The sequence below is a fragment of the Notechis scutatus genome, chromosome 2 (genome assembly GCF_049901735.1).
Source record: "Notechis scutatus isolate UNSWTSFEM ecotype Mainland chromosome 2, rNotScu1.2, whole genome shotgun sequence".
Classification (NCBI taxonomy): Eukaryota; Metazoa; Chordata; class Lepidosauria; order Squamata; family Elapidae; genus Notechis; species Notechis scutatus.
Genome location: NC_142010.1, coordinates 105,010,179 through 105,071,565, shown reverse-complemented (window position 1 = coordinate 105,071,565; position 61,387 = coordinate 105,010,179). Strand labels below are relative to the sequence as shown.

The window sequence follows — 61,387 nt, the reverse complement described above, 5'->3', positions numbered from 1 at the left end:
CCTATGCACTGATCTAAATCCAGCAGCCTGTTACTTCTAAGGAAGTGTTATTCCTAAAGAAAAAACAGGTAAGAGTCAGCTCTAAGTTTCTGTCTTATGCTTTGCTTTACTTTATGGTGGGAATTCTTTTAAAGGGAATAGAAATTGGGTAACATACAACGGAGCTAAAGAACCACATTTTAGCTTCGCATGTTTGCAAATCTACCTGAAAATCTAAATTACATGCTGCATAGCATGTAAAAGTGCAGAATGAGTTAATTTCCTAAACTATGGCTTCATTTAGACCAATCTTCCAAATACATAGTCCTAATTACATATAGTAAGGCTGGAATTCTGAAGTATAAAAGCACTAGAACTGGAGAAAGTATACATAAGTCTTGGAAAGAACATCATTTCAACATACACAAACTCCATGTTAAATTCACAAAAGGTTTTGTTCCTTACTCTTTCTGAACTGCAAAAATCATGCACTTGAACTCGAGAAATATAAATAGGAAGAAAGATCATTTGTTTTATTTGTTCGCACCCACAGCCTCCCATTTCCCCCCCTGCAGTCAACCACAATTGTTCTTCTGTGTCCTCCTGTTCTCCAGAGCTGTTCTAAATATTCCTACTTTTTGATTCTCTAATCCTCCCCTCAGGCAGCATCCACACTCCATCCATCTCACTAAAAACTTTCTTTGACATCCAGCCCACATTTCTTTCTTCCCTCCATTCTGTCACATCACTCCTACTCATTTCTCCTTGGAACCCTTGAAAATGCTCCTTCCCATTCAAGCCAAATGGCTGTGAGCCAACAAAGACTGGTGATTGTAAAAAGAAGATTAAAACTTTCCAGCAGGGAAGGAGGGGGAAAGTCTAATGGCTTCCGGTCCTTGGAAGAGAAGATGGAACGGTGAGATGTTTATGATGAAGCGGAAGAGCATACCTCCTCTCAAATCAACCAATGAAAACCAGTTAAGGACCAATATTAAAATGATCCTCTGAGGCCAGACATGGCCACAGCTCAAAATAAACCCAGAGTTAATTTACACATGACAGTCACAATGAGGAGAAAGCCACAATTGTACCTCAAGGTGCCTGAGGCAACCACAAAGTCAGCAAAAAAGGCTAAGGAGACACAATTGTACTTCAGCTATCAAAATAAAAGTCATCCTTTCTATGAAATAATCAGAGAGAAAATGGAGCAACTTTTCTATTCAAGTAATTTTGCTATGGCATCCTCAAGAGCCGGATTTGCACATAACACTAAGCTAGAACATGCTTGGTTTGTTTTTGTGTTATTGTTATGTGCTCAATAAAACCTACACTAGTTTTAAAAATTGTTGGCTAGCATTAGATGTGTTTTCAACTGGTATTTTTATCACTTAACTCATTCAATTTTAGAATGGATGGTTGTGGGGAAAATGAGTCCTTGGTCATTATGCAGAGGGATAGCTTTCTGCAACTTGGTGCCATCCAAATGCAATGGACCCCAACTTCTTCCATAATTCTGAGCGAGCCACTCCCCATGGAAGAAAAGGGACAGGCAACAGATCAGACAGACATCCTTCTGCATAATTCACCATGTCTGAGTTTTGTGGATATCAAAACACTAATTTGGAAAGATAATAGTAGTGTATGGAAAACTGATAAGCAGCTCTAATACCAGATGGCTGCATGCTTATTACCTAGTTAGTGTCTTGTGTATGAGCACTTTCAAAGATGTGACATGCCACAATAGGAAGTTGTGTTCCAAATCTGAAAAGTTATCCTTCCTAGTTCCATATCTTCTACAAGAATTGATCTTGTGTAAAGTGATCAGCCAAAAATCAGGTCTCGATCAACTGTGCCACTAACTAATTTGTGCTCAGAAAGGAAGCCACCTAAGGGCAATACCCACTGAAGAGGTGCAACAAACTGCTGCTGCAAAGAAGAAGAGGTGTGTCTAGGGGATGGTGGCAGAGATGGTATTCAGCAGGTTCTGGCCCGTTCTGGAGAACCGGTAGCAGAAATTTTGAGTAGTTCAGAGAACCGGCAAATCCCACCTCTGACTGGAGATTTTACAGTATCCTTCCCCTGCCACGCCCACCAAGCCACACCCAGAAAACCAGTAGTAAAAAAAAATCTAAATCCCACCACTGGATGGCAGGTGTCATGTTACAAAAAATACATGGCACAAATCCCCCCATCCATTTATATGTGCACATACAAAGGGATGGAGGTTCAGTCACATGGTCATGCTTACCATTTTGATTTTGTTTTTTACTTTCTTAGGGTGCCTCTGAGTAGTATGACCTCCTCCTTGTTATTTTTTTTCCTCCCTGTTTTGTTTAAAATTGGAAGAATTGAATAATTTTACCCCTTTATATTCCTAAGAGAGTTTCTTCAGAGTAATGGAACATGGGACAAATGGTCACAGATATCCCAAATATATAGGTATAGATGAAACTTAGCTTAATGTCAGTAATTTCTGCAAGAGGGATCTTGGAATCCTAGTAGACAACCACTTAAATAGGAACCAACAGTGTGCAGCAGCAGACAAAAAAGCCAATGCAATCCTAGGCTCCATTAATAGAGGGATAGAATCAAGATCTAGTACCTTTCAATAAAGCCTTAGTAAGACCATACTTGGACCAGTTCGGGTCACCACAATATAAAATGGATGTTGAGACTCTGGAAAGAGTGCAGAGAAGAGCAACAAAAATGATTATGGGGCTGGAGGCTAAAAGATTTGAAGAACAGTTACAGGAATTGGGGATGACTAGTCTAATGAAAAGAAGGACTGGGGAGACACGATAGCACTGTTCCCATATTTGAGGATCTCCTACAAAAAGATGAGAGGGGGGGATCAAACTATTTTCCAAAGCACCAAAAGGCAAGACAAGAAAAAATTGATGACTACCACTGCAGCATTCCCATGGTCACATGATCAAAATTCAGACGCTTGGCAACTGGTTTGTATTTATGATGGTTGCAGGGTCCTGGGGTATGTGATCCCCTCTTGCAACCTTCTGACAAGCAAAGTCAAGGGGGGGGGGAAGCCAGATTCACTTAACAACCATGTTACTGACTTAACAACTGCAGTGATCCACTTAACAACTGTGGCAAGAAAAGTCATAACATGGAGCAAAACTCACTTAAACAAATGTTTCACTTAGCAAGATAAATTTTGGGCTCGATTGTGCTTGTAAATCAAGGACGACCTGGAAAATTAATGCCTACAATGTTTTACTGATGAATAGATTTTGAGGAAGCAAAAAAGAGGTTAGCTATATAAACTGAAGGGACTCAGACAATTGATTAGGTCAAGTCTTGCAAGAAGGCCCAATGCCTGTCAAACAACCCCCCACCTAAGAGAGTTAATCCTCTCCATCTCTTTTCCTTTATTGGCCCAAAACTGGGGTGATATGTAAACTACATTTTCCAGGAAAGAACTGGAAATGAATGAAAAATTCAACAAAGGATAACAGTTGAATAGAGAAAAGGTGCCCCGGGCTTTATTTCTTATAGGAAACACATGAAGGGTGAATGACAGATTGCATCTTGAAATTACCTTGGTTCACAAAGTACAGAATTGTTTTCACTACTCTAGGTTAACGAATGGATAGTCTATACACATTCATAAGCAAAATTCTACTGTCTTCTCCAAGAACCTATTCCCAACTATAGACTAAAATTGCTTTAATCTACGTTTTGGATGAGAACGCTGCATTTTTGCAAGAAAGCTACAAGTCCATGAAATTTCAGGAGTTGAATTTCTTTTACATCTGCTTTGGCACCATGCTAGACTTTTGATAAAATCCAATTATATGCATCTCAGTCTAGCCCCCAAACGAACATTTTAAAATTCATATGTTCTTTATTTTATCACTGGAGATTTGGAAATATCAATTTTTTTTAAAAAAAATACTTTGATTCATTTATTGACTTTTCATCTACTGCTGATAGGTATGGTTTTTGCTTGTGGTATTTGGTTTTATAGTACAGAAGTTGACATCATCTCAAAATCATTATAGTATGTCAGCATACATGCCAGAGAGGTTTACAATAGCTGAAGACAGTGACTATTCAACTGATTTCCTGAACAGCAGAATCCTCTGTATAGATCAGGGGTCTTCAAACTTGACAGCTTTAAGACTTGTGGACTTCAACTCCCAGAATTCCTCCTCTAGACATGTTAGCTCAGGAATTCTGGGAGTTGAAGTCCACAAGTCTTAAACTTGCCAAGTTTAGATCATTTGGTGCCTGGGTGACAATTCCTGATTTAAATGCTTCTTCCATGAGAGGAAGAGCTCTCTGCACATAGGACAATACATTTAAAATATTTGTTTAGTTGGATCCATCTTCCCTGATAAGTTTCTTTTTGGATTTAGTTAGGAAGGAACTTAATGTGACAAACATATATAATACTTCTTCCTCCTTCTATGATCCACACAACAACCCTATGAGGTAGACTGGGCTGAGAGTGATTGGTCCAAAGTCACCCAACTGGCTTGTACACTTAAAACTGGACTAGAAGGCAACAGTCTCCTGGTTTCTAGGCTAGCTCTTTCATCACTACACCAAACTGTCTCTAATGTTTCTTAATCAACTCCTGGAATAAAACTGCAGGGAAAAAATATATACATACCACAGGTCACTGTTTCTAAAGTGACTGTCTAAAAGTGAGCAACCCAGTCCTATTCAGAATGGGCCAACTCGCCACAGTCAACTCACTGAGGGACAACTTGCCATAGGACAACTTGCTGCGGGACAATTCAACAACTCAATTTAATTACTTAAAATAATTTTAAAATATTTTGATTTTTGTCATTCACATTTCATTTTGTCCCTCCTTTGGCGTTGCTTTCTTTAATGATTCTATTCCAGTATTTCTTGAATACTGGAATATATTTCAATATTTCTTGAATACTCCTGTCTCATGGTTGAGTTGTCCTGTGGTGAGTTGGATGTGGTGCATTGTCATAGACTCATCCTACTATGGGAGAGTCTGTAGTTTTCTAGGGGGTCAAATGTGAAATGTTTATGGTTGAAGAAGTAGCATAGCATAGCATAGCATAGCATGAGCTCGAAGGGACATTGGAGGTCTTCTAGTTATCTCAAGCAGGAGAACCTATACCATTTCAGAAAAGTGACTGTCTAGACCAGGGGCATCAAACTCATGTGTGGGGCATCAAACTCAGGGGCATCGAACTCAGCTGTGTCACTTGACGTATTGGGACTTTTTCCCCCCCATTTGCTAAACCGGGCGTGGCCAGCATGTGATGCATCCTGCCTTTGGGCCAGGAGTTTGACAGTCCTGGTCTAGACTCTTCTTAAAAACCTCCAGTGGTGGTGCAACCATGATTTCTGGAGGCCAGCTGTTCCACGGGTTAATTGTCCTCACTGTTAGGAAGTTTCTCCTTAATTCCAGATTGCTTCTCTCTTTGATTAGTTTCCGACCAGTGTTTCTTGTCCTGTCCTCTGGTGCTTTGGAGAATAATTTGATGCCCTCTTCTTTGTGTCAGCCCCTCAATTACTGGAACATTGCTATCATGTATTGTACCCTTCAATTATTGGAATACTGCTATCACCCCTCTAGCCAAACCCAAATTCATTCTTCATATGTTTTAGTTTCCAGGCCTTTGTTGGCTCTTCAGAAATGTCTCGGGTGGATAGGCGGATCTGCCTCTTCCCAATCTGTGTAATATCAAGAAGGTGAGAAGGAGGATTTGTTCTACTTGGGAATGGTGAGCTTTTTGCAATGAGTCATGCCTGAGGAACAAAGAGCACCCAGATCCACATTCTCCCTCCAACATATTTCTTAGTTTGATGCTCTCCTCCCCTCTGACACCCCCCCCCAAATACAGAATTAACATGGAATGAATTTCCTTTGATGTTTGCACCAATTGAGAGACCAGGTGAGGAGGAGAAAAAGGGAGTGGAGGCCCAAATGAAAGGATTTTTTAAAAAAGTGTTCTCTGCCAAGAAATTGCACCTGTAATATGACTTCAAACATAACCTTCCTATCCCCTCCATACATTAAAAGTTTGGCTTCCCAGCTGGAAGAGCTATAAGATTCATTGTCAGGCAAATTGGCTGGTTTTGTCAAAAGTTTGGATATATCAAATGCCATTTCCTATAAAATTACAACATTTTTAAATAGTATAACCCCACCATCATTGTGTTAATTTTTTAAAAAAGACCTTGTTGTAGCTACTATAACAGTCGCATAAGTTTAGAGAAGATACAATAAGGATGATCTTTTAACAGTTGTTTGGAAAGCGTTAAGTGAGTGTTACTATGTTTATGCAAAAAGCAGAGCCCCGGCTTGCTGTATCATTTGCGCTGTCACTGTAAAGATGAATGTCTGCCTGCCTGTGATGCTATGGCTGCTACAAACCATTAGCATGGAAATGCTCATAGACTTTGCTTCATTGAAAGCAAGGAAAGTCACCTATTCCAGGTGTCTTCATGGGCATGCACATGTACTTTTCAGAATCTAGCAGGGTACTGCTTATCATTGCCTTTTTCGCAGTTTTTTTTCCTCTTTCCCCAATTTAGAGGACAACCTAGAGATTTCCTTGGGGCCTCCCATCCAACCTTAACTACGACCGAACCGACTTAACTAGCTAGGGTTAGTCTCCCCCAGTGCTGGCAATTTCTGCACAATCTACTCCCATCGTGACGTCTCGAAGCCGAATTGGAAAACAAGGCCGCTTGGCTGTTCGCACCGATTTGGGAGCGACGTCGTGGGCGCCTCCAGAGCCGAAAAGCTCCGCGCCAGACACAGATCAGTGGGGATCAAGCCTCACTTCGAGGGACTGAGAGTCCCCCTTAGTCAACTCCGCGCCTGATTGAGCCGGCCAGGCGTGGGCGGAGGGGTTGAAGCGCGCATCCCGAGAACGCCAAAGCAGGTGCCGAGCGGCATCCGCCGCCTTCGCTGCTCGCAGGGTCAGCTCAGCCGAGTTTCCCCAGCAGCCTCGCTCGACGCGGAGCGCTTGGCTTGCCCGGGGCTTTCCGGTTCACGTGAGCTGTTGGCTCCGGAGCAGTTGTGCACATCTCTGGGAGAGGCCTCCTTAGATTCCCACGCCTTACATGGGAAGTGGGGGCCAAGAGAGAGGCGCAGATTTGAACCGAGGAGAAGATCCCCCTCGCCTTGAACTCCTCCCAGCCCCGACAGGATCTGAAGAGGCTTGTTCCTCGGGGGCCACTAAATCCTTGCGGGTCTCTGTTTCTATAAAGGTGGAGGAGGATTATTGGCAGGTCCTGGAGACGCCGAGGGCCGGCAATTCAATACAAATCCCTTCCATCCCGCGAAAGAAACGGGCTGGGGGGGGAGAGAAAGGCATTCTAAGCAGGCTCGTGGGATTTTTAGGAAGAAGGAGGAGGAGGAGGAGGAGGAGGGGAGAAGCAGAAGAAGAAGCAGAAGCAGAAGCAGCGGTGGGTGGAAACGGGATCTACCACTCCGACCGCCCTCGATTGTGACCAGTGGGGTTTAAGTGAAGGCAGGCAGGGCGGCAGCGAACTTGTAAAGAAGGAACACCTTAAGGGGCATCTTGAGCCTGGAGTGAAATTGAGCGAAAGATTGATGGGCCTCATTTGGGAGGGGAAGCAAGTTGGAAAGAATAGAGCATTCTTCTCTCCGCTTCCTGTGAGCTTTGTTCTTGTTGCTTCCCCGAATCGCAAGCGTTCCAGTGGCACTTCGGAGGAGCTCCGCGCTTTTCTTCCAAGGGAATCTCTGTTCACAATTAACAGCTTTGTCGATGACAGCGGCAACTTCTCCCCGCGGCCAAGTTTGAGGGATCCGGGAGAATCTTAACCTCCGCTTCCTTGGCCCAAAGAGAGTATGGGGGGAAGGGTGGGGAGGAAAGCTTTTATTTTTTGTAATGTTGTGGGTTGCGCAATCAAGACAATCTATCCGCCATCTCCCCCGCCCCCCGTGCGTGCAGTTTGATATAAACCCTTCTATATATAGTTTTTTTTTTTTTTTTGCATAGTGAAATGTAAACAGCCAGATTAGAAAGACGCACCAGAATGGGTCTTCTATTCACGTCGACTCCAGCCCTGAGTTGAGAAATAATTTTAATATAGGTTTTTTAAAAAAAACCAAAACTAATGACTTGGTACACTGGTCATCAAGGTTTGCATCCGACACATAGTTTTGGTATATTTTGTTAAAACAAGGGCCGAACTCGGGCAGTGTCCCCCCACTTCTTTGCCCTGCATTGGGGGTGCTGAACTTGCCCGCCTTCGCAATTTGGCTGCGGAGCCTTTTAGATCCCGTACTCTGAAGTCGAAGGAGAAATGCTCAAGCGAACTACACCGCTTAGCCAGCCTGCGAGAAAACTTTTTTTTTCTCCCTTCTACGGTTTGCTGGGAGTGGGTCAAACTCCTACTGAAGTGAACGGGACCCTTCCGCTTAAAAACCCACTCCTAATGTCCTAAAGTTCATTCAGTCTAAGAACACAATTTATGACAAGGAGAGGGGGGGAAGGAAGGGGTGGAAGTCTTATTGTTGCCCTTGTCAACCACAATCAAGATGGAGAAACTTTTGGGGGGTCCGCTCCGATTCCTCTCGACGAGTTCGAGCGCCAGCTCCAAAATCTACCCAGCCCGAGCGAAGAGGACAAAACAAACTCTGGAGCTGGAAGGGCAACTCTCTCCCTCTCTCCCTCCCTCCCTCCCTCCCTCCCTCCGGCTTTTCTGATTTTTGTCTCTCTTTAAACTCCTGGCTGTTTGTTCAACTCTGAGCGCCCGGGCAGCGCAATCCGTTAGGCGGCGTGCCCTCCCGTGCCTGAGGGAATTGGAACGGCTCCGTTGGCGGCTTCTTCGACTTCACAATTTTATTCACAATTTTATTTGAGTGACAGAAGTCACTCAAAGCTGCGCAATCCGTCGAAGGCAGACGAGACGCTGGGATTCTTCCCCAGGAAACGTGGTCAAGAGGGGGCTGTCGGCGACCCCTTCGGATTTTCGACTAAGTGCCTTGTTTAATCCTGCAGTTCAGGATTTCAAACCACATGTCCTCGGAAGTCAGCCCGATTTAGTTCAGTTGAGAGTTGGTGTTGTTTTTTTTTAAAAAAAAACAACCTCAAAAAACAAAGCAAAAAAAATAGAAAGAAAGAAAGAAAGAAAGAAAGAAAGAAAGAAAGAAAGAAAGAAAGAAAGAAAGAAAGAAAGAAAGAAAGAAAGAAAGAAAGATCGCCGAGAACTCCTAAAGCCTTATTTCAGCTAAGGAAGGCTTAACTCATTCATTTTCATTTTAGGTAGAATTAAGAAAGAGGCTAAAAATAATCGGAATCTCAATCTGTCACAGGAATAATTAATTTCCAGGATCAAAGACAACAAGAAAACAACGCTCGTGCCCCTCTTTCACCTTTTCCTTTTCCCGTGCCATGGGCAGCATGAAAAAAAATGCTACTTTCCGGGTTTAAAGGATTTGGAGATCCGACATTCCAAAGCATTTAGACTACAACAAAGGGAGACAATTTAAAAGAAAGTATTCTTTAATTTTAGAGAAGCCGTTAGTTTCCTAATATTTGTGTGTTTCATTTACAAACAATAAGCTTCCAGCCTTCGTTTTTAAAAACAATTCCAGGATTGTCAATTGCTCCAACTATATAACCCCAAACTATAATGAATGACAATATTAATAAGTGGGAACCGATTTAAACAGATTTTCATCATCTCCTTTCGCAATTTTTCGGGACTCGCTTCCACCTCCACACACCCAGCAGCGCATCCGGTTCGCATGCAAATAGCATTTCTTTCTCAAGTATACTTGATGGAGTCCCGTTTTAAGCAGCTCTTCATGGATCGTTAGTCCGAGGCTGACTTGCAAAGCGGAAATCGGGATCTCGGTTCGAATTCGGACGCACAGGAAATCCTTCCGTTTCTCAGGTGACACCTGACGTATAAAATTATTCAGAAAAATATCTCAGGCCTTTTAGCGCAATATGGGATTTTCCCTTCTGTAAGGAGGGAGGGAGAAGGACGCTTTCACACAACTGCGGCGAGTTTCTTATTGAGCGCGTAGAATGGAGCATCTCCAGAGACATTTAATGTAGACTCAGATTCAGCCACGGGACTTTTCTTGCGCTTTTACAACCCCTTCTTCTCTTTCACTTCCAAATCCGCTTTATTTTATTTAAACTGTTCACACCTGTGAATTTCCTCTCCTGTGATATTGGAGACAAATGGATCGCCTCTCGCGCTTTAGCTTGACTTCACTTGACCCAGAGCCAAAATTTGATAGCACTTTAATGGGTCGATCCAGCCGCAGGGGCCAGGAATACCGATACCCGTGTGACACTAGAACACCCGATAAATCAGGTACCGAAGAAATGGCCTCTACAAAGTTTCATCCCGGCTTTTAAGCAAAGTAGCTGAGTTCGAGAGAACCGAACGGAACTTCATGAATGACTCGCAAAGGCGAACGAGAGCTTAGGTCCTTTTCAGCGGATCAGGTTTACTACTCTGGCCTCTACTACGACAAGCAATGTTTTTCAGCGGAACAAACGATCTTTTCCATTTGGGACGGTGGTGGGGCTCTGAGACACTGAATTAATTATAAATGGGAATCGGAGACAATGGAAGAGAAAAGGGAACCTTCTCCCAGATTCCAAAGCAAGTGCCAGAAGGTCGACAGATAGGGGCAATTAAGAAGAGATCCTGGCCTGCGACCAAAGATAAAGGAGGAAGAGGGGGAGAAAAAAAATGTGAGACATTCAGGTTTGGAGACTGAGAAGGATACAGGTCTCCAAACTTGGCAACTTTAAGACTTGTGGACTTCAACTCCCAGAATTCTGGGAGTTGAAGTCCACAAGTCTTAAAGCTGCCAAGTGTGGGAACCTCTGAGAGTCTAGGGGAATTCGTGAGGGGCAGATACATTCGGAAGCATCAAATCGCCTTTGTCCCCTCCATGTCGGGCGGATCAGGCCCAGATTATGCTCTTTGTCTTTAGGGGAGGCCCAAACGAACGCCTCTTAATTTACCTTGGAGAATGGCTCCAAGATAGGAGCCGAGCAGGCCTTACAGGGGAGGAGACAAGAGGTAGCACAGAACTTCGGGGACTGTTGTGAAGACCAAGGGCAGCGGGCGACAGGGTTTCCCGGAGTGAAGGAAGGGTCCGGATCTCAGAGAAGTCTCTGCCAGTCTAACCTTGACCTTAAAGAAGGTCCTACTGAACCTCCTTGAACGCGACTATTCAGAAGACGATAGGTAGATTCTACTTCTGAATAGTGTGTGTGTGGGGGGAAATATAGACCTCAAGGTGCCCCTCTAACTGAGCAACTTAGAAACGTTTGTCTTCCTTCCTCCCTTTTTTCCAGCAAGGAGGGAGGCAAGTCTACCAAATTCCAATCTTCGAGTCTGTGGGAAAATGGTGTGTGTGTGTGTGTGTGTGTGTGTGAAGAGTTGGTGATGCTACCAGGTCCATATTGGGCTCCAGAGGAAACTTAATATACAGCGCTCCTCTTGAAGTGGGGCGATGATTACTCCACCCCCTTATATGGAAGACAAGGTCTAGCACCCGAAATGTAACGGTCCCAAGCAGTCCCGATGAAAGGGATGCTTTGAAACCTCCGTCATAAGCCCTAACTTCGTAACTGAGAAAATGAGAGTTTGCTAAAATGCCTTCATTACTTCGGCTTAGCCCAACATACTAGCTTAAAAGAGAACTTACTAATGCCTGGGAACAGGCTCGTCGGAAGTCACAGCGTTTACTCCTAAGTCCCTGCAGCCTTAATAACAAAGCCGGCGGGGCTCAGCGAGACCCTTTTGCCTAGGATCGCGGAGGACCGCAAACTCCTGGCCAAAAGTGGTTCCGCGCGACAACCTAGGGCTTAACAGAGGTTGGCTATTTTTGGGGGGCGGAGGGCGACCGCCACGATGCGCTTCGTGTGTGTGTGTTGTGTGTGAAGACAGAATATATGGTGATGAAGCTCTCAGTCCTCAATGGATTCGCAATGGAAGAGGGCTGACCGGGCAGCTGCCGGGAAACGGCCCCTTCGCCCACTCCCATCCGACCCCGCCTTTGTATGGCTCGTTTTGGCCACGGCACAGTTGCGCTTTCCCACGTGGCGCCATCTAGTCAAAGAACCGGCTTTGCTCGCGGTCGCCACCGCCCGCCACCGCCGCCGCCGCCTTCACAGCACAGCCTGGCGGAGCCAGCTCAACTTCAGCCAGATCCTCGCCTCTCTGCAGCACCGGCGAAAAAGAAACAAAAAAGAAACAAACCAAAAGAAAAAAAAAGAGCGAAGGCGCCGGCACGGCAGCTCAAGCTTCCACCGGCGAAGCCTCTACTCAAATAGCCTCTCCGGCCTCGCAGCTCCGTAACCTTTTCGCCTCCCCGGGCTCTTTAACGGCTCATTAGCCAATAAGAACGGCTAATCGCCTCCCGCAGCCCTCCACTCCCCGCCCCACGGGGGAGAGACCCGGCTCACCATTGGCTGCTTTTGATCAACAAAAGGGGGGGCTAATTACCGTGCGGCGGACTGCTCTTATAGGCTCCGAAGGGTGCCAGTCAGGCGCGCCTGTTCTCCGCCCTCCTCAGCTCTAGCCTGGCCGGCAAAGGCGCCTTGGTGCGGTCGGCACTCGTCGGCTCGGCGCTGGGCTGCGAAGGTGCGAGCGATGCTCCGCTGCTGACCCGTGCCGGCCGGGCCCCCACGCATCATGCTCCCGGGGTTACCGCCCGCGGGCTGCTGCCTATGGGCCAGCCGCGCCTGACCGGCGGCCGCCTCCCCGATGCCCCCGGCCCCCCTGCCTCGTCGCCGCTGCTCCCGCCGGGGCGAAGGAGGTGGTTGCTCCTTCTCCTCTTCATCATGCTCGCCTTGTGGCTTTGCATGGTCTACTCTTGCGTCGCCGGATCGTGCGCTTCAACTGCGCCGGGGCTGATGCTGCTGGGCTCTTCGCCGTCGGCTCGGAAAGCGCCCGGTCCGGAACTCAACCAGCTGCTGCTCCCAGCCCGGACGGCCAAGATCCAGCTGAGAGCGGAGCCGGAGAACGACGAAGACGAAGACGACGAAGAGTTGGGTGGCGGCGGCAGCAGCAGCAGCAACAACAACGGAGTGGCTCCGGATTCCCCCAGCTTCATTTCCAGTTTCCTGAATGGCTCTGGGACGAAGCGGCTGCCCCAGGCAGTGATCATCGGCGTGAAGAAGGGTGGGACTCGGGCGTTGCTTGAGTTCCTGCGGGTCCACCCGGACGTGAGGGCGGTGGGCGCCGAGCCGCACTTTTTTGATCGCAACTACGAGCGAGGACTCACCTGGTACAGGTATGCCGGACTTGGGAGATAGGGCGTCTCACCTCGCTTTCATTGAAATTAGCACCGTCTGTGGGGTGTGAACCCTGTCTAAAGGCGGGGATCTCTTGCCGTTTTCGGCCTGATCGTCTTCCCCCTTGCTCCCCCCCTGCTCCCCCCCGTACGTAGATCGAGTTGGACCGAAGCGCGGCGTGGTGGGGTGCAGGTCGATTAACTTTCTGTCTTAATAAACCTAGAGCCGTCTGCTCTCTTTCCTTTGAAAAGTCCGACTTCACAAAGCGTCTTCTCCTTTCCTTCCCCGCGCCTCTCCCAAATAATTGCTACGAGCTTGTTCGCGAGAGCGCTTTAGTGGCCGGGGGCTACTCTTGTAAAAAAGGACCTTCCCTTTGCCCGTTAATTGCTCAATCCACGCGCCTTCCTTTTAAATTAGCCCCTGAAGGCCCGTTACCCCGCGGAGTCACGAAGGAGGTCTCTGGATGCCTGGCTCGTTTGCAGTCTACTCTCCCTATTTTAAAAGAGAGGGAGAGAATGAAAAAGAGAGAGAGAGAGAGAGAGAATGAAAGAGAGGTTGTTTTAAAATGCATCTCGACGGAGAAGGAAGTATTCGAGGGAGGTTGGCATCGGTTGGTAAGGAGGAGAGGAAACCAACTGCTTTCTGCTTTGAGAGCAGAAGTCTCCTTTATCTGCTCCAGAAAGAAAGACCAACTCTAACGGAATCCCGAAGTCCCCGTTTGGGATCCGCTTCTTTAAACGAAGCGTCGCCCAAAGATTCGCCCGCTTGCGATGCTGGGTGGCAATTGAAGTGTCCCTCCTGTAACCCTCGATGTGGGAGCTCGCAAGGCTCCTGTGCCCACCCGCACTCCCCAGACCGTCGCGGGAGGGTTGGGGGCAGAAAAAAATAAAGGCCCCATTCTCTCCCTTTTGCACAGCGCAGGTCGCTGAAAGGGGTAGCAGATCAAAGCGGCGGTCCTCCCGCTTTCTCAACCTCTGTAGCCCAGTTCAAACGGCGAGGGGGCACTTCCCGGCGTTCCAATCTAGCGCCTTCTTGGGTCGAGGCGGGCGCCAAGAGGCAAACGCCTCCGGTGCGCAGTATAAACTCTGCTGGGCGGAAGGAAGCACTGCAGCTCTGGTGCTCGGCTTCGGCTTCCGCGCTCTTGGCTCGGGAATTCAGCGGTCCTCCGTTATCCCAGGCCTGGAGAAAGATTGAGGCGCCTTCAAACCAACTTCGAGGAAATCCGCTCAAGGGTTTCCCGACAAGACGCGTTTTAAAATCGGGAACTTCTCTGGAAAAACGCAGGGAGTGAGGGAAATACCACTTGTCTTCTCTGAATGTGACTTCAAGACAACAGAACGACAAATCGCTGCAACGGCCGAGATCCGGATCAGTTTCCAACCTAGAAATCTCTGGCTCCAGCTGGTCTGCTTCCTGGCCCTTTTAATCTTTGCTCCTTTGGTTCCTCCTCTTGCTGGCCCACGTTGATCTGTGTCCCTTTCTCTCCTCGCCTTTTTGCCTCTTTTCAACTTGGTTTCTAAACCAAAGCCAAATTTATGAGAACGAAAGTTAGCATCTCAAGGGCACATGAACAGATAATTCTTCAGTTGTGTGATCCTGTCCTCCTTTTGAGGGAAGGAGCTCAACCATTATAAAACAGACAATGGGGAAGTGTTATTAAGTGGTGAGAGAGAAAGTTGGAGGCAGTAAGTAAGCATTCTAGGGCAATTTTGTTGAAAAAAATAAGCAAAACTTGACTCTCATCTTCTGATGCAAATATACTTTTGAAGTGAAAGTATGTGGAGCATAGTGGACGTGAACTATTGCAGGGCATCAAAAACCATAGGCCTAAGACTATGCAGTATATACAACAGGTTGCAGGAATATATTACAAGTTAAAAGAAAATAAATCACATTCTATAGAAGTGGCTGAATTTATACAGTAGCTGTGATTTAAATAAAGTTTAATGTTTCAATTAAAAGTGGTTTAATTTAGTATTCCTTGACCTGTCCTAAGATCTAATTTGTATTCCTCCTTATTTACACTCTCCCACCCTTTGCACTTATTTCAGTAAAAGTATGGAGAGAAAAAAATTAATGGAGAATTTTCTACTCTGTTTCATATTATGTGATCTGATGTTTTATCAACATTTGGTTTGTATGTTAAATATTTTTGGATTAAAACATCTCAAAGGAAATAGGAGCTTGGCTAAAAAAAAAAAATCTAGGAGCATTCATTGCTTTTAAAAGTTATAACAAATGGCACTAATTGTTGCAGCAGACTTTATGGGAGAGTTTGTTTTTCAATGTTTTACAAAGTCTGCTATCAAAAGAATTTAAGAAGGAACAAAACTAAATCCCCAAAAAGAATTAAATTAAATTAAAAACCAAACCATCAAATGTTCTCTTTGTTTCTGAGGATTTGTGATGGATTTATGGCTTTCTTGACAAAATTGCTCAGACATTTGGGGTCCGTTTTTTTTTTTTTTGATAGATTTGTTCTGCTGCCAACTTTCCTGGCTCAGCTCTTTTGTCATACAGTACTTGGTGATTATGTGAGCTTGTGTGAATGTCCTTAGTGGAGTCCAGGAGACAGAGTTCCCAGATGGAAGAGACAAGTAAAGGAAGACAGTTTTTTAAAAGATCTTCCTCAACTGATGAACAGAGCTGTCAGGAAGACGTTAGCTATTATGGAGGAAAGAAACGTGTCTCTACAGTTTTGCTCAGCACATTACCTAAATCTTCTACCATAACTATTAGGGATAAAATGTAGGGGGCATGCATAAGCGCACCAATGTGCCTACGGTCCATGTCCTGTTTTTTTTTTCCTTGTATGTATCAATTTCATGTATTCATAACTATGTTTATTCTTATACCTGTTATCTTATAATCGCTTGACTAAATAAATAAATAAATAATTTTTTTTAAAAAAGAAACCTGAGCATTGCTCCCATTCTATATATGGCCTTGCAACCAGAAGCTTAGGTTTGAACAGATTGTGTTGCTCAGATTATGTCATGAGAAAAGTCTGGTATGCCCAACCTGTAGCTGGAAAATACGGCCCAGGTTTCTTTTGCATATGGCGCATGACTTGCTTTCAAACAACAGGAAATTCATAGCAATGATTAACACCCCCTTCCGTTTCAAAGGTTTTCTAGCAATGTGCATTGTTCATTTTTATGTAACTCTTAACATAGGCCATGAAATTGCAGCCACATGAGCACTACATTTGAGAGGCATAACGGTTTTAGTAAGCGGTGCCTTGTTGTGTACGCCTCTTCTTTGATTAAAAAGAGATATGAACTGTGTTGATTAAGGAGATCTGATGGCAGACTAGTTGTTGCAGAACTGGAAAAGATGGTTGTGATTCAATATGGTGGACAAATAAAGCAAAATGTAATTAGCTGGAAAAATGACTGTATTAGGCTGGTACAATTTAACATTGGCATTATAATACACGTGCATACAGTATACCTCATTTCCTCTCTCCTGCTGTTACTTTACTCATTAAATATTTCTATTCTCAGTCCAAGAGAACAGTGTTGCCATTTTCACATAACAAAAATTTTCATATATCAAAAATTTGACATTTTCCTTTTTTTTCAACTATTATTCTTATTGCTACCTTGTTCAAAGAAACCATTGCATACTCTGAAAGCAGTCAGTGGTTTTAGTTATGCTTTATCCAAACTTGTTATTAAATTATTGCATGCTTGAAGAAAGTTGTCCTAAATAAATACGAAATGTATTGTACGTGTTTATTTAATTGACTAGGAATATAAAAGTTTCCTAATCAAGTATCAGTGAATACTTTCTTACTTTGCTATATTATGCTTCTCCAAACAAGATCAGTCTACCCTGTTTAAGGTGAAATAATAAATTTCTGGGTGTGTAAGCAGATCAGTTTCTTGAGCTAAGTAAGCACATGAAAACTATTTAAAAACATACAGCAAACTGAGACAGGTACTCCCCAAAATGAAGTAAAAATAATAAAACAATAATGGGAAAATACAGAGGTTATAAACTGACAAAAAGCAGCCAGAATAAAGACAAAGAATATAAATAAAGACAAAGAATATTTCAATCCAGTATTTATCCACTTATGTGGCAATTTAGCTTTATGAATAGCACAACTACATTTCTTTAGTTGTAATATGATTGGCTTTTTGAAGAGTTAAATACACCTGAAGTTGACTGCTGTTTGGAACTGTAGCACCAACAGAAACAACTGTGAACTGAAGCACTTCGGTTCAATTATTATGTAAAAAAATTACGAGCTCTTCAATTTCAAGACACTTTTTTAAATAAGCTAAACTTACAGTTATGCACAGATTTCATTTAGAGTAGCCTTCAACTGAGGTCAATAGAACTAACATCTGATTAGATATGTGGGTGAATGTGAAATTAGACTATGATTTAGAAATGGAAGCCTTGAGATGAAATAGATGCAGAGTGATCCAAAAGGGATAATGTTAATTGTGAGATTAATGATTTCAGCTATAAAACACTTAATTTAAATGTTGAGATCAATTCTGTGTGTACTCTCATGTAAGGAGCAGAGCTGATGGCATTTAAAGGGCAATCAATAGTTTAATTTACTGGTGTCAGTAATGCTTTCATAAAGTTTCCTTCCCCTTCAACAATCAAGGAATTGAAATAATCTTACAATGAAAACCCCATGCATACCTGTTTTAAAAAAATCTACCGGCATTGTGTGGGATTTCTCAGTGAGTGTGAAGGTTTGCAGCCTTGAAATGCCATATTAATGACCTGGATCATTTGATTGCACAGTTAGTAAAAGCTGTTTTCCTCTGCCCTGCCAATTCAACTTCAGAGTTGGCTATATTTCATGCCATAGCAAGTTAATCATGGTAGAACCTTTGAAGTTATTAGTAACTATTGATTTATTTGGTGGCTCTAAATGACCAGTGATTTTTAGTAGAGTAAAAGCAAACACTTTGTCTTTTATGTCTTTTAATGAATTTTGTTTAGCATTTAGACATGATTGTTCAAACGCAATATAAAACACATATAACTATTGTTTATCTAGGAAAGGGAAACAGCAGTGGTTATCCTGTTTTCTATGAAACATCAGAACTTTTCCAAATGTGTGGTTCTGAACAGATCTTCCACCAAAGCCAAGTTTGAGTTGTGTGATAATTTTCATTGCTTCTTTTGATGTGATCATCTTGGATTCAGTAAGAGTTTTGCTCCAGGGAATATTGCCTGAAACAAGCAGATGCTGAGAATGGCCATATGTGTGTTTCTAATTTTAATTTATATTACTGCTTTTTCTATCTTTCTTCAGCTTTTGAATTCTGAAACCCTCCTGAAGAAAATACTGCTTCTGGGAAAAATTGAAACCAGAGAGGGGCGTGTATGTTTGGCTTATTTAGGATTGCTAACAATGTTAACTGTTTCTAGATGTACCCTCTAAGAAAATACCCCTGTTTACATTACCTGGTGTTTTCTACCTATCTTGATACTTTATTTGCTTCTATGGAGACATTAAAAAAATAGTTTAGGAAAAGGACGTACATGCCCTATTCAAATGTGAACAGTTTTTGACTGCTCTAGTGATCTAAATTTAAACAACAGCTTAATGTTTCCTGAGAAAAATATGCTGAAAATAGTTAAATAATTCTGCATAAATGTGAGTCTTCTATGTTACGAAGTGATGAATTCAGAATTTGTTGCCTGCATCTAGTTTCATCACTTTGCGTTATAGCATTTTGGAAAGGGATTAAATCTAAAGAGTTGTCATGGTTTGTTAAGGCTGACAATGTTCAAGCATCTTGAGAGTTCTGCATTAAATTAGCTGCTTGAACTAGACTGTAAAATGGCTGATCAAACCTTCTGGGTAAGAAATAGGGGGGGGAAACTAATTGCAGAGAGGATCCCTAACTCCAATAAGTGGAATAAGTCAATATTTAAGGACACTCTTTGCTTTAGGGCTGGCATATCCTGCTCTAGTTCAATCACCCTTGTTCAGCTTAAGTGATTCATTAAAATAAAATGCTTCTTTCTAATTAATGTATCTAATCTATTATTCTAAGGCTAATTCAGCAAATATGCAAGCAGTTTTTCCTCCTGGAAGGAAAAATAGTTTTGTGAAACTAGTAATTATACAATTGCATGGTTCAGACTCCAAGGAAGAGCTATTAAAAGATCACAAGGGACAAAAAAAAAAAAGAAATACTACTGAAATAAGTACAGTTCTGCAGTTTATATGGGCAGCACACAAGACAGCTGTATAATATGATTTCAAAGAACTTGCCTGAAACTCATGCAGCCCAATTCAAAAGATTTTAAATTTGTATGACTGGGAAGTAAGTTCCATTGAGCAGAAATGGATAGGTTTAGGATTGCAGACACGTGGCACAAAATGTTGGCATATTTATTCAGAGATAGGTCCCACTATGGGAGTATGCCAAAATAAGCAGAGATAGGAAAATCTAGCCACCTAATTCAACAGTCTACTCAGTGCTTCAGGGCTTTAATTAAAACCAGCTCATGCCCGTTGGAGTCTGTAGTACTGTGCAACTTGAGTTTTAAAATTTATGTATAGTCATTTTGAATATTTGGCACTGAAAGACATTCTGGCTGTTTAGGAACTTTAAAACCTGTATGCCAAAGTTAGAAGCAATATTCTAACTCTGACTACCGGCATTTATATCAGCTAAAGTCTGGCCCTTGAATAACTGTATGGAAAGAAGAAATTATAGAACTCGATACATTATTGTTTGACTAGATCGTTAAACCACATAATGAACTGCTAAATGGGTATGCCTTACTTTATGGTTTAAAAAAAACAACAACAAATTTCAAGAGAAATGGGACAGAAAAAAATGTTTTCATTGATAAAATCTCCTTAGATTTTATATCCCAAACTTTTGGAATAAGGTTCTTTCAGTTACATTTTGTAAATGAACAGAATAAACCAAAAGGCAGAAGTGTATAAAAATATACATTTTTGGACTTTTATTTACTAGCAATAATTATTTAGTGATGTATAGAGTAAGTTCCCAGTGTAAGGATGACTTGTAATTTAGAACAGAGCCTTTTGTAGCAAAATCTTAATTAAATACACAACGGTTCAAGTTCATTACACAATGTTACTTATATTGCAATATAGAAATAGTATTATGCAATAATACTGTTCCAGCTTACGTACAAATCTGATTTAAGAATAGACCTTGGGAATGGAACTCCACGATCTGTATTGCCAAAAAAAAAAAAAAAAAAAGTATTTTATTTCACTGGGAGAGACATTGTGGACCAGTCCTTTGCTGTTTCCTGGTGGCCTTGCAGGCTGGATCAGCCCCCGCCCCCCATGAGTTTGAAACCCCTGGCTTATAATAACAGAAACTTGCTAGTCTACCTATGTCTTCCCTTCCCTCCCTCCTATAATTTAGGGAGTTGTGGAGGCAGGCACAGAAATCTGAGGTTTGTTTTTTTTTCAATACCTCTTCTCCAACTGTTCCCCTTATAGTCTTCTATTCCTTCTCCAAGGCCATTTTCTCAGCTCTTTACACCAGCAAGCTTGGGAATATCAGTGGGGAATGGGGGGCAAGGGCAGATTTTTTAAAATACCATCCCCTATTTTTTAAAATAGGTGCATTAAGCCTAATCAAGGTTTAATGGAGGTCTAATCTAATTTCTTAGGAGTAAATCTAATCCAGCAACCTGTGAAGCCATTGATGAAAGTGATAAGGATAGCTGTGTAATAGTGAAAATTTACTTAGGGATGCATGCGGGTAGTCCTTGACATATTTGAGCCTGGTCGTAAAGCAGGTCATCACATGATCAGCCTTTTTTTGTGACAGTAGTTAAGTGAATATGGTGGTCATTAAATGAGCACTGTGGTCATTAAACTAATGCATTGTTTACCACGGGGCCTTTTTTTCTGGAAATTAAAAGTAAATGTTTTGGTTTGGGGTAAAAACATCATACATCGCAGTCACATGACCTTAGGATGCTACAAATAGCACCCAAGCACCCAAAATGTGGTCACATGATTGGGTGCGGATCACAAATATCTTGTTTAAGGGGATGGGGTTCATTGTAACTTCAAATGGTTGCTAAGTTTATAGCAGACTGGATATAAACTGAGGACTACCTGTAGTTAAACTTGTCTGTACATTGTTTTGCAATGGAACAGTTCATATGGAACTTCATAACTCACTGTTCACTCCAGGAGTTTGATTCTGAGCGGCTCAAGGTTGACTCAGCCTTCCATTCTTCTGAGCTCAGTAAACTGAGGACCCAGTTTGTTTGGGGGCAATATGCTAACTCTACAAACTGCTCAGAGTGGGCTCTAAGGCACTGTGAAGCGGTATATAAGTCTATGTGCTATTGCAATCTAACACTTTGTAATGCATTTGTGCTGAAATTATATTGATGGGATGTTTGTTACCCGTAACCAAGCTGAGTTGTGCAGTCTGCCCTTCAAGCCTCCCTTCATCACAAGGGCCTGTTTTCCAAAAGGAATAACTGGTTCTAGCAGCCTTCCATAGGAGGGTGAGGTTGAAGTCTTCACAAGCACAGAGCCAGTTTCTTTTTGAGAATGTCCAAGCAACATCCATTGCAAATTTAGTTTAGTTTAGTTTACTTTTTTATTGTCATTGCACCTCGTACAACGAAATCAAATACCATCTTCATTGCACATCATGACCATGACCATGAAAATAAACACAAACACACATCCTTCACCCTCCACACATTGAATCCAAAACACTGCACTATACAGCAGAATTTAAAAGAGTTACTGCCCTGGGATAGAAGCTGTTTTTCAGCCTATTTGTCCTTGTTTTTATTATTGTGTACCGTCTGCCAGATGGTAATAGTTCAAAAAAAGGGTTCCCAGAATGAGATGGATCTTTGAGAATGTTTTGAACTTTCTTAAGGCAGCAGGAGCTATAAAGCTCTTCCAAAGAGGGGAGAGGGCACCCAATGATCTTCTGGGCAATGACGTTAACCCTCTGGAGGACTGTCCTATCTGCCACTGTGCAATTGGCAAACCATACAGAGGTGCAGTATGTTAAAATGCTCTCTGTGGTGCAGCGGTAGAAGGTCTGGATTCTGGAAGTCTTAACTGCCTTTCTTGAAGGAGCTGAAGGTGATCCCATTTGCCTTCAGACTATAAATTGCCTAAATGGCTCTTTAACCTGGAGACAATGGAAGCTGTTCCTTGTTCTCCATCTCAGTTTGTTCAAACTCTGGCTCCACTAAAAAGTTTCTTCTCCTTAAGACTAAGTGTTTTAAAAATGAGCTTTCTTTGGTGTTTGGGAAATCTGTCCCTCTTTTTTCTGCTTCTGAATGTAAATAGCAGATGCATTTTCATCTTCTTTTCTCCCATACCCTAAAAACATTTGCATGAATCTTCCTGTTTTCAATGTTCCAATAGCTGTTCTGTTTCTCTGGGAATTCTAGCACAAGTAACCTTGTATAGGGGCATTATTATCCTGATTGTCAGTTTCTTGATTTAGGCAGGCTAATTGTGATACTCTTGAAGCATCCCTGCTCTATCATATTGGAAGATGACCAAATGAGTAAGCAGCTACAGCTGCTCTGAAGGCTGACAGGTGGTTCTTCACAAAATGGATTCTTGAACTCCATGGACTACTCTGGTATTTATCTTTATTGTTGATCTGAAATTAATGTTCAGTTTAGAAACCTCAAGCTGTCTGATTACATTGTTTTTGGAGGATACAAAATTCTAATTGCTAATTATGAAAGACTTTCTATATTGTTCTCTTTGAGATGGAGAGATATCTAAGAAACCTGGTCCTCTCTGGTGCATGTGCAAATTTTCAGTAATATAAATTAGGATAGAGTATTGCTCACATAGGCTATAATCACTGAGCATGTCTACTTATTATGGGATCTCTATAGTCCATAAGACCTCAGAGGTACTGAATTGAATATTTCAGTATTAAAATAAGCATTAATCCTGTACTAATGCAACATGCTTTGCCTAACATGATGTCTAGAAATAAACCAAGCAGTACGAGTCTAGGACTGATTTCATGACTGCTTTCAACTTTAAGGCGCTTCATTTCTATTTCAGACTGTATCTTCAGTATCTTGAATAGTTGAAATTCCTTGGAAACAAGAGCCCAATATGAGTCCAGATGGGTCTCTATTCCTACTTTGACCTGCAATACAAGGCTGAATAAGTTTTCCAGAAGATCCCACAACAAAATGAGTTTGTGTTGCAGCATGGTAGTTACAAAGAACATGATCCCAAAGAAAGAATGAGCTCTTGTGATCCATCAGCAAGGCCCTTGGGCTTTTGTGGGATTGCTATTTTTTTTAAAAATAAATTGTTTTAATAGATGACAAGAATGATTACTATTGCTGATAAGTGTACTACAGTTTCATGCATGCCTTTTGATATAGTGCAACTGCTGTATTCTCCCCAGCAGGTCACTGATAGGAATGGCTTTGTCTTCTCTGATCAGATTTCACAGTCTCAGCTGTCCAGTTGAAATCCCTCATTGACCAAAATCAAATGTGTATTTGGACTGGGCAAGTTTGGTGAATCCAGAATTCTAAGTTAGAACCACATTACTTCATGCTAAGTAATAAAATGACACGGTCTTGAAATTAAGGAAGGAAGGAAGGACGGATCATAAGATTTTTTTGCAGGTATCTTTGTACTATAAAGAGCTGTTTCTCTTCAACTTCCTATACAGTGCTGATCTCTGGCACACCTTCTTGACTGCCTAATTGTTAGGGGTATACAAATCTCCTTTCTTGACTTACTCAGACATGAACAATGCTAAATTGCTTTTTTTAGTCTTACAGAGACAACTTCAGATCCTGTCCTGATAAAACAATCAACAGTATACTTTTGTGTGGGTCCTGAAGTTTCCTATATCTTGCATCCATAGTTCTAACTTTATAGAACTCTTGAAGCTGAACAAACTATCAACCACTAAATAACTCATAGTATTGGATGCATTTTCTTGTAACAGATTATAGTATAGTATAGAAACTTTTTTGCAGGAGGTGATTGTTAATAAGTCCTAACAAGACTCAATACTTGATAGGTCAAGCTAATGGTGTATGTCCAAGTGTGGGTTGCTAGTTGAACTAAAAACATTAGATGCATCTGAAATGGATGCACCTTATTAACCCAGGAAACAACACATGGTGTTTACATTGTCACACAGCTTCTTAGATGTGCAAAAAGACAGAGTAGGGCAGAGAGCTGCTAAGCCACCATCAGCTCCTTAGTGCTGAAAGATGACAGACACTATTTCTCCCAAGTCTTTGCCCTTCTGTCAAGAGGAATGGTGTGATCAATGAGTTAAGAAGATAATAAATAGGTCAGAGCTCTCTGGGTAGTTAACCATATGGCATTAAAGCACAACAAATACTAGAGCTTGCTTACTCCTGTAGTCTAATTACAGGATTGGAAAGCAACCACTGCTACCTGCTGTCACTATATGGTGTCCAAAGTGATTGAAGAGCTCTACTGGTATTGTATGGAAGGATTCTATGCTCAGTGCCCAATGGTATAATATTTGAGGGAGAATCAGTACCTTGCTCTGTTTGTAGCCTTCCTGATGTTTTATCTGGCTTTGAGGTATGTTCATTGTATGGAACTTCTGACTTGAACAAGGCTTCTAAAAAGTGAAATTATTTTTCATCCTCAGAAATATTTGCTGCATTGTGGAACTGTCTGAAAACTTTTGTCTTTGTTTAGCTTAATCAATTCATAGAAGTCTTGTTAAAACTAGAGATGCAGTCTAAAAAAGATTATCAGTGCCATTGTTTGGAAGATTTACTTAAGTTGTATTAGCTACAAACTTTTCATTTAACTGCTGGAAAAAATATTTAAAAAATACTTTTGTGTCTCTGGTGCAATGTATGAGTAAAATATGTTGTGCAATTAAAAATGCCAATGGCCAGATGGTCACTAAAACAAAATATATAAGTAAAGAGTTCAATTAATTTTTTTCAACAAATATATTCCTCAAATAATATATCAGTAACAAAAAAAATCAATATTCAAATAGATTAACATTTACAGAATTAGCGCCAGAGGATATTCAATTTATAGAACGTATTTTCTTTGTCTCAGAAATATCTGAAGTCTTTAACGTTATTCAAGATGGAAAATCTCCTGGCATTGTGGAGTATCAGGGAATTTTTTAAAAAGAATTTAAAGAGATCTTAATTCCTACTTTTATGGGTACTTACCAGAATCTTGGAAACAGTTTAAGATAATTTTGTTTCTTAAATTGGTAAAGATTATCAGAAATTGACCCATCTTACTTGCTAACACAAACTATAAACTGTACTAACTTTTTAGCTATCAGTTTAAAAGTGATTATAAATTATTAAATATTACACAAATTTAATAAACTTTCACTGGCCATATGTACTTTACATAATTTTAAGACTTTGATTCTCTGAAATTATAGATCTTAAATGCTGTTTTTTTTTCAGATTATAAGATGCTCCGAAGTATAAGATGCACCTAGCTTTTGGGGAAGAAAAAAAGAAAAAAAGAAATCTGCCTCTGCCTCCCACCAATTTTCCTCCTTACAGCAAACAGCCTGGTCAGCTTCAGCACAGCCTGATTTAGCACAAGCAGCTGTTTCAGGCTGCAAAGATCCCCATCACCTATTGCTGCCTCCGTGCACCCCATTTTTAGCCTCCGCATCCTGTTTTTGGCCTCCACGTGCCCCATTTTTGGCCCGTTCCGATCCCTGCTGCCTGGAACAGGATGAAAATGGGGCACATGGAGGCCAAAAACGGGATGTGGAGGCCAAAAATGGGGCAAGCGGAGGCAGCAGTAGGCGATGGTGATCCCTGCAGCCTGAAATAGCTGATCGTCAGGAGGTAGATCCAACCGACAATCAGCTGCTTGTGCTAATCAGGCTGTGCTGAAGCTAAACAGGCTGTTTGCTGCAAGGAGACAAATTGCTGGGAGGTAGAGGCTGAAGGGTGGAGGCTGGTGGGTGGGCGGGGCTTCAGCAACATTCACTGTATAATAAGACATACAGACATTTCCACCGAGAAAAATACAGTATTAAACAGATTTAAATTGGTCCGGCTTTTGTAAATGATTGAATGTATTTATGAACTGACTAGAGACCAGATAAGATTTAACAGTTTCTGATTCAGATTCTATTAAAGTCATAAAGAGATATCAAGCAGGGTGATCCCTTATCACCTTTATTATTCAATTTCCACTGTAGACGTATTAGTAATAGCCCTTGGATCTAACATTCAGGATTACAGGATAAAATTGGGTAACAAGACATAGCATTTTAATTTACCTGCAGATGATATGGTTCTGACTCTAAAATGCTTCCCACTCAGTTAACTGTGTTAAGGAGGGAGTTAGAGAAATTTGCAGAGGCATCAGGATCATCAGTTAATTTTTACAAATCACATTTGATATTTTTTTACTCCCAAAACTTCAAAAGGAAATGTCTATAGATTTAGAAATTTCAACAGTGTATAAATAACATATGTGTAGTCTACTACTAAAACATTAATTATTTTTATTAATAATTAAAAACCAACTTGAAAGAAATTAAACAGGGAAATGACACACTGGGCTTCAGAACATTTCAATGGGGCAAATTGCAGTGGTAGAAATGAAAATCCATGCAAGGCTTAATTATTTATTTCAATGCCCCCAGTGAAAATTCCATTCCAGTACAGGACAGAACAGCTTCTGCTTTCATGGAGGAGGAGGAGGAGGAGGAGGAGGAGGAGGAGGAGGAGGAGGAGGAGGAGGAGGAAGAGTAGGAGGAGGAAGAAGAGGAAGAAGAGGAAGAGGAAGAAGAGGAAGAAGAAGAAGAAGAAGAAGAAGAAGAAGAAGAAGAAGAAGAAGAAGAAGAAGAAGAAGAAGAAGAAGAAGAAGAAGAAATAGAAAGTATTTCATATAAACCACAGAAACTGGGAGAGTGGGGCAAACTCAGCTTGATAATGTATTATCAAAGAGCACAGTTAGGGCCTATGATTTATTATGGAAGGCTCTTCTAAAACATGGCTCCAAACTGAAGTTATATTGCAACCAAATAATTATATAAGCCAATGGTTCTTCCACTCAAAATATTTGTCTAATAAAAATTGTTAAAAATATTTTCCCTAAAATATTATGCTTCAAGTTTGGAAAAATATATAGCTGGCTTTAATAAATACCTCTCCTTTAACCTTTTAAATAGCGTATATAAATCAGGGTTATCATGGTGACTTGGCATCTTTATAGACTACATTGTTATAGTAATAGGGAACTTCTCTATAAAGATCAGATAGAGCAATGTCTAGGAAATAGATTGTCCGATATTAACTCAAACCTCTTTTGGGTGATGGAACTATTAGAGCCATAAAAACATGGATCTACAGCAAATTTGAGAATTTAATATTTAAATTTAAATATTTAATTTTCACTAGTTAGAATAACCAAATGGAACAATCTAAAAAAAGTATAACTTATTGCAATTAGAAATAGGATATACATCCCATGATTTAAAGGAAGTTTGGGATAGTGATTTGGTAAAGTCATACAGGTGACAAATTGGCATGAATTAGGCAAAGGAGGCGGATTCACCTCACCTTCAATGGAAGAACTGTAGTGGAAGATTATAACATCATTAAGACTTGACTCCAGTCACATAGGCACATATTGTATATATCACAATTATTTTTCCAAAGGTTGGAAAGGTTGTCAAGCAAAGGGGTTGTTCTTTCATCTGTGTGATTATGCAATAAAGCAATATCTTTTTGATGTAAAAATTTCTGGGTGGGGGGATAAGTAATACTACTTAACAAAGAATGAAATGCTTCCCAAAATTAAGCTTACTACATATGTTTACAAGTCAAAATCTCTTAAAAATAAGGAACTTACCTATTTCATTTTAGCAGCCGAAATAATTGTCCAGTGTTGAAAAGATCTAGATAATGGTTTGGAGCCAAAAGATTAAACAAAATTTAGCTAAATAAAAGAATCTGTGAGGATTCTGCAAGGAGTCACCATGTAGGAAGGTTGGTGAGCAAAGGTGGTATTCACCAGGTTCTGACCAGTTCTGGAGAACTGGTAGCGGAAATTTTGAGTAGTCCAGAGAACCGGCAAATACCACCTCTGACTGGAGATTTTACAGTATCTTTCCTCAAACGGCCAAAAGATGGAGTCAGAAACCTGGGTTGTTTAGTTCCTGTTCTGTTGTTCTGGAGAGTGTTGCCGTTCCTATTGACTGTTATTCTTGGATTTGATATAAGTCTGCTACTAAACTGTTTTTGATACTAGACTTTGTTATTGGATTATCCTGGACTGAAAACTGACTGCTTTAACTGTGAATGACTTGGACTGCTTGTTTGGACTTTGCTTAAACATTTGTTGGAAGTAAAAACCTACATTTTATTATACAGTGTAGCTATGTGCTGTTTGTGTGTTATTCTTCACCACTCTCACTACGTCTCCCTATGTGCGCTCATTCTCCTAATGGGGAATTACCTCAACAGTGACTGAGAAGACTTAAGAAGGCTCTTGAGACTTCTCTTCATTATTTTTCCTCCTGCAAAACATGGATGCCTAGGTTGTTGGTTTGAACTTCTGTTAATCTGCTTTTCTCACTTTGTTCTTTGCTTCCTACTATTAACTTCAGAGCTATTGCTACCGTCACTTTAAGCACTCTGCCTCAATTTTACTTGACGTTGTTATGATTCATTATATGATTTCTCCTCCTTCTTTCTGGACAGTCAAGGAGTGCAACCTATTATGCAAGGAGGCAAGAACCCTAGGAGAAAATACAAGGAGAAAATGTCAGGCTCAGACTTGAAGTAGACTTGAAGAAGGACTGGAAGAACACTCCTGTCTGGCACCATGAAAGGACATGCCAACCACTGATCTGTAATAATAGTTATGTGTTTACTCATTCGTTGCATTTTAATTCTCTCTGAGAGTGAGAGCTCAAGAAAGTTTGCACAAAAATTTCCCACAATGGAATTCTGGGAAAGGAACAACTTCCTTTCCCAGAGGAAAGGAACAATCCTGTTTAGGTTGCTTGGGCTAAGAAGAATTGGTTGCTCCAAAATTACTGATGGAGATTCCTAGGTGCAACTTAACCACTTACTATACTTCTAATTACACTGAAGGTTTAAAGCTACTTGCTGCATATTTCTTGAAACAGTCACATTTATGATAAAGAAACCCAGATGAAAATCGAATGTTGGAGAAATGCCAATTACTTTTTTGAATGAGATTATGTTTTTGTCAGTACATAATGACTTCTTTTGTATTGGGGTTGTTAAATCAACAATTTTTTTTATTTATTTGGTGCCTTCAAGTCAGTGTTAACACCTGGCACAACTGCCTGGACAAAGCCTCTGAAGTTTTTTGGCAAGATTTCAGAAGTGGTTTGCCATTGCTTGCTTCCTCCAGCTGGCTTCATGCCTAAGGCAGGAGTTGAACTCATGGTTTCTAACCTGCTGCCTTAACCAATATACCGATTTAGCAATGGATAAAAAATATCCAATGTTATAGCGAATGCTTTGCACAATGGCAGAGAAGTTATGTGTGCCCGGGTCATGCACACATATAAGAAAGGACAGCTACAAGCAATAGTCAGATAATAATAGCAGCACTATCTGACTGACCCTGGTTAATTTCAGAAACTAAACAGGGTTGAGCTAGTTGATATTTGGATGAGAGATGACCAGGAAATCCCAGGACTGTAGGCTAGAATTAAGATATTGAAAAAAAATCAACTCAGAGGAAGACAGTAAGACTTCATGTCCTTATTGTTGCCAAGACTACACGAATATAGCCATAAAGGAGTTAAGTTTGATGTAAAAGAAATTAGCTATGTCTTTTATTCTTTAAAAACTAGATAAAATATTTGGACAGGGTACACACACATTTACATAGATTTGACTCTCTAGATCTGATTCCAATTACTGGGAGGTCACTTCAGACTATTAACTTATTTTAAGATTTCATGATTTAAAGTATTGAAAATAATTTCTCTGAGCACTTCATTGTCAAGCACATATCATTTTGAGGGTTTGTATGTGTGTGTTTGCATATAATTCGATTAATTCGACTCAAGATTACACACACACACACACACACACACACACACACACTGTTCTTTTAGACCCTTAGCCACTGAAACTCTTAATTCCAACTTTTTATTCCACCATTATTCCAAATGTTGTAACCTAGATTGGAGTGTTTTTTAAAAAAATGTCCTAAAGAAAGTAATAGTACAGTAGAACATTTTCATAACATTGCAAAGAAAACGGTTGGGATCCAGCTGTATTAAAATAATTTTGCTGCTGTCACAGGAGTTTGACACCTCAGTGTGATTCTAAGTCTCAATATGTCTTGAGCAACTTTTTCTGAGAGAGGTTGAACTTCTGCTGGTGTAGTCCAGTAAACAACATCCAATTGTTTCTTTGGCAAGGGATTAGATTATCCAGCCAAAGTATATAGCCAATTTAAATAGAAGGGAAAGCAACATTCAGAATTGTAGTTAATTGAAATGTAATGTCTATAATCTTAATATATACATATATAAGCTGCTGTATTGAGTAATTGCAAAAGAGCAAAGCATGTTTATTTCTGATTGTAATACTAAAAAAAATATTATTCATGAAGCCAGCTGTTATGGCCTCCAGCTGTGTTTGCAGTAGAACTTTTATAATTCCCAGCTAGTCATTGCCTATAGTAGATTGGGAATTCAGGGAGTTGGCATCACAGCATTGTTTATTTAAAGGATAGCAAGCTGTGGAAGGATGTGGACTCATTTACCTAATGCTGTGGTTTTACTCCAGGTCTTGTTCCCTGAAAGAAATATATCTCAGTCTTTCTGCAAAAGTCTTGATATCAAAGGCCATATGAGTTATCTGAATTTACAGGATTGATGAAAGATAGTGTTCTTGTAATAGCACGAATGCTTGAAAGTGAGTTTTCCTTCTTTTGTAGCAGTTAAGACCATCAGAGGCTAGGGATGTAGTAAATATCTATTCTGTCCATCTTTTAAAAACCTGCTCCCCTTGATTCCATGTGTTGTTCCCAGTAATGCAAAGGTAACAGAAAGATGTGTGTGCAGAGAAGTGTATGAGAATAGGGAACCCTCATCTTTTTCTGCAGAAAGGAATTTTTTTTTCATGACTGCCTCTCAAGGTCCTTTCGGCAACTGCTTATTGATTTGGGTCCGGGATGAGTTATGCCTGTGTCTGCCTCAATGTCTTTCAGATGATTCTAGGATTCAAGAGATTTGGAAAGTTGTTAGATCTGATGTAGAAGTCCCATGTCCCTCAGTTCTATTGCCTCACCTGGTCAAGAAAGCTAGATTATGAATTGCTTGGTGCTTACCTTCTCATCTCTCCATGATGAGGTCTTAAAACAATTACCTGATAAGGATATGGTGGAAGAGGACATAGCTTTTCACTATGTTCCCATAAACCTCAGCCAGCATAATCAGAGGCTTACTATTCGGGGGCTGGAGACAGAAAACATCTGACAGCATCTGATTACTTATAAAATGTGAGGTTAAATTCAAAGATGACCATGCAACTGACTATGTTCCCTCCATAAAGAAACAATAATAGCAGTGAGGGTGCTCCCAGTTGGGGGAAAGGAGTAAATCCTTAGGTGAGCAGGCATATTTCCACAGTTCATTTATGAAGTGTTTAATTTATCTAATGAAACTATGGACTGGCAATTGTTAGATTTATCACCATGCTCTGTTTTCTGATTCCAAGGATACTTTATTTTATTCTCCTAGGAAGAAAGCATAAAAGCGATGCTTTTGGGATAGAGATCAAATTGATCTTTAAGTTTAAATTTTAAGAAAGGTGACATTTCAGCATGCAAATCAATAGAGGACAAGACCTTTGAGTGCTAAATTTAGGCCGTGAAGAAATCTGTGGGGAAACTGAAGCAGTAGGGCACTGGGTTGGAAGATTTAAGTCCTGTAGTATGGCATTTCTAGGACCCATTTTCAAAACCTGTTAAACTTGGCACATTTGCCACATGAAACAAGGAATAACAACTTTATTCCTACATAGTGTTATTAGGATTGTGAAGATATCTAGATGCCCAGTTTCAGTCTCAAAAAATCTGCATTTTGCTGTGGTTTACAATGGACAGCAATAACTTCCAATTTAGCTTGGGAGTAGGCCACTTTGGACCAACCAGGGAAAGTTCAGTTTCAAGATTTCAAGTCAATTAGGCATTCAAAATTTGTAGTTCAGTAAGGATAGGTTCTTTGTTCAGAGGATTTGGAAAGTTTCATACATTTTTGTAATGGAAGAAATTATTCTGATTGCCTTTAGTGGTTAGTAAATAGGGCTGTCAACCAAATTTTCTAGTTAGTGTAAATTACTTAATAGGTACTGAGGTACTTTGGTTTCCTTAGAAGAGCTAGGTAATCAGTTGCAGAAGCTCAGTTCTGTGAAGTCCCATGTGGGTCCCATAGGGGTGAATCAGTTAATGCTACAGATTGATACTTTTACTCCCTAAAGTCGGGAGTTTGGACTATAATCTTTCATTCCGACTGCAGTTGGTGGAATAGTAGTTCAAAACTTCTGGAGAATATCGTATCTATCCTAGAGCACACCCCTGAAATATCTGAAGAGCCTGCTTGGTGGCAGATCTTTTGGCTTTGTGGGAATGAATATGAATTGCAGTTCAGCAATTTCAGATGGCCTGGGGATCATCCAAAACATCCGAATAAATGAAGAGCACTCATTCCAAAGGGCTACTTATAATAACATGTTGCTATGCAGGAGTTCCTGTGAACTTGGATGATTAAGATTACAGGGGCATTGACTTGATTTAAATTCTCTTCCTATCACTGTGGAATGAAATTGCTACCCTCAAAGTAGCAGCTTCCGGTAAGCCAGGAAGAAGCAGTGAATATGCCCTGATGAACAGCCAGTTTTCTTAGTAACAGTGGAGAGAGGGGAGCTGCTCTTAATTACAACCTTGTTCTGTCCCTGTCAAATTACTGAGCTGGAAATGCAGAGTCTTTCATTAAAACTTATCTATGTAACTAGAAATTATATATACCTACAGCAGAGAGCACCTTCATGCCTCAGTCACTCTCTTTGTCAAAGACACCTTGATGCTATCTGCATAGTTAAACTAAAAGTATCTAAATCCCATTTATCTTCAACAACCTTCCCCTGGCTGGTGCCTACCAGTTGTGCTGGATTCCAATTCCCAACCAGCCCTGGAAATTGGGGAACTGAAGTCCCCCACAGGTAGAAGGTACCAGTTCACAAAAAAGCTGGTTAGATATTGGAACCTTTCTATCAAAGAGAAAACATTGCTTTTGTTGCCTAACCTCTTTCACTGACTTTTACTGTTCTCTTTCTCTTCCCCCACATCCCAAGCATTAAGATTAATATTCTTTGTACATTGATCTAATCCCCTTTGACAGTCATCTGAAGAATGACTATTTAACTGTACAGTAAGTGAATAGCATCTGCTTTTGTGGCCTGTCTTGAAACTTCTATAATTCGACTTTGTTAGATGATCCTGAGTTCATGTATTAAGAGAAAAATGACCCTCATACCATTTTGCTACCCACAGTACTTCCTGTGTAGAAATATTTTGAGATACAAGATTTGCTCCATCTTCTTTATTGTATTGACATTCCAGTGGCATCTTCTTTCTTGTTTTTCTTAAAGGGTTTTGCTCCAGGGAGTTCTTTTGGTTCTCACCAATACCTTATGTTTTAATCCAGTCAGTTAAATTTTCCTCAAACCAAGAATTCTTTTGTTGTTGTTGTTTTGGAAGTTTCCAACATTCATGTAGACAAATGGTGCCCTTCTCCAAGGGTGGATGGCTTTGTTTTATGCCTTGGTATAAACAGTTTTTTTCTGCTTTATTGCAAAGTACCCTGAGCTAGTCTGCCTTACTGTGTGCCCATGTTTTAGACTTAAGCTCACACTCCACCCCCTCCTTCTCTGAATTATGAAGATTGTTCACAATTCTTGCTTTGGAACAGCTTATCTTGAATCTAGGGCTCCCCAATACCAGTTACCTTTTCCTCCTGGGATCAACCTGTGTCTTATCAGGTGTTAAATTCTAGCCAATGCTTTCCTCTTCCTTCCTTCTGGAAAGCGTCTCTTTTGGGGCTTGTTTCAAAGCATTTCTCCATGCTGAGCAAATTCAGATCCCTCCTCTCTTATACCATCAGTTCATCGATACCCTGAGATCTGGCCTCAGCTTTGCCTCCCCAGTTAGCCTGAAAGGGCAGCTCCAGCAAAAGAGCTGAACAAAATTATACAAGTTTTCATGACTGCAAACTGTATTTGTGTGAGGGGTGTTGTTGTTGTTTTTTGCAAACTTCTCTGTGGTGCAAGCAGCATGAACTGTATTATATAAAAGTATGAAATGAATACACTTTATCCCATAAAGAACAGGACTCTCTCAAGGGATAATATCATTCTTGGGTGGATTATCACGTCTCCCTCAAACCCTCCTCCTCTAAGGCAGTTGACTGTATTGTGCCTGTAGTTTATGGATTCTTCTGAATCTCCCAGCATTTCTAGCTCATTTTTCCATGGCTCCAAGAAGACAAAGGATTGCTTATAACCAGAACTTTATTGTCCCAAACTTCCACTCAAATTCTTGCCCTGAAGGCAGATACACATGTGATACTCATTTGGGATAAACCTGATTGTCTCCCCTCTTCCAAATGTTAATTGTGTTTGCTTGAAAAATCAGAAGAGGTAGTTTGCTGGACTTAGTTGTCTAACTGATTTTAAAGTTTGTGTAGCAAATTATATGCACTGGTCAGTTTAAGTGTTTATTTCTTGCAGTCGAGATGCTTTATTGACTGAAAATGCTGCCATGCTTGGAGAGTTCTTTGTCCAGGTGACCTGTTGACATAGAAGTGATGGTAGCCATTGTACCATTATACATATCACATTGCTATTGTTGCTCTTTTGATTATATTTGGGGACCGTTCACAGATCACTGTGATGTAGATGAAGAACTGAAAGTTGATCTGTGGGTGGACAGGACAGCAGCAGATTTCCTACTTCTAGTTGCTGAATAAGGGAGAAATGATTGCCCTTTCCTTCAATTACATTGCAGAGTTGAGAAGTAGGGTTGGGGTAATTTGAACACAATTTTTGTTTGGAAGAACCATGAGCCTTTTTGTTTTGGAACAAAAACCAGTTTCTGGGTTTGGACTGTATGTAAATTGAGTTAAATTAGTGAGTCACAGGATTCTTGTAAGAATCAAGGAAGTGTCTTGCTCCCTACTAATTGAACTGTACACCACTTCCTCACTCTGAGTAACTGACAATTTAGCCACCTCCCTCAGACAGGGAGGTGGCTGAACTCTGTGATCATGTTAAAAGTGGGGGGAAATATTACAACTTCATGCCAGTGTTTATACCTATACAGACTGCACTTTCTGGGAAAGGTAGCTATCTTCACAAGCCTAGAGACACAATGGCTTCCATTCTAAGCATGCTTTGTAACTGATGTCCCCTGTTCATGACCAGGCTAATTCACTTTCAGATACAGGGTCTGTCTATCTCTATGACTAATCACCATCCAATAATAGGAGATTGGAGAAGGCAATCCCATTTGTATTAAAATGCATTTAAGGCTCAGTGTGCAGAGAAGATCAACAGTGTATTAATTTGCTAGACCTCGTTGCTAGCATGAGACAAATTATTGTTCAGTTTGCATTGTTGAGGTCACCTTCTGGTTATAAAGTACTTTTAAAGAGTGACCTTTTCAACTTCTGACATATTGTTCTACCCTCTTATGGAACAGGGTCTGATTAAAAAAAAAAAGTCTCTCAACTTGTCCTTACCCTGACCTGTCTGGTGGCATAATAAATATAAGTACTTCTAAGAAAGCCTTAAAAATCTGTAATAATTCCCCTCCAGGGTCTTACTCCAAGTGCTACAATCTGGAGGAACCTGTGACACATAGAAAAAGAAGAGGTAAATTTTAAACTAATAAAAGAGGGAATGGGTGAAAGTAGGGAGCAGCACCTCTAATGCTTAAGCTGTCTTGGTTATCTTGTGTAAAGAAGAGGAAGCAAATTGAGAATATTGTGGCAGTGTTTATAATTTGCATTTATTCTATCATTTCTTTTCTGAAAAATGCTACCTCTCACTTTTCTCTTGTCTCTTGGCAATTCTTCCTTCTCTGAGCAGCGGGCATATTCTTTCTTGGTATTAATGAAGTATCATCTTTTTTGCATCACATGCTTCTTTCTACAGGAGAATAGTTGAATGGAGTCACTAAACAATATTGTTTAAAGTTAAACCGTGACTTGTTGAATAATGCTAAATCATGATAAGTAGTTTGCAGACAAGACAGTGATTGGATTGACCCAAGATGCAAAGCCAGAGCCATACAAAATCATCTTATAGATCAGAAGAAGGTATAAATCCAGGCACTGACTCTGATTGAGAGATAATAATCAGCTGTAAATGGATCAGTTGTAATCTGGTTGAAGTAGCCTGCCAGGATGTAAACCCAAAAGCCATTTATCACATTTGTGAGTCACTGAATGCACAACTTCAAATTGAACTCCAATGTTGTTGATTCCTGAAGTTTCCCTTTGCTTGTTCAGCAGTTCTGAATGTTCAGTATGCTAACTTGAATGAACTTATTGGAACGGTTGCCTTACAAGTAGTGTTAAGTCAACCATTATAACCCCTGCACAATGAATAGAAGGACTGAGGGTGACAGGGTATGATTTCCAAATGAGTTAATGCAGAGGTCAAATTTGAACTATGGCCTTTTCCATTTCAACTAATAGTTTAACCTTTCAACAGCTAAAACACACTTGCTTGTATGTAATATTATTTATATAACAAAAGTGGTCCAGGACATTTAGTCTGCATAATGGCAGGAGAGATGTGGGACATTGCAAATATGTGAAAAGTCTCTTTTTCAGATTTTTCTGTGAATAAGCAATGGTAGGAATGATCTCTGTTCAGTATTGCCTATGTGTAAAACTTTGTCACCTTTTTAGTTCAACCTTTTCTGTTCCGAAGTTGGTTGAACAGCATCTCTTATCTAAATCTTTGCATATCTGTCCATTAGCCAACTGATAAGAAGGAAGTATTGATTCTATGTTGTTGATGAATAGGACAAAGTGTGTTTTCAAAATAACTCCATCTAAGACCAGGTCAGATTGTTTAATGTTTAAAAAAGAACATTCAGGGAATTGAGAGCTTTTTCACACAAGCTGGGAAATGAGAATATTAGCTCTATACTTGAAACGGTCTCGATGCGTACCCTTTAAAAAAGTCTTGTTTTATGTTTGGTAGAAAAAGAAAAGTCTGATCATTCTACCAGCAAGATCTTTTTTTTTTTCATCAATGACCTTCCTTGACCTTCCTTGATGTCCTCAAGGTAGAGAGAATTAGTGGAAAGATGTTAAGCTGCTGCTGTTGTACAGATGTTTGGTCCAGTAACCAAAGTGCTTGTTGGCTAAATAAAATGACTTTGTCTCTACTGAAAGCTGCTTTCCCTTTCATATGTTTTCCCCCAGCATGGTGTCAGTGTGCCCCTGCTCCTGACACCCATATAGACAGGCCAAGGGTAAAAAAAAAGGGTAAAGCTGCTGCTGTTTAGCTCTTCCAGGCTTCAAACATGGTCTGTTAGCCTCTCAGCAGCTGTGTGCCTTTTGTGCAGTTTCAAAATTCCCTTCCTCTCCAGATAGAACTTGGATTAATTTTACAGAACAGAAGTGGACTGAATAGGGTGAGAGTCTAAGTGATGAGAGGAAGTGATAAGGTGAGCTGGCATTTATAAGCTGCAGCCTGAATGCAGCAGACACAACAGATGAAGCAAGATGGCTGTAGAGAAGAAGAATGTTCTGCTACAGTAAAAGTCTGTAGAGATTCTCAGTTATCCTGGTCACTGTTGTCCCAAAAGATGCTTTTTCAGGAGGCAACTGAACTTTCTTGGTTTTTTTTCTTTGAAGATGTTTAACTTCTCATCCAAAAAACTTCTTCAGCTCTGACAAGATAGTGGGAAATGGAAATGTTCTGCTACGGTAATGGTAAAGCAAATGTTTCCCACAATGTTACTCAGGTTAGGTCTTTCTTTTTGTGACTTTAGGAAATGATTCTGTTTGCCTGTTCCTGATGAATTTGCTTCACCTGAAATGCAGTTCAGGGTGTGCTCTGTCTGCTACCTGCTACAGACAAAGTTATCATATTGGAAATGCTAGCCATGCTTTGGGGCTAAAAATGGTAACTACATCATCTCCAGAGAGGTAGGAGACTTCAAGTCCCTCATGGGGTGAGCTGAATAGCTTTTGGTGGTTTGGTAGCTGGCTTCTGAGTATATTGAAGATTAAAATGATTCTGTACAGTATTGTAACTTTTTTTCAATTGAAGAGAATATCTGTAGCCCAAGGTTGAACTCTCCTGGTTGTTGGAACTCTGAGCTTGGTGGTTTGTTTGAAGACATAGGTAACATCATCAGTGCACTGATGATGTTACCTAGTCAGATAGTGAAATGTTTGTGAAATGTTTGCAAATGAATATCCAAACTCAATGTAAGTTTCTGTTTCAAAATCCACTCATTTTTATTTGGAAAACAGATAGGTTAGCAAAGCAAACATCAGCTGCTAAGAAGCGTTTCAAAATGGGGGCAACAGTGATGGCATTCCAATTCAACACATCTGAGGAGCATCTGGTTAGATAAGATTGGACTTTGGCCATTGTCTCTGAAGATGACCACTTTTATTTTAGAGAAGCAGCATTTCAAGCGATTAAAAATATTCACCACGTGTTTTGGGAGGCTGATATAAATAAAACTCGTTCTTAAGTCAGTATTGTAATAAAAAACTGCTATTTGAAAGATCCTTGCTGGTAGTCTCTGGCTGTTGAAATTCTAGAATGTTACTTACTGACTTGGCTTCACAGGGGAAATGAGGCAGGCATATACTCCTGTCTATGACAATTCACCCTGGCCAACTCGCCACATACAACTTGCCATGGCCAACTTTTTGTGACCAACTCACCACAGGATAGCTCGCCACGGCCAACTCACTGCAGGACAAGACTTAGTCTAATATCGAAGAAATGGTGGAATGGAAACACTAAAGAAAGGATGCAAAAGGAAGGACAAAATGAAATGTAAATGACAACAATTAAAATATTTTTATTTATTTTAAATAATTAAATTGAAATTGTTAAATTATCATGTGACGAGTTGGCCCATGTCAAGTTCGCCATGTCAAGTTACCCTGCAGCAAGTTGGCTGCAGTAAGATGGCCATGGTGAGTTGGCTGCAGCAAGTTGGCTATGGCAAGTTGTTCCATTCCATACACTCCAACTTTTCCAAGCCAGTCTTTTCTGCTTCTCTTCCCACATTTCCTAACCCTAGCTTTAATCTTTGTGGCAAGGAAGAATTGCCTGAGGATATCCTCTATCAGGATGACTGGGAAGTTCAGTTTTTTTTCTCCCCTAAATCTGTCTTGATTCAGATTCAGAGTTTCTTCCCAGCTCAGTCCATGTTGCTGTCAGTTTTTTCTTTCCTTTCTCTTCACAGGACTTATTTTATGACCACAAAACAAACAAACAGCACAGCACAACAACAACAACAACAACAACAAAGACTCAATTAACCATTCTGAGAGGGCGCCCATAGTCCCCCAAATCCCATCCTTCCATATGTTCAGGAGAGTAGGGAACCCTGACGATTGGAGAGGAAAGGACAAGAGGGAATTCCCCAGTGCTACCTTATAAACTGCTCCACATTAAACTGTGTGAAGAGGTCCCTGTTGCTCAGGAGCAATGAAGCTGTGGACGCAGCACTATTTATGTCAATGTAGTTTCCTCTCAATAACAGGAGGGAAGCAATTAAGGTGACTGAGGAGCAGTCTTTGAAGAAGATCTTGAGATGCTGCTGAACTATTCCAACTCTTTTAAAGAATAATTTAATCCATAGTCACTAAATCACATCATGATGCATTGCATTTCATCATAGTTAAATATTTAAAACATTTGAATTTTAAATAAACATACAGATGTTACACATGACTCGTTTCCCAAATTCATGATACCGTAAAAGATTTTCATTATACGTTTTAAGACTACCAACTCTTTTTGTCCTTTAGCAAACTCTTAACCAGCCATATTAAATCCTATAGGAATCGGTGTCTATTTGCTTCCTTCTGTCCAGGAGAGGTCCGTGTTCTTGCAGTTTTATATTTCCTTCAGTTCTTCTTCAAATGCTTGTTAAGCCTGCCCTTGCTGAGCTGTAAGATTGCTAAGTTCAAAACAAATGCAGTTTAACCAATTTAGCTACATGGAAGCAAGACCTAATTAATCATGATGTCCAAATGTCTCCTGCTTTTGGAGCTGCTTCAAATTTTGCATTCCTTCTTGGCCACTTGAAAAGCTTCTGTGTTACTCTTAACTTCTTTGAAGCAGCCCTTATTGAATTTAAATGTATTCACTCACCCGTGATTGCTGCCAAAAAGCCCTTGTCTGTGCTTGCTACTTGTTTGTCTGTTGGTGGTGGTGGCGGCTGGGGGATGGGGGTGGAGATCTAATGTTCAAACTTCTCCAACCCTCTAGCTTCAGTGCTTTACTCCAATCTCATCTGGATGCTCCAGTTGGGAGAATTTAATAGTTACTCTTTTCTTCTCTCCTAGGGATTAGCATCTGGACCTATAGGAATGGACAGTGTGTGTTACAGTACAAAGTTTTTGAGTGACTTTATTCCAAAGAGCCCTGCAGATACCAAACAGCAATGCTGCACCCAACGTGTGTACTGCAGTCCTCCTTGTTTTTAAATACCAAATTAGGAACAGTTGTGCCTTCTTTTTGATTCATTGTTGAAATAATCTTAATAATAAATAATGCTTACTTGGCTGGATGCAAAGCATAAAAGTTGCTGATGTCTGGTAATAGTTTTTTTTTTTCACTCCCTCCCCTTTGCTCTCAGAACTAAAGGAAACTTATGAATAATGCAGCTTCAGGGAGCAATGGTATTAATGAATGCACAAACCTTTTGGTCTAGTGAAGCCGGAACGTCATCCAATGCCTTTGCTAGCAGAGAACGTTAATCAGGTCTCTCTCCACCTCTCATAACCATTGGACCCTGTCCCGTAAGCGTTAGGTTAATAAAACAGGACTTTGGAATGAGGGCTAAGCATTCATCCTAGAATATGGTACAGTTTATTTGTTATGCTATGTGAAAGAGGCTGGAAAAGCCTTAGTAAATTGAACGTAGGAATTCAAGGGGGATTGTAGCACTTTTAAGACCATCCTTTTGTTGGGAAGGCCCTTCACTACTTTCTTCTTTCATTTTTTCTCTTTCCTCCCCCTGCCTTTGCCTCTTTTGAGTCATCATATTTCCAAGAAACCTTTTGCCTCTTGTTTCTCTAACATGACCAAAACTAATAAAATCCTAAGCAGGAAATGGCTACAAATTACTTGAACTCCCTCTCCAAGCAAGCCATGCTAAGAAATCCCTGATGATGATGATAGAGAGAGAGTATAAAGAAACTGCTTCATAAGCAGTGATGGCCTCCTCAACTAACTACTATTCAGTCTTCCTGCCCATTTTCCATCGCCTCCCATCGGCTGCTTTCTGGACCAGCAACCAAGAGCTGTATGAAACTAACCAAATAATTATGGTGCACCCCTCTCCTGGAGAAAGGACTCAGAGGCAATAGTCTAATGCTGAGCAATAAGGAAGATGTAACCCTGTCTGCTGGGGCTGTTTCCTTCTTCCTGAAACAAACCAAGAAGGGCAGATTCCCCAAGGGAATGAGCCACAGTGATGCAGTGGTTAGAGTGCAGTACTGCAGGCTACTTCTGCTGATTGCCGGCTGCCTGCAATTTGGCAGTTCAAATCTCACCAGGCTCAATGTTGACTCAGCCTTCCATCCTTCTGAGGTCAATAAAATGAGGACCAAGATTGTTGGGGGCAATATGCTGATTCTTTAAACTGCTTAGAGAGAGCTGTAAAGTACTGTAAAGCAGTATATAAGCCTAAGTGCTATTGCTATCCCTTTATCGGTCTGAATGGAAGGACCCTTAATTTGGAATGTCCTCATGAAAACTAGCTATCATAGACCAGCCTTTTCTTCAAGAATACACTTGGAAGCAAGAGACTGTACTGAGAGACAGAAGAAGTGGCATATCACAGAGCAGGCTCAGTGGCTTTTTTCAGGCCAAGAAAAAATGTGAAGTTTGGGTGACTTACTGTTGCAAGTAAGCAGAATTAGGACAAAAGATACACTGTAGTTAATGTACATGTCATTGAAGTTGATTAAAACATTATGGTGGTGACTTCTTTTGCTTTTTGCCTCATGATAGGCTACAGGTAAAGGACTATATTCAGAACAACTTTAGAGGATGAACCCTGGACTTCTGATACCTGTGTAAAGTCTTCTAAAAGTGTCAATTATCAATAAGTGCCAATTATCAGCTGCCTCTAGGCCTTGAGGGATTGAAGTAGATCATGTAGCAAACTTTGAGAAATGAAGTTGCTTCATGTTTGTTCAGGGCTGGGTAGGAGACACAGAGAAACGCACACACACAGTAATGTATTTATTTTATTTATTCATAATGTCTATATACCACTATATTCCAATATGACTTTGCTGGTTTACCAAAAGCACAAAGCAATAAAAGCACAGCTAAGTAAATACAAATAATTAAAATCATAAATAACTTATCCGATCCCAGCAGTATGAATCAAAACCCTGGTGCTGTGTTACATTCTAGAAGGAAAATGAAATAAAAATGCTATGGGATCTTGCTATGTCCAGGAATGTCACAGACTGGAATTATCAACCTACACATTGCTTATTGATAGACAGGTATCTTGAAATATCTGAAGATCTGCCTCCTGTGTCTCTCTGTCAAAGGCCCGCCTCTTTTGTCTTCCAAAAGCTTTTTGCATCAGTACCGATTTCCCAAAAGGACAAACTACCTGCAAATAACAGCTTGCTTTCTGTTTGAATCGTTTAGTATTTGTGGTACTACATCTGTTATGACAATCTGGAGGGACGATTAAAGACCAACAATAAGATATATGTTAGGGTGATAGAGGATGCTAGTCTAGAACGTGAAGCTCTACATAGTGCAATATTCAACTGAGAGAATGATTTCCTAAATAGTTTTATAGCAGGCCAGAGACACTTGAAGCTTAACTCAGGTACTTTTGAGTTTAGCAAAAAGTTAATCGATGTAGCAATTGAGTTCCAATCTTTGCTAAAGGATGGGTGTCTGAGAAAAGACAAAAGATAATATGTATATTGACTGGATATAGGGAAAGTAGACAGTTTAATGTGTATTTTTACCTATGTGGTAAAGAGAATATGGGAAATATTGTCATTCTGATCCCTGATTGAACAGAATGGATGTGTAGAAGTAAGTTGCCTCAAGGTACACAATGCATGAGATGCATTTATTGCCTTGGTAAGATGCCAGGGTGAGTGCAGAGGAATAAGAACTTGCTCGATTCAGCATTTTTGGCAGCTTGGTTGAAAATTGCATTGTAAAATCTGATTGTAGAATCAGTCTTGTGTAATATATATCGAAAAGAGTGGCAGTCTCTCTTTTTCTCTGCCCCACCCCCCATACCTTTTCTCCAGAATAGGAGGGTTTGAAACCCAAGGTTATATTATTTTACTACTAGTGCTCAACAGGCTGTGGATTCCCATGGAACATTAAAAAGTCAACCCAGCTCCAAGTATTGGAGCTATGGGAGATCAGGAGTGATAATCTGCACTGGTATGTGGAAAAGACCTTGAGAGAGGGGTGAAGAGCCTGCCTAGGAAATGGTCAGATAAGAGACTGCATAGCCTGCAGCTGGATAGAGGGGAGGGGGAGAGGGCAAGAGGCTCAGAAGTGTAGATTTACCATAGCATTAACTTATCTGGTCATGTTTCCTTTCTTGTTTTCCCAGTAAGATTGACATAATTGCAGTCAGGTCAGGATTCTATTTATTTATTTTATTTATTTTTATTTGTCAATTGCTTACAAGATAATAGGTATAAATAAAAACATAGTTATGAATATATGGATACATATAAGAAAAATAAAAAAATATATAAAAGAAACAATAGGACAGGGACAGTAGGCATTGGTGTGCTTATGCACGTCCCCTACAGACCTCTTAGGAAAGGGGTGAGGTCAATAGTAGACAGTCTAAGGTCAAAGTATTTCGGGTTTGGGGAAAAAACCACAGAGTCAGATAGAGTATTCCAAACATTGACCACTCTGTTGCTGAAGTTGTATTTCCTGCAATCAAGTTTGGTGCGGTTAACCTTGAGTTTGTATCTATTGTTTGCTCTAGTGTTGTTATGGTTGAAGCTGAAGTATTCATTGACAGGTAGGACATTGCAATGTATGATTTTATATACTATACTTAGATTGGACCGAAGGCGGCGTAGTTCTAGGTTTTCTAGGTCTAGATTTCGAGTCTGGTGGCATAAGGTATTCTGCAACGAGTAGAGAAGTAGAAAACTCTTGTGAAATATTTCTGGACTTTCTCAACTGTGTTAATATCAGATACGTAATGTGGGTTCCAGACTGATGAGCTATATTCGAGTATTGGTCTAGCAAATGTTTTGTATGCTCTAGTTTAGTAGTGTAATATTACCAGAGAAAAAGCTATGTAAGATTAGGTTAACAACTCTTAACGCCTTTTTGGCTATGTAGTTACAGTGGACTCTCTAGCACTTAGGTCATTTGAGATGAGTACTCCAAGATCCTTGACAGAGTTTGGATCATCAACAAGGTCTTGACTATTCAGCCTGTATTTTGTTTTCTGATTTCTTTTTGCCAATATGTAGGACAGAGCATTTATTTGTTGAGATTTGAAGTTGCCATTTGTTTGACCATTCTGATACATAGTCAAGATCTTTTTGAAGGGTAGCAGTATTGTCTGTGGTGTTGAGTAGCTTTACATCATCAGCTCAAATTCTCAAAAGGCAGAATGAACCCAGTATAGAGTTAGCTGATGCAATGGGTTAGAACATGGGAAATCTGTTCAGTGCTAATTATTTTTAATAGTTCTGGTGATTCCTTCAATTTTTTTTGCATACACACATACAAACCCACATTCATTAAATTTATATGCTATCCATTTTGTTAGTAATAAACTCACATATACACACAGCAGTTGGCAGTTCCTGTTCTACCACCTATATTATGGGGTCACCTTATCTGGCATCCACCCTGTAATTCCAGTGTGTGTGTGTGTGTGAGAGAGAGTTTGCACAATCTCTGTTCCCATGCAGTGATTAAAAATTTTAAAAATGCAAAATAATTTATATAGTACAAATGCTTGGCTATGAAGTGGAGAGGTCTATAATTATGTTACTCAGACTTTCCTTCCATCTTTCAGAAACAAAACAACCCATCAATTTGTCCATGGGAACCAATGGACAGAGAATTTAATCTCAGTTACATTGTTGCATAATAACCAGAAATAAAATGAAGGTGAATTACTTGAAAATGAATAAAGGGTTTAGCTGATTTAGTGATAGCAATAGCACTTAGACTTATATACTGCTTCACAGTGCTTTACAGAACTCTCTGAGCAGTTTACAAATGTCAGCATATTGCCCCCAACAATCTGGCTCCTCATTTTACTGAGCTTGGAAGGATGGAAGACTGAGTCAACCTTGAGCCGGTCAGAATCAAACTCCTGTCTGTGGGCAGTTAGCCTGCAATACTGCACCGTGGCTCATACTACATATAAGCTAGAGTGGCACAGTGCTTAGAATGCAGTATTGCAGGCTACTTCTGCTGACTGTTGGCTGCCTGCAATTTGGCAGTTCAAATCTCACCAGGCTCAAGGTTGACTCAGCCTTCCAAGGTCAGTAAAATGAGGAGCCAGATTGTTGGGGGCAATGTGCTGATTCTGTATGATTCCGTATGCTGCTTATAGAGGCCTGTAAGGCACTGTAAAGTGGTATATAAGTCTAAGTGCTATTGCTATTCTAAACACTCTGCTACCATGGCTCTTACATGTAAACAATTATTATTTGTTTTATGATAATGAAGTTGATGACTTTTAAATTGTGGTTTTGGTTAGTACCAGACATCTATTATTCTCTGATTGAATGAATGTTGCTGCCGCTGTGGGATTTGCTTCATATCAATGTATCTTTGATACAGTTATGTAAAAAGCAAAAAGGAAATATAGCTGGTCAAAAGCTGCCTGGAGTTAAAAGCAAATGTCGACATCCAGTTGGGCAAAATGGAGTACCTTAGTGGTGGGATTCATTTTTTTTTACTACTTGTTCTGTGGGCGTGGCTTGGTGGGCATGGCTTGGCTTGGTGGGCATGGCTTGCCTTAGTGGGTGTGGCTTGGTGGGTGTGCAGGGGAAGGTTACTGCAAAATCCCCATTCTGTCCCCACCCCACTAACCTGCTTTCCAGCTCCATTCTCCTGTGCAGGGCAACAAAAGAAGACCCAGCCAATCAGCTGGGACTCAGGAGGCAGAGAATAGATGGAGGCGGGGCCAGTCAGAGACAGTATTTGCTGGTTCTCCAAACTACTCAAAATTTCCGCTATCGGTTCTCCACAACTGGTCAGAACCTGCTGCATATTACCTCTGGAGTACCTTATCATGAACAGCCTTGGTTTTTCAGGGTTCAGGGCCCCCTCGTTCCTTGATATTTAATTAGGAGAGTCCTGATGCCAGAAAAGTTGGGAGGACAAAACAAACGTATCTAACACAGTGAATCAGTAAGACTGGATAGCCCTTCAAGGTAGATCAGACTAGGAATCCAATGTTATATCAGTCAGCACTACTTTTATTGTAAAGCTATAGTAATAGAATCTTGCAAGTCTGAATGTACTTCTCCTCTCCTTACCTTTATCTTTCAAGTGAACTAGGGAAAGTTTTGTTGAGATGTTTACTCAAGACACATTCCTGCCCCAGACCCATGTGACCTTTGTTTTGGAAGGCACATTTCCTCCTGTCCCTCAAGGCTGTTCATTCTGCCCTCTGTCATTTGTGATTTTATCAACATGGACTGCCAGCTTTCTTTTGATAATTTTTTTATGACTACTGTGTCAATTGATTTTCAAGACTGCTGCTTAGATTATTTTTGGATAGTTTTCTGACCCCACTTCAATATGCTTCTTGTATTTTTCAAATAATTATATCTAAGAAGCAACTGAGGGCAATTTTTAAGTCACCACTGCTGGGAATAAATGTGCAAGACTTTTCAAAGACAAGCAAAGGAACAAAACATTCTGCATGTTCTGGAAATGGGGTTGAGCTTGGAACAGGTTGGACAACCTCTTAAGGTTAGAACATGTCAGTTTCAAAATATGTTTGCCCTCCTCTAACTTGGGAGTCAGTGATGAAATTTTTGCCATTTTCACAGCTGTAAGCCTTGCATCTTATTCCTCATTTTATTCCTTGGTGGAGAAGGAACAGCCTTGAGGCTCAGGACAAGGCAACAGTGGATTACCCAATGGATGACTAATACTATTTGAGAAACCTCGGAAGGAAAATAAGATGGGTAGATTTGTGGATTTCTCAGACAAACAAGTGGCCATATCTTCTGGTAGCCATTTCCTTAAAAAATGGAAAACAGAAAACAGTCTCATGCCTTTGTATCAGATCCTCTCTTTTATCCTGTTCTTAATTTGCTGTTGAGTTGAATGTGCTTCAATCTATCTTGGATTTTCTGTAAGAAAATATGAAGGAAATTAACTTGGATTGTCTCTGCATACCATTTGCCACAGTTTTAAGTGCTAGAGTAGAAGATCATGAGTGTAGCTGTCAATATGTGCCATCTTATTGTTTTAAGCCTGACATAGTCACAACATGTAGAGCACTTCTCCTCATCTAGTGCCCTCCTTCTTAGCAAAGTCCTTCCCACTCAATCTTCTTGATTGAGGAATGTCAACAGATTAGAGGAGAATCCCTCTGGGCAGACAAATGCTATCACAAAAGGCGGTAGACTTTCTGTGATTGGATTACCACATGGCCACCTGTCATCTGCCTTGGTGCCCTATCAGTCTCTGAACTCTCCTTCACATCAGACCAAGGTGTGATGATCAGACCAAGGTGTTCTTGAGGAACTTGTTTCTTCCTGTCAAGATTTCTGTGTATTTCGACTAAAGAACTTTGGAGATTAGAACAGTCTGAGTAGAATACTAAAGTTAGGAAGAGTAAGTAGCTAATGGGCAAAGCAGATCCATTCCTTGGCAGGCTAAGTACATTGCTGCACCTATGCCAGCCTCTTGTGGAGGAAACCTTAAACCACATAGCCTGTTACTGTCTGAGGTGGTTCCATTAGTCCAGTTTTTCCTGCCAAACATAGCCTCGTTAGCCTTAGACCATCTTTGTTGCTTCTGTTTCATGGTCACACTTTTACACCTTTTTAACCATTTGAAGAGTGTCTGGTCCAGTTGATCACCTAGCAAAACTAGAGATGGCAATATATTGGAGGATTGATGCATGCCAACGACATAAGCAGAATTGCATTAAGTATCAGAAACCAGAGCCAAGTTGGGTGAGGCTCACTATTCTGCCTCATTTTGATACTTTTTCCTTCCTTCCTTCCTTCCTTCCTTCCTTCCTTCCTTCCTTCCTTCCTTCCTTCCTTCCTTCCTTCCTTCCTTCCTTCCTTCCTTCCTCCCTCCCTCCCTCCCTCCCTCCCTCCCTCCCTCCCTGTATTGTCCTCCTTATACGTAAACTAACTTAGTCGTATCCTGCTACTAAATGGCATAGAGTTTGGGATTCTGAAGGTACATTCAATGAGTCTGAGAGCTGCTTGTGGGCCTAAGCTTGCAGATTACTTATCTCAGACCTAAAATAAAATGCCTGTCAGCCATTGACATTTGGATGGCCCCAATTTAGGGAAGATCTGATCAAAATCCCCCAAAGAAAAAATACATAGCATTTGTGTATATATACATGTAGAAAAAAATATTTTGCATTGTCTTACTGCTACACTGTGTTACTCCCCAAAAGGCAACTCAGCTAAAACTAATTCTGAACATTTATCTTTCCCTAATAAAACATCTGTGTATATATCCATGCACGCACACAAGAGACAGGCACACACCACACACACACACACACACACAATATATTTGTGTCTGTGGTTTCCGGTCTATTTACCCATCCATCCCTGAAGCCACACTTCAAATAAAGTAGAATCACAACAGCAATAACAATAATCCTTTTTCAATTATGATTAATTCCCTGTAAAAATAATGCATAATATTAAAACATCTCAATATCTCAATCTAGTTTAGAACCCTGAAATTTCCTGGTCATTTATCCAAATCCTAACCAGCTCAGTCCTGCTCAGCTTCTGAAATTAGCCAGGGTGAATCAGATCCTGTTGCTATTACTATCTGGCTATTGTATGTAGGTACTCTTTCTTTTGTGAGCATGTTCTAGGCACACACAATATCTGTGCCGTAGTGCACTTGCTACAACATTGAGAATTTTGATCCATTATGGTACAGTGGTGGTATTCTACCTGTTTGGCCTGATTCTGCCGAGCTGGTAGCGGCGATGAGCAGCGGACACTGAACCGGTTTTCTCCGCCACTCTGCTGTTGGGCCCACCCACCTGTCTGGACTCCCAGGCTCACCTTTATCGTCTGAATTTGAAGTGCAGCTGCTTTGTGCAGCACAGCAGAGTGCCGCGCGGGAGCTGCTGAAGTGACCGGGAGAGTGCAGGCATGCAGGAGGTGAGTTAGAACGCCTCTGCACCTGTGCAAAATGCACGTTTGGCACATGTGCACACACAAAGCGCGCCCACCAAGCCATGGCCACCCAACCGGTGGTAAAAATATTTGAATCCCACCACTGTTCTGGTGGCTAATTGAAAGCCTTTTTTGTGTAGTGGTTATTAAGGCAGAAAGGCTAGAAATAAGGAGACCAGGAGTTCTAGTCCTGCCTTAGGCACAAAGCCAGCTGGGAGACCTCTGGCCATTTATTTCCCTTTTCTGGTCCCTAAAAAGAAAGCAAAGGCAGACCACTTCTGAAACCTTGCCAGGAACACTGCAGGGACTTGTCCAGGCAGTCACTAGGAGTCAGCACTGATGCAAAGGCACACAAGAACAAAAACAAAGCACATACCAGCCATTCTCTATTCATATACATAGAGAAACACATTAATGCAGACACATGTATCTCATTCCTTCTAGCACAAATTGCAGAAATGTCAGCAGTATTGTTGTTTAGTTCAGCAGCTTGTGTCTTGGTTGTTGAGAGAGACAACTCCTCTTCACATTTTAAGAATATATGTAGAAGCCTCTACCTCTATACAAAGTAATATAGAAAGCAACTCAGTAAATTGGTACCGGTACTGCAAGCTTCCTAACTTGATAGGAATTCAGGTTTATGAATGTTGCAACTTAGACTTCTGGATAGCAACATGGTTGGAAAGACTGATTAGAACCATAGCAATGGCTGTAAATTTCTAGATGTGATAAATCAGCTGTTTGGTGACTCCATGTTATTCTTTCTGGTGTGTAAGAAATTTGGAATGCCAGTGGGAAATTTCATCCTACAGTTAGGGATTATCATTTGGCCCATTTCATCTTTTCTATTTGGAACAAGGTATTTCATTAGTGGTCAACAATATTGAAAACTTATTGTATTTCTAATCTGCTCGTGAATCTTCAATTTTCTACATGAAATACAAGACAATATTTAATAAAATTCAGTAAAATAATAAAAGTGTAACCTTTAATAATAGCATAGTCAAATGAATGTATGTATATGCATTTGTGTTTCTCTGGTGAACAATGTTTAATCCATACAATGTTTCACTAGCTTGTAGTTTCTTGATATAGAGGACAAGAACTGACTGGCTAAAGTAATAATGTGGCAGATGTAAGGCAAAAAAAAAAAAAACTAGGACAGAAAGAGCAAGACCCATCCATATCCCACTCTTCCTAAGTTTCTTTCTAAGAACTTTCTGTCAGATGTTGCATTTATTAGCACTGTGAGATGTAATATCCCATTTGCCAATGTAATTCTTAAATTGTTCACTTTGAGCATGTTTGGCATATATACATTTCCCTTCCCACCTTACTGGTATATTTCAAATTAATCAAATATTTTCATCAGTTTGACTCTTTCAGGTATGTTTGGATATATTTTGTCTTTGGGACTCTTTGTGAATTTGCCAAATGGTCAGTAGCAATAATTGGCTAAACTGCCAGTGACAGGAATAGTTAAGAACAAACAAACAAATTTTTGAAGCAATGTCCTTATTTTCTCATCAGTCTGCTAATTTCTTTCTTTCTTTGCAGGGAACTGATGCCAAGGACGCTTGATGGCCAGATCACCATGGAGAAGACGCCCAGCTACTTTGTCACTAAGGAAGCACCAGCTCGCATCTCCTCTATGTCGAAGGACACCAAGCTCATTGTGGTGGTGAGAGACCCGGTCACCCGAGCCATTTCTGACTACACACAAACCCTTTCCAAGAAGCCAGACATCCCGTCCTTTGAGAGCCTGACCTTCAAAAACAGGACTACGGGCCTGATTGATACCTCCTGGAGTGCCATCCAGATTGGCATTTATGCCAAGCATCTAGAGAATTGGCTCCTGTACTTCCCGCTTGGGCAAATCCTTTTTGTCAGTGGGGAGAGACTGATCAGTGATCCAGCAGGCGAGTTGGGCCGCGTCCAGGACTTTCTGGGCCTCAAGAGGATCATCACAGATAAACATTTCTACTTCAACAAAACCAAGGGGTTCCCATGCCTGAAAAAGGCTGAAGGCAGCAGCAAACCCCACTGCCTGGGCAAGACGAAAGGACGGACCCACCCCGACATTGACCAGAAAGTAATACAAAGGCTGCGAGAATTCTATCGGCCATTCAACATGAAGTTCTACCAGATGACTGGCCATGACTTTGGCTGGGATTGATGGCACTTCCCAGAGTCGATCCCATCTTTCAGCTTCCTTTCCTCCCATACATGTAGATAGGTCTATATGTAAAATGTACAGAAATCTATTTTATAATAATTTATTTTTTAATTCTTAAGCAATTAATTCACTAAGCTGCCTAACCCCACTGTAGCTTATAGCTGTGTTGTTTATTTTGAACATTCCACTGGGCTGAGTCCTACCAGGTTCATCATTGCCTGGCTTCAGCGTATGCTGGAAAGTGCTTCCAGGTATTTTCCCAGGAGAACTTTTAATATTAAAAATAAAAAATAGGGGGGGAATGGTGAATAATGGTTAAGAGACAATGAGAAAAGCACAATCTTTATTATTATAATTATTATTCTTTTTTTTTCCGATACGGGTACTAGGCATGTCAAAAACAATTTTGTACAAGGCCTTTCATATTGCATCTCCGGACTTTTTTTTTCCTTCCTAGGTCAATCCACAGACATTTGTATTTTTGTTAGCTTGGAAATAGCTCAGAAGTAAAAACAAACAAACAAACAAACCTCAGGCAGTTTCTTTCATGGTTGGGCCTGGTTGTATGCACAGAAGGAAATAACTCTCCAGCTATGGAGTTCTTGCTGTCTCTTGTTCCCCATTTTTATTGATCAGATCTTAGCAATTTCCCTTTCCACAGAGGTTTTGTGACACAGTAGACTTTCTGTGAGATTAGGTACAGCTTATCTGATCCTTCATGTTTGGGATGAGGAACAATGCAGGTTTTGCTGTTTTAACTTCTTCCTGTTGAAGAAATGTGAAGTGCTTACTTGGGAGACATGACACAGTATTTAATTCTTTCAAGCTTAGTTTTCAAGCTGCTGTTAACAGAAGAAGAGTGTGAAGCCTCTGTTTGTTTTCTGAATCCCACTTTGATTTCTTACGACTGATCATCCTGCAAGTGACATCCTATCCCATGAAACAAGCTAATACCATTAGCTCATTGCTACATTCAACCTTATATGTTGAATGTGGCAATGAACTAAAGGCCTTGGTTTGTTTTTATGGGGCTTTCTTTCCTCCCCAAAATAGTTTAAATATAAGCACAAAAACACAATAACATTTGAAATTATTTTGATTTATAAATGTTATAGATCAGAGGTGAGTGAACATTTTATAAGCTTGCTGAAAGAAGTACTAGGGATGGATATTCAGGAAACGTAGTTTATCCAAACTTCATCAAATAATTCTACAAACCTTTAAGCTACCTTTTGTGTATATGCCCAACAGCACTGTTCTACGATGAGTGTCAAGAGTGAGTTTTTCAGAGTGGCCCCATCTTTGAGACAAAATCCATTGCATATTGAGAGAATTTGTTACTCTTTGCTCTATCAGAAGTTTTGTTCTCCATAGGTGTTAGCCTGAGTGCATTATAGTAGAGCAGTACATTATCTGTTTTTGCTGGCAGAGGGTTGCAGGAGGCCATTGCAGCTGAAAATGGAACTTGAGAGGGCCGTGTGCACCCCTTGGAAGCTCCATTTTTGCTGGCAGAGATTGCAGGAGGCCATCACAGCCAGAAATGGAGCTCGGGGGCCCGTTTTTGCTGGCAGAGTGCTCAGGTTGTCAGAGTGCTCAGCGCCCCCAACATGAGTGACATCGAGCTGGCCATGCCCAACCAGGCCACACTCAATCTGGCCCCTCAAGGTCAAGCAGAAACGTGATGTGGCCCTTGAGTTTGACATCCCTGTAGTAGAGTCAAAATAACTTCTTAAGGTCCCCAAAACAAATGTGAATCAGATTGAGTGGGATTATCACTTGTATTTCTGTCTTCAGAGATAACTGGATTTAGTAATGAATCAATGAGAAAATTAGTCTGGCAGATTCCTCAGAGGGATGCATGGATACCCATACCAATACATATGCAAACACACTTATACACACTGGCTAAAGGCATAGATATTTTTTGTAAATATTTGACCTTTACATTGGGCTTCTTGGTCTTGAGGAATTTACTATATCTTCTGACAGAATACAGGCTATAAGAAGAAAGACATTTGGGTCATCTTCTCATTAGAAGAAGCAGCATATGTGATCACCCATATATACTTCCGTTTAACTCTGATATGTATTTGATAAACAGATTATTTTTTCATATGGTCAATCCAATGAACATCCTTTGTTCTGGAACATTGGAGTGAATTTTATTTCTAGGCCTTATGTTTTCTTTTTCAAAACTTTTTGATTTTTTGGGGGGGATGGAACTGCTGAGCGTATGCTTGGACTTTCTGATCTCTTTTTTTGGAATGGGTGAAGGATACTTTCCTAGTTGCATAAAGCATGATAGGTATGGTATCCATATATCTTGTTTTCTGTGTGTGCGTGTTTTTTGAGTGATGACATTGCCATCAATTCACTGTTATAACATTGAACTGCTACTTATGGCTGAGCAGCCCACTCAATGGAAACCTTCTGAAGCCAATTTATTGAAGAGGCCTTACCTAAATATTAAATAAAGTAGCCACGAGAGGCATATATCATATACGATATTTGAACTGCATAGATGGTAGCCTTCATAAATATTGCCAATTTTTGTTCCATTTGCAAGATTTGGAGGTCTGGTTATACATCTTTTCACCCTATAACATTAATTTATGGCTGAGTTCCATTCAGCACTTCATTGTCCTGATATTAGCAATATTTTTGAGTTTGCTATAACATGTTATGGCTTAGAATGGTACACTTGTAAAAGGAAACAAATGACAAGCAAAAACTGTAAATTGAATATTTTGTGGTATGTACAACACAAATTAATTTTACACAGAGGTTTCTAGGAAAATGGAATTCTGATTCATACTATTTGAAGAAATAAAATATATTTTACCAAATCATAAAGACTATTTCATTTTTTTTCATTGACAAATCAAAGCTGCAGCTATCTTTGTTTGGAAAACTTTGGAAGACTATCTAATATAGAAGGGAATATTCTGGTCTGGAATACCAGATGGAAGGGCATCACAGAGCAAGCAAGCCACAAATCTTCTTTGTTACTTTTGTAACAAAAGTGTGCTTTCATGGCCTTGGCCAGGGTAGCTAGGATCCAAAAGATTTTGCAGTTCTTCTGCAGAAGAATGGAGTTGTCCTGCCATTGTGAAGAGGACAAGAAAGAGGCCAGAACAAATAAAATCCTCTGTTTATCTGACATGCACACAGGTACATGAATGTGGATAGATGCACAAAATGCAAAGCCTGTTTTAGTAGTGGCATCATTTATTTCCCACCTATTGGAAGAATTGAAAGGCAGTTAAATTAAAAACAAAGAAAAAATAAAAATAAAACCACACATATATTGCTGCAACCCCCATTCCCATCCCACCTCACAAATGCTACTGTCCCCAACATTGGGAAATTAATGTTTTGTCTATCACGGCTTTTCTTTTCATATGCCAAGATGAATTGTTCTAGACATCAACTTTTCCTAGCAAGATACATGATACAAATTTGAGAAACCAGATGAAAGTTTTAAAAACCTTGGCTGAGGTAGAGATACTTCTGCCTTTTCTAAGAACACCAATGGCACCTTTGGTTTCCAATCTGTTGTGGTCTAGAGATGTGTGGAAGAACTCTGGTCTTCCCAGTTTTTTATTGAATTGATCTTCCAGCAAATGGTCAATGATAAACTCTGCAGTTCCCCAAGATTTGGGCAGCACTGCTCCCAACCTATAGTCTAAAACTATAAGTTTTCAAAAGAAGGAAGGGGCTATTTTCCCTTCCAGGAATAAGCTATTCCATAGAAGGGGAGGTTTTCAGAGAATACCTGAATCCACTCTTACTAGATTTCCTGATCCATGAGGACTTATTGACTGGTGTGTGATGACTTCCGGTGAAGTGAAAAAGACCAACATCAACATTTTTCATGGGTGCATTATGGCTAAAAAGACATGAGATCTGGAATGTTGAAATTTTCTCTGGAAAAAAGATCTGGAGATTGCCCATATGTACTCTGAACATCTGATTTTTGTGAGCAGGTAGCAGATATTTTTGCAACGCACCTGCAATCAGTTGGGAATCCCAGTTTCCATCGTGCTCTGAGCTACTTATTATCTGGGTTGGATAGTTTTCCTTTTGGATGTGCAAAAGGTGTAATGGCTTATTTGTAATATTTATGTTATTATTTTTGATATCTGAATAAGGGGTTACTTCTGGTAATATTTAATTGTTTAAATTCTTTTTAAATGTTTAATTGTTAAGAGAGGGATGAGGGAACTTAGACTAAATGGAAAGGGCTTATATACTCATGTTATTTAGTATGTTTATTCAGTTTTATTGGATCTTTGCTGATTAATAAGGCTATCATTTTCTTTTTTCAATGTATTTTTGTGCACCTGCAGGAGCAGTAGGAAATAATTTTGGCAACCTAGAGCTTTCCAAGAGAGAGTCCCACATTAAGAAACCACATAGTCCTGAACTGGAGGGAAGAAAAGGGGGAAAAGATCAGAATTTCTCTAGAATTTCTCAGAACGTATCTAGTAGCTTAGAAGGTTATAGATTTAGTTTGGCAAGATTCTGTCAATTAGGTGCAAACAAAATAAAGGATTGGACTCAATTGAAATTCTAAGTGTCGTCTGTAGACTTGGGCAAGACAAAGTAATATAACCCTTAATAAAATAATGTGCCTCACTGACTGCCTCATTTAATGACTTCAGATTTACGCTGATGTAAAACAACTACCTCTGACACCAATCCTTGCATTTACAACCTTTGCAGCATCCTATGGTCCTGTGATCACCATTTGTGTATCACAACTGGCTTCCAACAAACACAGTAAAATGGAAAGTTATGGTCACATGATTGCCCACCTTTGGTATAAGAGGAAGGGAAAAGGAAACATGGTCAGACTTTCAAGATTTTTTTTAAAATTATCCTGTATAATAACACTAGTATTTCTTATGTGGCTATTTTCTCACTTGTCCTCCATGTTGTGCTGACAAGACCTCATTCTTTCCATCAAAACTGTTTCATATTATTCAGTGAAAATTGAGGTTCCTGTAACTCAGAGCTGTCAAACTTTTGCCCCGCAGGCTGGATACATCACACACTGGTCATGCTCATGCTCGGTTTAGCAAAAAGTTGCAATATATCATGTGATGCAACCGTGACGATGCTAGTTTGACACTCCTGTAACTGTAACTGATCCTTCCCAGCATGGTTGAAGCTTCATTTATGAGTGTGGTTCCCTCACCCTTCTCAGGGTTACTATCAACCCCCAGGCAATAGGAATGATGAGATCTGCATTTGATTCAGGTTGACTCAGCCTTCCATCCTTCTGAGGTCAGTAAAATGAGGACCCAGATTGTTGGGGACAGTATGCTGTCTCTGTAAACTTCTTAGAGAGATGTTGTTGTAAAGCACTGTAAACTGGTATATACCCTAAGTGCCATTGTATTTGTATTAAGCTGTTCCACAGCCTTGGTACTCAGATACTTTTGGGGTAATAGCCTTTCACATATGCCTGAAGGTAAATAAAAGTTTTGATGTGTTGGATAAAGGCACATCTAGCTTTCTGAAAATCAGTCTCTTTTTTTGTATTTATGAGATGTTAGCAATCTATAAATGTGAAAAGGGAAAAAGCATTTCTGCCAAATGCAAAATTGTAGGAACTGTCCAAAGTGTACTTTTGGTATGGATTTCTAAAAGACTAAAAATCCTGTACATTTTTGAAAGAAAAGGAAGCATATCTGTCCAGAAGAAGTCACAAACAGATTAATAGTCTATTTCCTTTCCAAAGGGAATTGCTTTTTCCTGAAAATGCACAACTGACAGCTTCAAAGAACATCAGTTTAAGCATGCTATGCTGGCTCACCTTAATGTTTGTTTGAGATGTCATCCCATTCTATAAATGCATATAAAAGAACATACCACACACAACCACACACACACCCTTGTACTCAGAGGCCAGAAATCATAGGAAGCCCTGGGGACTTAGGAAAAAAAATAAACCAATCATGCGTTTCAAAACCTTGGGCTAGCTAAACAATTTGACACCAATTAGAAGGGAATATTTGTAGCTCAGGATTGAACTGAGTTCAGTCTTTGGTGCTGTTTGAGCTTGAGGGTTTTCTTACAGATGTTTCATTACCACACTAAGTAACATCATCAGTGCTAGAAGGGAGTGAAGTTTATAAAATAAGAGCAAATCTCATTCCCTTCAAGCACTGATGTTACTTAGTTTGGTAATGAAACATCTCCAAGAAAACAGCCAAGCCTTAGAGAGCACAAAGATCCCACAGTTCAACCCTGAGCTACAAATATTCCCTTCTAATTGGTGCTAAATTGTTTAGCTGAAGCTAGCCTAAGATTTTGAAATATGTGATTGGGACCCAGTAACTGATAATTACTGGTAGTTAACATTTTATCAATAAACACTATCTGGAAAAGTCCTAGATGTCACAAATTAGTAAGCTAATAAACAGTCTCTTCCTCCCTGATTTTCAAGGAGCCCTTATATTGCTGAGGCATCTTCTAAAGACCATCATTTTTCCAGGTCTTCCTAATGTGAATGAGAAATATGGTTATTTATTGGATTCATTTCAGTTCATAAAATCTTCCCCTCTGATTAATTTTAATGTGTATGTTTTCCACTAATTGGTTAAACATAGTGGTTTTATTGGAGTTCTAACATCTTATGGTAAGCTAATTGAAAATATTTGAGACGTACCATAAACATTTTTTTTTTAATAAATAGGACAGAAATCACAATACCTATCTTATTCACGCATATACCCCTCTCTGTGTATTTGTGCATGGCAGCATGAACAGCCAGTGGAGGAGCAAGTGTTATGATTACATCAGTGTACAAATGAGGCATAATTCACACCCTTTGCCTGATGACACTGTTACATATAATGTCAATATAGTTTCTCTGGATTGCTCATGCCTGAGAAAGGAGGGGGGAGAAGATGAAGATGAAGGAGGAGAAAGAAGAAGAAAAAAGGAGAAGCAGGAGGAGGAGGAGGGTTTGTAGCAATTGTTTCTTTCCTCAAAGAAAGTAAAACTACTTTCTGATCATGCATCTCCACTTTTCCAAATCATCACTTTCCAGAAGTCAGTGAACATCTTATTTTAGAAGACCCAACAAATATAATACTCAGTACTGTTTTTATCAATTGCTGTTTACAATGCCTTAAAATGCTCTTTGAGTGCTTTTAAACTGTTGATTTATGCTTTCTCTTTGGTTTTTAGCTTTTAAGATTTAAGTACTACTGCTGAGAGCCTCCAGAACTCTATGGAGGATGAACAATGACTCATACTACATAAAATAAATATAGTATAAGCAACCTAGCCCTTTTTAAAGATGTCATGATTGGACCATGTTCACTGATCTTGTATGAGATATTGAGTATAATCTATGATAAATACATTCTTCTGGAAGTATGTCCTATTTATATTATATATATTCTACTGAGCAAAACCATGGAAATGGTACAGATTTGGGGCAGAAAATTTATAGGTTAGGAAGGAATTTGAGTAAACTTTATGGGTGACACGTTATAGTTATATGCTGACTGTGCACTGTCCCTTTTTGTTTATACTTTTTTCTAGCTGTCTGCATCATTCCAGCTTGGTTTCCCAGTATCCATTCAGTGTGTTCACTTCAAATCTAGTAGTATAGTGAAACAGAAGTCTCTTACATGGCCCAAGAGTTCAGCACCATTTCACTTGAAATAATAAATTAATCAGACTATGGCTGCTAGGAATGCCATCACTAATCAACAAAATTTATATCACATGCCAGATACATCACTATGAATACAGAGTGTGTTTTACATTCATATATTTTTCACACCCAAAGGATCCCTTTTGCCTCTTTTTATCCTGGAGAAACCCTTGAAATAATTCTCAGGTCTGTGAATCCCTGCATAAAAATGGGGAAAAATATTTTTATTAATTAATTAATTTGATTTGTCAATTGTTTACAAGATAATAAGTATAAGTATATACATAGTTATGAATACATGAAATGGGTACATATAAGAAAAATAAAAGAAACAATAGGACAGGGACGGTAGGCACGTTGATGCGCTTATGCACGCCCCCTACAGACCTCTTAGGAAAGGGGTGAGGTCAATAGTACACAGTCTAAGGTTAAAGTTTTTGGGGTTTGGGGAAGAAACTACAGAGTCAGGTAGAGTATTCCAGACATTGACCACTCTGTTGCTGAAGTCGTATTTCCTGCAATCAAGTTTGGTGAGGTTTACCTTGAGTTTGTATCTATTGTTTGCTCTTGTGTTGTTATGGTTGAAGCTGAAGTATTCATTGACAGGTAGGACATTGCAATGTATGATTTTATATACCATACTTAGATCAGACCGAAGATGGCGTAATTCAATGTTTTCTAGTTCTAGAATTTCAAGTCTGGTGGCATAAGGTATTCTACAACGAGTAGAGAAGTGGAGAACTCTTCTTGTGAAATATTTCTGGACTTTCTCAACTGTGCTAATATCAGATACGTAATGTGGGTTCCAGACTGATGAGCTGTATTCGAGTATTGGTCTAGCAAATGTTTTGTATGCTCTAGTTAGTAGTGTGATATTACCAGAGAAAAAGCTACGTAGGATTAGGTTAACAACTCTTAATGCCTTTTTGGCTATGTAGTTACAGTGGGGTCTAGCACTTAGATCATTTGAGATGAGTACTCCAAGATCCTTGACAGAGTTTGGGTCATCAACAAGGTCTTGACTATTCAGCCTATATTTTATTTTCTGATTTTTTTTTTGCCAGTATGTAAGACAGAGCATTTATTTGTTGAGATTTGAAGTTGCCATTTGTTTGACCATTCTGATACATAGTCAAGATCTTTTTGAAGGGTAGCAGTATTGTCTGTGGTATTGAACAGCTTTACATCATCAGCGAAAAGAACGCAATTGCTCTTAATATAATCACAGAGGTCATTTATGTAGAGTATGAAGAGAGTTGGTCCTAGAACACTGCCTTGGGGGACATCACTATTGACAGGTACAGAATTTGATAGGACACTCCCAATTTTGACCATTTGTTGTCTGTTTGACAGGAATGCTTCTATCCAGTTATTCAGTTGTCCAGAGATACCATAGGATTTTATTTTTAGGAGTAGTTTGTTGTGTACCACTGAATCAAAGGCTTTACAGAAGTCTATGTAGATTGCGTCTATTGCTTTGCCCTGATCGAGTTGTGTCGTCCATATGTTTTTGCAGTGTAAGAGTTGCAGATTACAGGATAGTTTTTTTCTGAAACCAAATTGTTTATTGGAGAGTAGGCTGTTTGTCTCTAAGTGGAGGATAATGGATTGGTTAATAATTGATTCCATGACTTTA

At 40.1% G+C, this 61,387-nt stretch overlaps 1 protein-coding gene across 1 annotated transcript; it reads left to right on the top strand.

Annotated features, from left to right (window-relative positions):
• The first annotated feature begins 12,450 nt into the window (after positions 1-12,450).
• Positions 12,451-54,922, top strand: LOC113412154 (heparan sulfate glucosamine 3-O-sulfotransferase 3B1-like). The gene is made up of 2 exons (XM_026667617.2): positions 12,451-13,237; positions 51,458-54,922. Exons 1-2 carry the CDS (start codon positions 12,672-12,674, stop codon positions 52,074-52,076), a joined length of 1,185 nt encoding a protein of 394 aa, XP_026523402.2. The 5' UTR covers positions 12,451-12,671; the 3' UTR covers positions 52,077-54,922.
• Positions 54,923-61,387: the final 6,465 nt, after the last annotated feature.

Bases quoted from the DNA above. Each gene is read 5' to 3' on its own strand.
- LOC113412154 (XM_026667617.2), top strand. From the start codon at position 12,672: ATGGGCCAGCCGCGCCTGACCGGCGGCCGCCTCCCCGATGCCCCCGGC. The intron at 13,238-51,457 runs GTATGCCGGACT...CTTTCTTTGCAG, and splicing joins CGAGGACTCACCTGGTACAG to GGAACTGATGCCAAGGACGC.